General features: G+C 39.4%; 5 protein-coding genes and 1 pseudogene across 5 annotated transcripts; 1 reads left to right on the forward strand and 5 right to left on the reverse strand.

Moving 5' to 3' along the window:
* Window positions 1-1,652: 1,652 nt before the first annotated feature.
* On the reverse strand, window positions 1,653-4,146 carry LOC141613548 (putative F-box protein At4g05475). The gene is made up of 2 exons (XM_074432285.1): window positions 3,644-4,146; window positions 1,653-2,298 (listed from the first exon to the last, which is right to left on the reverse strand). The coding sequence occupies exons 1-2, from the start codon at window positions 4,060-4,062 to the stop codon at window positions 1,761-1,763; spliced, it is 957 nt and encodes a 318-aa protein (XP_074288386.1). The 5' UTR covers window positions 4,063-4,146; the 3' UTR covers window positions 1,653-1,760.
* Window positions 4,147-5,429: 1,283 nt separating this feature from the next.
* On the forward strand, window positions 5,430-19,253 carry LOC141613112 (NAC domain-containing protein 67-like; annotated as a pseudogene).
* A 2,228-nt stretch (window positions 19,254-21,481) lies between these two features.
* On the reverse strand, window positions 21,482-21,985 carry LOC141613113 (uncharacterized). Its single transcript, XM_074431850.1, has one exon. It carries the CDS (start codon window positions 21,983-21,985, stop codon window positions 21,482-21,484), a length of 504 nt encoding a protein of 167 aa, XP_074287951.1.
* Window positions 21,986-22,108: 123 nt separating this feature from the next.
* On the reverse strand, window positions 22,109-22,990 carry LOC141613114 (uncharacterized). The gene is made up of 2 exons (XM_074431851.1): window positions 22,469-22,990; window positions 22,109-22,369 (listed from the first exon to the last, which is right to left on the reverse strand). Exons 1-2 carry the CDS (start codon window positions 22,988-22,990, stop codon window positions 22,109-22,111), a joined length of 783 nt encoding a protein of 260 aa, XP_074287952.1.
* A 9,265-nt stretch (window positions 22,991-32,255) lies between these two features.
* On the reverse strand, window positions 32,256-35,942 carry LOC141613116 (uncharacterized). Its single transcript, XM_074431852.1, has 5 exons — window positions 35,366-35,942; window positions 34,898-35,145; window positions 33,852-34,727; window positions 32,880-33,070; window positions 32,256-32,538 (listed from the first exon to the last, which is right to left on the reverse strand). Exons 1-5 carry the CDS (start codon window positions 35,940-35,942, stop codon window positions 32,256-32,258), a joined length of 2,175 nt encoding a protein of 724 aa, XP_074287953.1.
* Window positions 35,943-36,035: 93 nt separating this feature from the next.
* LOC141613117 (uncharacterized) lies at window positions 36,036-37,004 on the reverse strand. The gene is made up of 2 exons (XM_074431853.1): window positions 36,554-37,004; window positions 36,036-36,460 (listed from the first exon to the last, which is right to left on the reverse strand). The coding sequence occupies exons 1-2, from the start codon at window positions 37,002-37,004 to the stop codon at window positions 36,036-36,038; spliced, it is 876 nt and encodes a 291-aa protein (XP_074287954.1).
* Between the last annotated feature and the right edge of the window lie 35,085 nt (window positions 37,005-72,089).

The raw sequence follows: 72,089 nt of genomic DNA on the forward strand, positions 1-72,089 counted from the left end.
GCCATTATCTGTTTTCAGCTTGTGACGGATAGTCTATCGAATAGTGTCCATCTTCAATGAGAATTTGTGTTAAAAGGTATAATAGTACATAATTTTACCTTTATTCCTTAAATCTTGCCAAAACAGAAAGTAGGAAAATAAAAATCCAGTCAAAGGATGACAATTATGGCGTAAACCGAACCGACCCAAGGAAAAAATTCGATCCAAAACCAACTTTTAATAATCCATACCCGGTCCACTATTTTTTTAAAATCCATATCCAAATCCACTATTAGAAAACCCGAATTAAATCCAATCCATTCGTACCAGATCCGATCCAATCAAATAATTTTGAAAATGTAGGCTTTATTGTACTTGAAATTTCAGTTTTGTCATATAAAATAAATTTTTTATATAACAAATTAAATTTTGGATCGGGTTATGAATTATATAGTGGGTCGGGTATAGATTTGGAAAAATTATAATGGATTGGGTACGGATTTTAAAATTTTGCATATGGATCAATGATTTTAGTGGATCAGTAATTCACTAGAATCTTGTCAAACCCGATCCATTGCCATCCCATGAGTGGACGTTTGCATGAATTGAATTGAAGTAGGAAGATTATTTGGTTTGACTAATGGTGAATTGGTGATGATCTTATTTTGAATTGCGTGTGATGACGACATGTGATCTGGTAGAATTGAGGCTTGGTTTCATTTAGTCCCTTCTTGTTGATATTGTGAATTAGTTGCTCGTGATAAGGTAATCTATTCTACCGTTATAAATTCTCATTTGTGACGGATCAAATAAAACCTACATAAATAGATAAAGACAAGTCATTTGTAATTCACTAAACACTCTAGTCTTATCTACTCATGTAGGTGAGTGATACATGACATGTCACAAACTTGTGATAGATCATAAAGTCGATAACAGGTTCCATACTCGCAAGTCGCACCCATCTTAATTCCCAACTGAATTGCCAAACTTTTAGATCATAAAGTCGATAACTAAAGAATGTTCCAAAACGTTACATTTGCATAACATTAATCGACCGACCAGCTGTAGAACTAGCAAAAGTTACAGGAGTTGTTCACTCCTCAACCATGAGTCTACTAGACAAGATATTGCAAGAAGACTGAAAATGAAACAGTAATATCCATTTACTATGGAGCATTAGATACTACTCGGCATACGAGAATATAACCTTAAATTAAGAGATACGGCAAAGCACAATGTAAATACATCAAGTTCAAACAAAAGCGCCAGTGTCGCTATCAGTACGACTAAGATGATCACATATTCATCATGATCTTGTAACCGGGTCATTTGGATTAGGTCGGGCTAATTCGGTCAAAAATCCAGTCATTTTGGGTTTTACGTCTGTTTAAAAGATCCCTCACAAAGAACAAAGGTCGGGTTCTGATCGTGTTTGTTTGACTCTAGACCTTGTAACTAGGTCATTCGGATTAGGTCGGGCTAATTCGGCTTAGGACATTTCCGGTTTTTCATTTTTTTTCGGGTTAATTAGGGTCGGGTCAAGTCATTTTGGGTTTTACGTCTGTTTTGATATGTTGGTCGGGTTAGTACATAGAGAAAGCAATATAGTCAGGGGTGTCTAAGGCCACGGGCAACCACGGGCGTGGGAACCGGGCCTCCGCTTTTGGTCACCGTATTAAAAGCTTTTATTAATGAAATTCAATACAAACTTCGAAGTATAATATACTTGTACATTTATAATTGGGGCCTCATTTTTACGTGTGGCACTGGGCTTCCATTTATTTTAAGACGCCTCTGAATATAGGATCATGAATATAATAGGACTCGTGGCCATAGTCAGCAGTGGAATCGTTAGGGTATAGAAGGTGCGTGTTCGCTAATCTTCTATCGAAATCTCCTGATAAATCAACGTGGAAGCAAGAACGTAAATCCAGGGATATAAGATGAGGGCATCTATCCAGAATTGCTTTCAAACCTTCATTGTTCATGCTGTTCCCAATTAGTTGAACATGGCGTAGTTTAGGCATGCTTTTAGCAATGGCTAGAGCTCTCTCATTGCATATATAATATTTGTCACTACTCATGTAATATTCGTTATTACACATGTTATCTGGTACCTTACAACATAGACCGTTTAAGCCAAATGATGTCAATGAGGGGCAAGCATGGCCGATAGCTTCAACTGTCTTATATGAGAACGGACAACGTATCATCTGGATTTCCTCCAGCATTGGGAGCCTTTTTACTGCTTCAATCAGTCTTTCATCAGTCAAAGTATACAGATAGCCGAGACGCAGATGTTTAAGATTCTTGCATCTGTTAGGATGTTTTCAGAAATACAAAGAATACAAATAAATAAAAAATGTACAAAATATTTAGGTGGTAGATCGGTAATTAGTACAGTAATGAAAGTAAAATTGACAAAGGATGAAGTTGTTACTTGTTAAGGCTAAATGTTTAATCCATAAATCCAAAAAAATCACAAAATCTTGTTGCTAAAACCTCAAGACCAGCACCTGAAGAGCGAATGCTTATTATCAATCAGATCAAATTGGATATTCTTTATTTTTGAAACTCATAAATTGTTCTACATATATCCTAAATGCTAAAATTTGACAATTTTAAATATTTTATTTGGGCGGTTTTAGTTGATTACTCATCTAGAATACGTAAAGCTATAAAATAATTCTTTTTTTTTTCTTATATACTCATCAATGAATTTTTGTGATAATATGTAACCAATAAAAAACTCAAATATGGACATTTGGGGTATTATAGGAACTAATGTGAGAGTCTAGATATATATCAGATGTTTCTTGAAAAATTGAGGTATATGATAGAATTTGAGAAAAAAAAACAGGTACACCATAGAAATCCCAATTTATATTTTCCCAAATAATATTTTAGGCAGCAGTACTTTTTAGGGCTTGCTTGGATTGAGGGTAATAGGAGGGGAATAAATAGGGGAGTAATATGTAAGGTGTATTTCCTATGTTTGGTATGCGGGTAATTATTCACCTCCTGGAATTATTACCCTTGTGAAGGGGTAATACATTACCCACCCTCCCCCCTGGGTAATGATTAAGGGAGTAAAAGATCTACTCATTAATCATTACTCTTATGCCAAACATATCACCAAGGAACTCATTACCCCACTAATTAATTTCCCCAGTAATTATCGCCCAATAAAACTTACCCCCTTAATAATTCCATGGATTCCAGGCAAGCCCTTAGGAGTTCTCATGTTATCTAACATGTAACGGAGTAAAAGTTATGAATAATGAGGAATTGAAATGGCATATTTAAATATCTCTAGATTCGTCTAAAAAAGCACCTAAAATGTACCGGGCTGTTTTGGCTGGCGCCTCATTCAGGGCGCTTTTTTAAACTAAGGATTGGATATCAAAAACTTCAATCGAATTGAATGCAGGTAGGATATTACATCAAATGGAATTTTCTAAATATTTTGTTCAGCCCTACCGGATATGTGTCAATTCTCAAACAACGAATACCATAAAACATACGGAGTAAATCATAACGAATAACATACTCCCTCCGTCCCATCCATTTGTTAGAAATTTAAAAATAAAAATTAAAAGAATAAACAAATTATTGGGACAGCAACACGATTACACAAAGCAGAAAGAGAATATAGGCGTACCTTTCAGAGATGTACGTCAAGGTTCTAAGCGGTATATCAGAATAACTATAAGCAGGACGATATTCCAAATAGATATCAATCAAACCACCCGCACTCGAATCGATTGCGTAACGAGTCATATTATCGAGACTCCGCGGCAAATTAACATAACTACGACCGCTGGGAACAGTCATATTTATGGTTCTAAACGTGACGGGTTGTTTGCATATCCTGCGAAACAACATGCACACTTTCTGAACATTCTCAATTATTTCAATTGTCAGCACCTTTGAAAAAATTAGGACCCATATATCTTCAAGTAGTTCTAACCAATTTGGGAATTGGGTTTTGTTTGTTTGAGGAATTAAATCGGTTTTTTGTTTCTTGTTTTTGGTTTGATTGGTTGACGATGAAGAATTAGGGTTTGAAATTGAGGACATTGTTGGAGGGGAATTATTCGAAGTTCGGAATTTAAGAAGTTAGCGAGGGATAAATAGAGGCATTAGGGGGCGTTTGGTTCACATGAAGGTATCGGTATGGAATCAGGAATCAAACCAGGGTGGTATGGGTTTGAAACTCCATTCCTGATATCTTGTGTTTGGTTTAACTCTGGAATGAGAAATGAACTTTTTTTTTTTGTATGTCTATATTATTGATTGTACCATTTACTTATGTATTTTTCTCCTTTAAATTTTCATATATTAATTAGTTAAAAACTTGAATATAGTTTTTTTTTTTACATATTTTAATCTTTTTTTAATATCTTATTATTTCTATTCTTAAATATTATTAAAAATGTTCAAGAAAAATCATCGTTTGTATTTTTCACGGAAAAGAAAGAATTTGGGAAAAAAATAATTATGTATATATTTAGTTTTTTGAGGAAAAAATAAATTTTTTTAATGCTAATTTTTTTCCAATACTCATCTTTGATATGATACCCAAGTATCATTCTCATACCCACCTCCCCCTTGGATATGAGAAACCCATACCTCATGGGTTTGAGGTATGGGTATTAAATTACAAAAATAGTGAACCAAACACAACTAAACCCATACCTTATACCTACAATGTTTGAAACAAACACTCCCCTAGAGGGTTGCCGTCAGTTTAGGAGGTCGTGGGTTTATGCGTGATACTGTGATAGGATCCATATTCCATAGTAGTGCTTGAGCAAGTAGGTTTTATCTAAAACGTTTGTAACCCGAATTTTTTTGGTAACTACTTTTAAACTCGTACAAAAAAATGCACGGGCGAAACGGGCGTGTGTTTTTAAAAGTTATGATATTTTAAATGGTTTTATTGGATATACTATTGAGTTTATTTATGGTATAAATACATACTAAATTTAGATGGAGGATAATAATTTTGTGATGGGTGCGTATTAAAAATAAGGGTTTTTTGTGAAAAACTACCTTATATTTAAGTGTATTTATAAAAATATTACCTTATATTATTTTTCTTGCTTTAGAGTACCATTATTTTCTCTTTTTTTTGTCAAAAACTACATATGCTGAAACTATGGCGAGATTTGATCGATTTAGCAACATTAACCTATCCCACATGATTTTGATAACATCAAACAACAATGACCAACCGCGTCCAACCCATAATTTAACTTTACCTAAGCAAAATTTATGTTTTCACATTTCAGTAATAATTACGAACATCTACTGAAGTTAACCGTAAGTCCGTAAGTACATTACGACTTACCAAAATCGTGCCTAAGCAAGATTAAAACATAAAAGAGTCAAGGGAGATAGGTTTAAGCCGGAAAACTGACCAAATTTGTCTAGATTCTTAGTGTATGTAGTTATTGACCAAGAATAAAGAAAACAAAGGTAGTAGAAAACAAAAAAATAATGTAAGGTAGTCTTTTTACAAATACCTCTAAATATAAGGTAGTTTTTGACAAAAAAAATCCTAAAAATAAAGGGAACAATAAAATTAGAATAAATATTAGTTTTAAGCTAACTATTAATTCATTTAACTGGGCCGAATATACAACTTAATCCATAGTCCATTATTATACCCTATATCAACTCATTTATAAAGATCCGCATATATCATAATTTAAAACCCTAAAGCTCCTTCACCTACGGCACCATTTTTTCCATATGCTTGCTACATGCCTCTCTCATACCCCCCTCTTCCTTCATCAGTTCATCACTCCATCATCTTTATTGAAATCTTAAACCAATCAGGCAATGTCATTTACATCTTTAATGCAATCTCCAACTTTTTTTTTATTTAGTTTTACAATTTCTTAAGCACAAATGATATCTACATAGTATAAAAGCCAAGTTTTTTCTTTGCTTCCCATTGACTGATGGAATTGAAAACACTTTTTTTTTAGTAGGGACTCCCATGTTCATTGTAGCTATTTAATTACTCTCTCTCTCTCTCTCTCTCTCTCTCTCTCTCTCTCTCTCTTATATTCAGTTTGTGTTTGTTTTGCATTTCTTTCTCTCTTTTTCATGGGTGACAACTGAGTTCATCGTATTTTGAGGAAAAAAATTCGAAAAAAAAAAAATATATATATATATAAAAGTCACTTAAATACAAATATATGAAAGAATTAGTAAAAAAATTAAAAAAAAACATATAATTCAAACTTGATCTTAGTAAAATAAACTCATTAATTAACTAGATTAATAAATACAACTCAGAAACAACCTAATTTTTTTTTTATAATCAAATTAGTAAGACATCATAAGAAAACATTAAATACCATATTTATTCAAACCTTAGTGAAATAATGTGAATGAAAAGAGATAGAAATGAGGAAATTAGAGTTTTCATCATTTAATAGAAAAATAAAGTTTAAAAAAAATCAAATGTATTCATTAAAATTACTGAAATTGAAAAAAAAAATCTAAAAACCTGAAAATAAAGTAAATTTCCATAAATTTTTGAGACTTCAAATTAATGGTTAGAAAGAAAAAAAAAATTAATTGTTAAAATTCGTTAAATAGAAAAAAAAAACAGAATTGTTTTCATAAAAAAAATAAAAAATTATTGAACCAGAAAAATATGGCCAAAAAAATTCACCCAAGTTTTTTAAAATTGAAATAGAATCATACAAGAAAAATTTAGGAAGGATGAGGAGAGAGAGTTCAACTGGCGCACCAATAATCTTGAAGAGGCGATAGTTTTGAGGTGAGACGGAAGTGTAATGAGAAGTAGGTGAAATATAAGAGGGCAGGATTTTGGCAGTGGTAGGGTTATATGTTTGACACTTTGAGGCAACAAAATTTATGAAGAATGAGGATACATGGAGGGTTATGAGGTTACTTGCCTTATGAATATTGGAGGTCATGAGTCAAATAATTGGGTTTATAATTCTTTCGGTTAAATAAAATGCGGGTTTGCCCATATTAGGAATATTGACTAAGCCATATTAATTAACATAACTTTTAATCTCATTTTAAGTAATATAAAATGACTATTTGGAACATATTCATACAATTTGTTTTTGTTACGTATGGTGTTAGATTTGTCTTCAGTTAGTCTCCCTTAAAATGAAAGTATCTCGCCTTAACATTAAAACGGATAAGTACCATTTCATTTGAGTATATAAGACAAATCTAAATCTTTTACTTTTAACCAATTCTTATTACTTGTCCCAGTAACCTTAAAATGGCAATACTCGGGCTAGATCGAGCAATTTGGATTCCACGTGTATTATTATGTGGTTATTTTTGGCATTTTTTTTTATAATTATTCACATCAAGTCGCCTATAAACGAGCTTAATCAATTCATTATAGTTGCATTCGGATTATGCAAGTCGGGTTAATTTAGATTACGTTAAACAGATTGGCCATGTCGAGATAAAATATGGGTAAAAATAAATAGGGGTCGAATCATAGTTAGAATACGGGTTAAAAATAGTCTGCCACACATTTCGTTTACCAATTTTTACATTCTCTTAAATTAAAAATATGACTTATAGTCAAAAATTTTAAATGCCATAATATAATACTTGATTGTGGATTTTCTGACAATAAAATATATGTTCAACAAAATTTAACAATGTAGACCGTGTAATTTTTGCACGAGAGTTTTGTTAGGTTGATAATAAACAAACCCTAAAGAATAATTACACGTGTTATATATGTAATAAGTCTAATAACTAACTACGGAGTACATTATTATTAACATAATTAATAAATTATTTTCTTAATGGCCTTTTTTAATAACAAATCCTATTGCTAGTGAGACATGTAATTGAACCCTACTTGGATTCGAAAAATGAAAAAGGTATATATATACACAATAATAAAACAAAATCATCATAACAACATACTACTAATACGTATACCATCAACTAAAAAACATACTATTATTACAACAAGTTCCACTACCATGAATTCAACCAGTTCCAGTTCCGTCTCATACAAGACTCACGACTTACCAGTTGGTTACGTCTTCAATCCAGACGAAGATGAAATATATTCCTACTTCATCCCTAATAGAATTCTTAAAGCTCGACCAATGCACGGAGTTGAAGAACTTGATCTTTACGAGAAATCACCCGATGCCCTATTCGGGACACGTGACCCAGCTAAACATATTTACTTATTTACAAGACAAAAGAAAGAGAAGGAGACTCATACCCGGGTTAGACGTACGGCTGGAGGCGGTACGTGGCTAGGTCAGAAGCCTATACCTTGTCGTAGAGTGTTTAATGGCAAGGAGATTACGGTTGGTACGATGAGGCAGTTTACGTATAAAGGTGGAAAAGAAGAGTGGATCATGCATGAATATTGTGTTGAAGATAAGTTTCTTAATTACATGATTGATGGAGCTAATCCCAATGTAAGTATACCTTGTTTTTTTAGTGTTTTTATGCCCCAGTCAATTATTTACATTTAATTTAATTAAAGTAAAGTAAATAAATTGATCTTGAGACGGAAAGATCTAGTACATATGTTTACGTTTGGAGTTTTCCTTCTTATTACATTCTTTGATTTGTTCATGCACATATGTAATCGATGGTGGGAAGCTAGGGTTTTGCTCCACTAATCTTGGTGTTTGAATATTTTTCGAATCTATATTAATATTTTTATTTGGTTCTCTTGATTTATTATTATAAATAATAATAATATTATTATTATTACCTTTTTGATGTAAACGCAATTATTATTATTATTATTATTATTATTATTATTATTATTATTATTATTATTATTATTATTGATGGGGCATATTCTGCACCCGCTGACCAAGTCAACATATTGAGCAAGGTCAAAGATATCCACAAGCAAGTCAACGACTTAGATGCCTAACCGACGTGTCTGTCGGCTGTCTCTTGTGCCTCTACCTGGGACAACTAGCCGGTAGGGGCACATATCCGCGAACTCATATCCAAGACCCCTCGGCGGCGAGCCAACAGGGCCCGCCGGTCTGCCATGGGTCCCTCGGCCGAGGGTAGATCAGTCTTTCCACCTGCTAGCCACTTGGCCACTTGGCCACTACGTGACAAAAGGTGAAAGTTTATAAATACTCCTCAACCCTCATTGAGGAGAGGATCCACAATTTAACCTAAGAATCACTATTCATCTGGTAATATCTTCCTTATCTCTCTACAAAATATACTTCGCCAAGTAACAACAACTTATCTCTTAAGTTTACTGACTTGAGCGTCGGAGTGAGTTCGCTCGGTGCAAAGTCGAGCCCTCAGTTTGTTCATTGTTTCAGGAGACCGAAAAGAGGATTCAATCAAAGACGTCATTCTACAAGCACGGGTGGTGACAAATAACTGCTCTGGAATTACACCCGGAACAATTGGCGCCGTCTGTGGGGAAAGATACTAGAAGCTAGTCACATTCATTCCCAAACAAAAAAAAAAACACAAAAAAAAAACCCACCCAAAAAGCTAAGAAGATGTCGAAACAACAAGAGGTATTCGTGACTGACGAAACCGAATTCTACCAAGATGACACCGTCCACAATTCTGGGGTTGCGCAGCCCTCCACCGGCCGAGTAATTCAATCGGAGTACGGGATGCCAATAATACCGATCGCCACGCCACGCCGACCAGTCACCATCATGGGACATGTGGTTGATGCAGCAAAACTGAAGCTACTCCTGGACCTAATTGGTAGTACGCCGGCTCACACTGTCACACCGACAAGAGCGGCGGAACCCGTCCAGGAGACCAGGGCCCAGAATGTGACTCCAAAATACTTGAACGGAGCACTGGAGGAAGCTGGCCCTGTCAAGACGCCGGGGGATCCCAGAGTGCTAGTGGTAGACCTGAGTCCTTCCCGCACTCGCGGGAGGACGGCGCGCCGCCGCAGCACCGACGAGGCATGCCCCAGAGGAGTGAAAGAAGTCCGACTCACCAGAGTCGGAGAAGAAGTCCGACTCACCAGAGTCGGAGAAGAAGCCCGACTCACCAGAGTCGGAGAAGAAGCCTTTCCCGCCACGGGGAGAGGAGCCGGACCAAGGATATGAGGAGCCGATCGCCGCGTGTCATTCGACACGTGGTCAGACAGCCCCTCGATGCCTACGTCCTAGAGGTCCCGGTGCCGACTAAGCTAAAGTTGCCACCCATATCATACAAAGTAGAAGGCGACCCAACCGATCACGCCGCGGCTTTCGAGTCTCACATGTCGGTGTGGGAGCAACCTGATGAGGTTTGGTGTCGAGTCTTCCCTACGACTCTGCAGGGGATGGCACAAAGTTGGTACAAGGGGCTACCCGATGGGTCGATATACTGTTACGCCGACCTAAGGGACACATTCCTAGCCCAGTATTCTTGCAATAAGAGGAGGGTCGTCGAGACATCGGACCTCCTGACCATCAGACAGGAGGGAGGCGAGTCTCTCCGGAGTTATGTGAAGAGGTTCGACGCCAAGGTTCAGCAGATTCGTGAGCTGAACAGCGAACTGGCGGCCTTCGCACTGATGAAAGGCCTCCCAAGAGGGGACTTAAAAAACGAGCTCATCAAGTGCGGCGGCCTAAACTTAGACTCCGCCAGGAAGATGGCCGACCAAGCCATAAAGGTGGAGGACTATCACAAAACCTGGGTAGGCCCCAGTGAGGCCGGGCACTCAGAGAGAAAGAGCCGCCGGGAGGACAACCCGGACGAAGGACGCCGTGACAATAATAGGTCACGGTCTGACAGATCTGCCAGGAAGCAGAACTCGGCGGGCGCCGGGGGGAGTTCAGGACCGTACTACCAGAAACGGTTCAGTGGCCATACCCCCCTGGTCGTATCTGCCGCCGAGGTCTTCGCCCTGAGCAAGAACGAGGGCCAGAAGTGGGAAAGGCCCCCCAGGCCGAAGGGGGACGGTGACACGAGCCAAGATCGTGAGTACCACGGCCACACCGGTCACCTTATCGACAACTCGCCGCATCCAAGAATGCCATTGAAGAGCTGATCCGGAAGGGGAGCCTCGGCAAGTATGTTGCCAAAGGCCAAAAGACTGAGGCCGGCGGTTCAAATAAGAAATCCTTCTTTGAACGGATAGGAGTGATCCATGTTGTCATCGGGGGCAACGAGAACGGTGGGTCCGCTCATGGGCACAAACGGCACCTGAACGAGCTGTATCAGGCCATCAACTTTGTGCCCAAAACAGCGATCCCCGCTTCCAACGTCCCCGATATGACTATTGGGAAGAAGGACTACGAGGGAGTCATCGCCCCTCACAAATGACCCCACTTGTAGTCCACTTAGACATATCCAACCACCTGGTCAAGAGGTGCCCGATTGACACAGCGCCTACACGAACATCATGTTCGGGGAGTGCTTTCTCACCTCGGTCCCGAAGGTTGAAGACTTGAGCCCCTGCACCAATCCGTTGTACAGTTTTTCCGGGGCCGGCCTGGTACCCCTGGGGTTGATCAGATTGCCAGTGATGTTCGGCGAGGGAGATGCGGCTAAGAATGTCCTAGCTGAGTTCGTGGTCATCGACGGCTCGTCCGCCTACAACGTTCTCATAGGCCGAGTCACTCTGAGCGAGGCCGACGCAGTGATGTCCATCCGGGCCCTGACACTGATGTATGTCTCGGACCGGGGGGAAGCGCATAAGCTCGTCTCCAAGGACGAGAAGGACGAGGTGGTCAACATCCAGATATCTGCCAGAGGGTGCAACATGCAATCCCTCAAAGTGGCAAAGAAGTCCGAGAAGGGGAAAAGCCCATCCTTACAACAGGAGAGCGACCTCATGGATGCAACTGACGGCTAACTGGGAAGGTCCCTACAAAGTGGTTGAAGAAATGAGGCCGGGTACATACCGGCTGACAGACATGGAGGGCGTGCCTTTGATGAGCCATTGGAACACTGACAATCTCGGGAAATACTTTGTATAGCGGCGGAGGTGCCCAAGACAACTGTGGGCACCCCGACGCATGTTTATATCTAATGAAGAATCGTCCAAGTTTTCCATTAAAGTGTTCATTTCCCCCCATAGTCACTATCAAGAAGCAGACGCCACGGCAGTCACCCCAAGAGGTAGACGCCACGGCAGTCACCCCAAGAGGTAGACGCCACGGCAGTCACTCCAAGAGGTAGACGCCACGGCAGTCACTATCAAGAAATAGACGCCATGGCAGTCACCCCAAGAAGTAGACGCCACGGCAGTCACCCCAAGAGGTAGACGCCACGGCAGTCACTCCAAGAGGTAGACGCCACGGCAGTCACCCCAAGAAGTAGACGCCACGGCAGTCACCCCAAGAGGTAGACGCCACGGCAGTCACTCCAAGAGGTAGACGCCACGGTAGTCACTATCAGGAAGCAGACGTCACGGCAGTCACTACCAGTGCAGTTGATACTCGCGAAAGCGATCAACATGCCTTAGAAACGTTAAACACAGTTGAGATACGCACTCTAAACTACCTCGGCCAGGCCGAGGCAGAAACAAAAGAAGCGCTCAATTAATAACGTAAGAAGACAACTTAGACGAAGACAAGAAAAGACCTCGGCCAAGCCAGAGGCAAAATAAGCAAACTCTTATTAAAAATGATAACAGGTTACAAGTGAGGAGAATACAGACGACGGCCGTCCCCATAGGGATAAGCCAAAACGCAACCTACCAAAGTTTTACAAAAGCAAGGAAAAGGAAAGCAAAAGGTTACAGACATATCGTTTAAAGCGCCGAAAAATGGCAGGGAGGAAAGGCTTAATAATTGGCTCCCGAACAGCTGAAGCTATCCGAGACGCCGGGTGAGCCTGGTGACGACCGCCCGCCTCCCTATGCATGTTGCTGATTGCCATCAGCAGCGTTAGCAGCATCATCTTTGATGGGCGACCCAGAAGCTGTCTTGGCAGTCTCAGCTCCAGCAGCCTCAGCCTCAGCTTTCTTGGCAGCCTCAGCCTCAGCTGCCTTCATCCTCTCGGCTTCCTCCTTGGCCGCCTTAGTCTTCTCAGCAAGGGCTGCCTTCTCCGCGGCCGCCTCTTCCTCCTTCTTCACCCTTACCTCCTCCTTGGCCTTCTCCTCCGCGGCTTTCTCCTTAGCTTCGAGCTTATCATCAAACAGCTCGTCAAATTTGTCCCACGGAAAGGAGCCATCAAGAGGGAAGAGCTCCCCAATCACTTCCCCGGCAGCTTCTTCGGCCAGGTCCCGGTATTGGGCGCACATGTTAGGGAGGATAACGGTTTGGAACGTCTCAATGTCCTCCTCCCTTTGGGCGATGATAGCATCCTTGTTCCGAACCACCTTCCCCTGGGCCTGAAACATGCCCCTCCATTCGTCCCTCTGCTTAATATAAAGGTCGGCGTGCTTCTGAACGAGGTCACGCCCCTCCAAAGCCTTAGCGGCTTCAGGCCGCCGCAGCCTCGGCCTTGGCTCTCTCAAAGAAGGACTTCCTTTTCAGCGTCCTCCCGAGTTTTCTCTCGGACGGACGCCTCTCGCCTCGCCTTGGCCCTCTCAGCTTCCTTGTTCGCAGCGTCGAGTTCGAGCCTGAGCCGCTCGAGCTGTGGGGCAGCTTCAGCAATGGCCTTCTCTTGCTCCACAATTAGAGCACCGACCGTATCAACCCACTTCGACAGCAACCTGGCCAAACTTAGGCCCTCCGACTTAATCTGTAAGGGGGTAGGCTGAGGGTAGGAGGTGACAACGGTGGCATCTTGACCACTTGCTGCGCGCAGCTTTCTTCTCGGCACGCCGTTCAATAGCGTGACCGGTAGACGGCAGCGGTTGATCTGCAAAAAATTCAATTAAAGCATCCGTGTCAACATACATGGACATACCAGAGAGCCTGTCATCAGGAACGCCTAATGAACCGGCTAAGCCTGAGCCACAGGATAGATCTGTACCATGCTTGGCTTTCTTGCTCGGAGGACGCATTTCCTTGCCGGCAGCAGTTGCAGCAGTAGCAGCGGAAGCATTAGCAGCAGGGGTAGGCTCTTTCCTCTTACGGACAAGGGGAGATCCCTCCGCATCGGAGTCCCCCCCATTGGTGATGTCAACTATCACTACCGTCTCCTTCTGGATTGAAGGGATGGGAGGTGGAACTGATGTCGACGCCGTCGCCGCCGAAGACTTTGTTTTCCGCGTTCGGCGCGGCATGTTACTAGCAACCTTCGCCTGGGCCGCCTCCACATTCAAGCCTTTCAGCTGCTGATCCATGAGATCATTCGGCGACGTCCTGCGATCACGGGCCAGAGCCTTAGGATGCAAATCAGCAACGGTCTTATCCTTGTGCAGCCCCATTCTCCGGAGGATATCCTCAGACAGGTCCGGTCCAAAGTGGTCTGCAAAGGAAACAAAGCAAGAGTTAAGTAGAAGAAGTAAATCAAAATTCAAGAAACAAAACATTGAGAGCGAGAGATGGGCCTCACAAATGACCCCACTCACCCCGTGCTAGGGCCGGTATGAGGTCGACATGGCGAGCAGCTCATCCTGAAGAATGATCTCGTTGGGGAATCCATCTTTTCGGCACCCCACTCTTGTCCGCCTCAAAAAGCCTCATCGACAGCTTCTCATCCGCACTAAGAGGGACCTTTCTGGCGTCCATCTTAAGCTTACTCCGGGTGACCCATTTGTCATGCTCCGCCTTAGTCTCGCACCGCAAATTAACTTGTGCTTTGGAAGGACCGGGCAGCGGATAGTCATCCGGCACCTCAACATACACCCACCGATCTTTCCAGTCCTTGCGGAGGAAAGCTTATCAACGGAGACGTAACCCGCTCCATTTGCACGCTTGTACCATCCGACGGCCAGAAATGACGGCGAAGGTGGTGAAGCCGACGGAATAAATTAACCGTTGGGACCTCCCCCTTGAAGAGACAGAGCCGCACAAAGCCGACTATGGTTCTAATAGCCAACGGGTGCGGTGGGCCACGGCGACGTTCATGGCTCTAATGATGGCCATAACGTAATCATTCAAATGAAACCGGAGCCCGTACTCCAGGTGTCGGATGTATACGCCGGTGCAACCCGGGGGAGGGCAACAGACGGCCCGACCCTCCTCAGGGATAACAATTTTGTATCCCCCGCCGAAGTAGAAATGGCCCTCGAAAAGTGTTTCGCGGAAGTGGCGAACTTATGGGTCCAAGCACGGTCGGGCGAGGACCTTACAAGGGTCGTCGTGATCCATGATGTACTTGCCTCCCCCTCATTAGGACGAGCCCTTTCAAAGATCATCATCGTCATCATCAACATCATCATCATCCTCCCAACCCTCCAAAGCTTTTGGATCAACTTCGGGAGAAGGAGACCTAGGGCCCCCAGACCTTATCGGGATGGCGTCTAGTATCTCCTCCTCATCAAGACGCAATGGGGAACCCCCCCGACGCACGGTTACTAGGTCCGGCATCAGCAGAAGACATGGTAGCAACAATTACTTAACAAAATAAGAGATTGAGAAAAATTTTGTTTGTTTACCTTGAAGAAAAGCACTAGCCGAAGTAACGACTTTGAAGATTAGAAGAGAAAGAAGCCCTTGAAAGTTTAGAGAGAAGAAAATTTTAGAGAAAATGAAATTGGTGGCCAATTTCAGGGACTAACGCCCTATTTATAGGGGAAAGCCCATGAAGAAGGACCAATCAGGGGCACACCCATGAAACGTCGACCAATCGGCGAACATACACGTGTCGGACATGCAACCACGGAATGTCAATCGTTGCAACAGTTGAACGTCAATCAATGCAACAGGGACCAAGCGTCTTCAACACGCCCCTTCATATCTCTCTGCCTATTCATCTTCCTCAACAAATTCCTAAGTATCTGTCTCTCCGCCGGCCACATGATCAACCAAGCTAGGTAGCACGGCCGGGGCAATCAAAAACAACCGGCACTCTCAACCCTGGTCTCGGCTAGCGTCACTTTCTTTTCCACATCGGATGCCCTTTACACATCCATGTGGAGGGGGGATATGGTACGGCCTAAGCAGAACCAAGCCGAGGTAGACAAAGCCGGGGCAGAAAAATTTTTACTTGCGCAGAATACGCTCAACACTCATCGAAGGTCCATACCACGGCATAGACTACGCTGGGGGAAAATTGATGGGGCATATTCTGCACCCGCTGACCAAGTCAACATATTGAGCAAGGTCAAATATATCCACAAGCAAGTCAACGACTTAGACAGTCTAACCGACGTAGCCCGTCGGCCTGTCTCTTGTGCCTCAGGACTCTACCGACAACTAGCCGGTAGGGGCACATATCCGCGAACTCATATCCAAGACCCCTCGGCGGCGAGCCAACAGGGCCCCGCCGGTCGCCTTGGGTCCCTCAGCCGAGGGTAGATCAGTCTTTCCACCTGCTAGCCACTTGGCCACTACGTGACAAAAGGTGAAAGTCTATAAATACTCCTCAACCCTCATTGAGGAGAGGATCCACAATTTAACCTAAGAATCACTATTCATCTGGTAATATCTTCCTTATCTCTCTACAAAATATACTTCGCCAAGTAACAACAACTTATCTCTTAAGTTTACTGACTTGAGCGTCGGAGTGAGTTCGCTCGGTGCAAAGCCGAGCCCTCAGTTTGTTCATTGTTTCAGGAGACCGAAAGGAGGATTCAATCAAAGACGTCATTCTACAAGCACGGGTGGTGACAAATAACTGCTCTGGAATTACACCCGGAACAATTATTATTATTATTATTATTATTATTATTATTATTATTATTATTATTATTATTATTATTATTATTATTATTATTACCTTTTTCATGTAAACGCAATTATTATTATTATTATTATTATTATTATTATTATTATTATTATTATTATTATTATTATTATTATTATTATTTACCGAGTATCATATTAATTTTTTAGTCTAAGTTCAAATTTAGCTCATCACAAATACTTTTGATTTGGTTTTCTTGATTTCTTTGTTTATTTACATAATTTAATTATTATATGGAACATGTTATTCCTATGCTATTGTTATATGATGTACAACGACATTATTATTGAGAACTTGATTAATTTTGGTATCGAAAACTAAACGGTTTTTTTTTGTGTGTGTTTGATAACAGCCGGAGAACATCGTCTTGTGTCATATATATAATAAGAAAGCGTAGAAGGGCAATGAAATTAGAAGAAATAATGAAGAAATCAACCAACAAAAGAAAAGGAAGAGGAATTCTAACAATTATGAAGACAACCAGGAAAAAGTTGATGATGGATTTAATAACAATGGTGTTTCAAGTGTGCAAAAGCAAGAGGAGAATACAATGTGGATGACTAATTACAACAATGTTCCTCAGCCTCTTTTACCCGAACCACTATCCGAACCACAAACATATGATCAGTCCAATGTCAACCAAGCTCACGATCTCGTGCCCCAAGGTGAAGACGATTTCATGCAACAATTTCTGATGGAAAATTTCGATAAGATGTCATTACCAGAAAATGACATAGTTATACAAGATTTCATGAATGATTGCGGCAATGGCGATAATAATGGGTTTATTGTACAAGAGCCGGTGTATTGTCCGTCCGTCGACAGCGGATACATATTACGAAGTCGGGAATGACGGGTTTTCACTTGTAGATTTGATGATGAATTATTGAATTGGCAAAAGTTGACATATATACAAGACCTGAAAATAATTATGATCGATTATGGCTGTAAAATACTTCGATAATTTGCATTCAAATGAAGAATGAGGTATTTGGAATGATTGTAGTTAAGTTTATTGCATTATTAGTTTACATTAGTATGAGTACAACGATTTTGTTATGTATACATTGCCAAATTATATATACATTGATTTCTCATTTATTTGATCAATATTTTGAAATGGACTATCCGTTTATAATGAGACTAATTGTTTTGTAATAATCATTATAAATTTGAATCCCATTTAAGAAAAACTTCCGCATTAACACAGTTTATACCATACCACACTTACTTCACTACTTGTATTCTCAACTCTTAGTCTCATCGACACTTCCACCACATTTTCAAATTTTGAGAAAATATGGACCGTATCACTGTAAGAGTCGCTACTCAAAGATTCTAAGTCTCTAAGAGCAGATTAGATTCTTTATCATATTCTCGTTTCTCTTCTTATGTTTCATTACTTTTATGTTATGACAATTTGCATAGTAAGTGTGATTACGCAATTTTGGCGTGTCTGAGCGTCGTGGGCCACATTCTTTATATTATTCTCGTGTTTCAATTTATATTTTATTACCTTATATTATTACTCATTTGCCCCAAACCGGTTCGTAACTAAATGAGTCATTTATTTTGTCAAATAAAAATTCTTGGATGGATCCAATTTGGGACGTTTGTGCTTTGTTTTAATATTCTAATAATCAAAAATTAAAAAAAAAAGTCTTACAATATGAAACTTTAAATATTAAAAACGTCAAATAAAAATTATTGGATATATCTACACTAGCTTATACCCTAAGCCCTAATGAATAACATACACATATTATATATAAAAATATAAAAATATAAAAATATAATAATATACTCCATAACTAACTACTCCGTATATAATTAACATAATAAATTAATAATTTCTTGTCTTAAATAGATTTTGTTTAATAACTAACACCTCCGTAACTAACTAGAAACCTACTTCATCCCTAATTACCAGTTCGACGAACTCTAGTAAAAAAAAGTTCCACCACCACCATGGATTCGGCGAATTCTAATTCCGTCTCATACAAGACTCATAAAATACCACCTAGTTACGTATTCAAGCCGAACGAAGACATAATATATTCATACTTCATCCCTACAAGAATTTTGTCTAGGAAACCCGTGCTCGGAGTTGAAGAAATCGACATTTACGGTGACAAATCACCCGATGCCCTGTTCGGGAAACGTGACGACCCAAGTAAACACATTTACTTATTTACAAGACTAAAGAAAGAGAAGGAGACCCTGAAGAGTTTATGGATTCAAGTACCTAAGAGGGGGAGGGGGTAAATTAGGTACTATTTTAAAAATTTCAACTTGAACTTTATTGGATTAAAGTAAGTTGCTTGATGATGTGGAATATAAGTGAATACATCGATTAATATTGAAGGATTAAACGAGTATTAAAAGGTGTGTACTTGCTAAAGCCTGAAGATAACAATGGTCCTGACTGTTGCTATTTGTCTTAGCGTATGGAGTACAAGCTACAGAAGGAATGTGACAGTATGGAGAACTGTTACTCAAGAGTGAAGCAAATAACAAAACTAAACAATATAAAAGCAGCGGAATAAAAGCAAGTGAAGATCAAACAAGAGATTTTTGAATTGGTTCAGCAAAAACTCAAGTGCCTACGTCCAATCTACTTTTTATTAATTAATTTTAGTGATCTACTCTGACTACTAAAAAACCCGTACAATAAAAAGAACTCGCAACCTACTCCGGTTGCCACACAAGTTCAAGGACTACTCCGTCCTAGAACAAAACAACTCGCAACCTACTCCGGTTGCCAAAGAGTCAAAGGACTACTCCGTCCTAAAACTCTACACTCTAACTTAGAACGTTTATGGATCAAGTTTCCACGGACTGATTCTTAACAAGAATTGATATGGACAACTTACAAGATCAAACGGTTCATAAGTGAGAGAGTTTAATACTTAAAGCAATAGTGGTTATGATTGTAACACTTGAAGACTTTTGAAAGCTTTGCAAAATAATACAATGGTTTTAAACTTTGAAAATAATTTTGCAAACTTAAATAAATTCTCAGAAAAAAGTTTTAAGGAAAAATGAGAAAAGACACTCCTTATATAGAGAGGGTAAGCAAGATAGATGAGCTAGGGTTTTGAAGGTCAAAGGTCTTCACATGTGATGAAGACTAACTCTTTCCCAAACTTGCACAAAAGAGAGCACTCTTTCAAGAAGCAAAAGAAGAAAAGAAGGTTTGTAATTATCCAAAATAAGCATTTGAAACAAAGAGTGGAAAACAAGTCATAACATGACAAGCTTGTACAAAAATGGCATAAAGCAAACTTTGTTTTATAAAAGACCAAGGAAACAAATTGGCACAAAGAAGGAAACAATTTGAATTGATAATTAACTAAACCTTTTTTTCTACAAACCCAACTCTTTAAAAGGAGATCTGAAATTCATCATTTAAATCCGAGCCATTTAAAAAGATAAAAAAAAATTCGAATTGAGTTTCAAATGTTACGGACCATGGTAACAATCCAGGCTATTGTTACTTGTAAGAGTAACAATAGCCTTGACTGTTGTTATTGCTTTTAAATACTCTACTCCCTAACTTGTACATTAGATGACACAAATGACTCTAAACTTTGGGTGATCAACAATTCAACACATCTTAATCCAAGCTTGATTTGTTCATAAAACCTGAAAAGGTAAACTAAGAGAACACGTGTTAAATGGGCATGTTATCATCAATCAAAGGAACCCAGCATACCCATAACCGAGTTAAATGTAGCGCCGGAGACGGTTCTTGGAAATGGAGGAAGCCTACAGTTGTTGTTCGAGAGATTAATTGCAAGGAGATTAAAATTGGTACGAAGAGGCCGTTTACGTACAATGGTGGAAAACAAGAGTGGATCATGTACGAATATTGTATTGAAGATGATTTTCTTAATTATTTGATTAATCGACGTACTTCTCATCCCAATGTAAGTTTCTTTGGTGTTTTTAATTTGGTTCTTGATTACTCTCTACGTCCCAATTATTTGTTTACGTTTAAAGGTAAGGAAATGATTGAGACAAAGGATGTTGGATTATGCTCCAAAATTTGTTAAGTTAGTTCATTTACTAGTAAAACGTCTCCATATGACTTCACTCTCCTCTCATTTTTAGTCTATCAAGGGAATACACATGTTTACGTTTGATTTTGGAGTTTTCTTTCTTACGTTCTTTGATTTGTTCATGTATGTTGGCAATGGTGGAAATGGTTTAGTTCCTCTAATCTTGGTGTTTGAAGAATTTTCGAAGTTATTATTATATTGATTTATTATTTATTATTATTAATTACTAGTTCTTTATCAAATTTAGCTCACTAATACTTTTTATTTAATTTTCTTGATTCTTGAATTGGTTTGTTGAATATAACCTACGAGTATATATTGTTGTTATCATGGATTTTTTAAATTTTTTCTTGTAGCATAAATCACAATTTCTTGTAGTAGGTTGTATAATAATTACATTAAATTGACAAATTGCATCATTTTTCGTATGATAATTAACAATATTGTACGTAATACATTAATCATATATTGTTGCATAATGGTCTAAGAATGTATAATATTAGTTTAGTCTTGGACCGTATTATTTTATAAATTACTTTTTCCGTCTCATCATTTGTTTATTACCTTTTATAATCACTAGTGTTAAACCCGTGCAAAAAATGCACGGGACATATATGTTATTACGATTGTTACTACGCTAATCACTACCATACGATACAAATTATCCAACAAATGTATAAGTAATATGAACTTTACAAATACTCAAAAATTTCTTAGTAAACTACGTTGGTTGCAATATTCGATGTACGCTTGTTACTGTCGCAGATTAATAGTTTAAGGCCTTGTTTGTTTGTAACCCTCGAGATCACGACATAAAGTTGTCCATGACTGAAGACCGGTCTTGGAAGATAAATGCTCAGTTGAGATAAGGGTTGGCCCTGGCTTTTGTTTATTGTCATGGCAAAACAAACAACAATGGGAAATTGTCTTCTATTGAACCAGACTGGAAATTTACGGGAATCTGAAAGAGTGAGTGTAATGCGGGCAATGTGCACTCTATCGCCTTTATGACTACCAGTCAAAATTGTACAGCTAATTACGCGTCTCCCTAAATCTGTCACTATTAATCTGGTACCATTGCACAACCCACGCGATTGATCAATATTTCTAAGGAGCATAACCATAGCACCGACTTTCAATCCTAATTCAAGGTTAGGGAGGTCAGAACATTTAATATTGTTCAAGAATTCTGTAGAGTAAAGGTCAGGCTCGGCCATAGTTCTATCATGTCTACTAACCTCATCAGAGTTTAAGTAAATTCTCTCTTGCTCATGGATAAGAGATAACACATAATCATTTACATCTTCAACTATTTCGTGAGTTGGTGCAAGAATTGCCCTTTATTGAAGATAATTTGGATCCCATAACCGGTTTTGAAGATCAGGATAAGCGATATCTACTAAGGAGGCAATGGGATCAATCACGTGTTGAATAAGTAAATCGTCGAGGAACTCTATGTCAACCTCGACATCACCATTATTTGGATCCCCGACCATTCCATCTCCAATTTTCAGAATCCAGTCCGAGAATTTCCTTATCTCATCTACATTAGTTTCTTCACTTCCGGCTTGTAAGCGCATATTTTTAGTCAATGTAAGCACCTGAAATTTAAGACATACACATCTTAAAACAGTGAAAGAAAATATAAATTAATTGAATAGCGTTTTAGTACCCTTTTGAAAACTAAGTTTTGAACATACCTTACATGAACTCCACAAATACGACGAACAAAGAGAAGCATGCACAACATCAGCTCTACTCTCTTTGAAAACAACCGGTAATGTTTGGCGAAAATCACCACCAAAAACTACCACTTTCCCGCCAAATGGTAGTGTTGCATTACGCGTATCTTCAACACGCATGACGTCTTTCAAACTTCTATCAACAGCCTCGAAACCATGTTTATGAGTCATCGGCGCTTCGTCCCATATAATGAGCTTCGCTCTGATCAGCAATTCAGCTAAATCACTACCAGGTTTAATTCTGGGGTAAGTGGAGTTCTCAGTGAGATTGATTGGAATGCCAAGTCTCGCGTGCGCTGTTCTACCACCAGGTATCAACGTTGCTGCAATTCCGCTAGATGCAACAGGCGAAACAATTTCACCCTTGCTTCTGAGGGCAGCACATAAAGTTTGCCAGATGAATGTTTTACCAGTCCCCCCATAGCCATACACAAAAAAACACCCCTCCTTGATCAGATGCAATAGCTTCCATAATTTCATTATAGATCGTCGTCTGCTCATCAGTCATTGAAGATAGTTGAGACGCGTGTTCTGCCTACAGCGATTCTTTGTCATAAGACAACTCATCTATAACCATCGTGTTCGCGTGATGTGTTGTTGACGATGTATCGAGTAGGAGAATCCCTTCAAATCTTTCTAAACTACTCCCATTTAATTGGAGTGATGCTTCTATGTCGATCAAAGCATAATTTTTCAATTCCTCATCAGTTAGTTCTAAACCTATAATGATGTTTGCAGTGTCATCATAACGTATTGATAACTATTATATGTGCAAAGAATATATATTAGATGAACTAAATACAAAGCAATATATTAAAGTAGTACCTCGGTTTTGAAGAATATTACGTTGCCTGTTAAGGATATTGTAACACCCCCATACTCCAAGTGCCTTACCAGGACCACTCAGGTATAAAGATGCTACCATCTCGGTTGTCCGAGGCAATGATAATCATAAGACAATAACGAAACAACATTTAAATAGTATAACTTTAGTGAAAGGTTACAATCCAAAACCAAATACCAAAATACGGTTACATGTTCTCAAAACCAACTGTCTACTCAACTAAATGAAATGTTTAATGAACTACTCGAGCTACGATGAAGACTCTATCATATGAAAGTGGCACATCCCAGCTATCCCATGTAACTCGACTCATACCTGCTCAACAACTCGCTCACCATCCCGAATGGATCACCACATTTTAAAATAATAAACGGGTCGATACTAATCACACAATTTATATAATCCAACAACACAAGAAAAACAAACGACTCAATCATCACAGATATCCTCCGAACTCCATTCCCAACTCCACAATACTGACTACACACTAAAGTGTGTAGTCGTGCCAGAGTGCCCATCGCAACAGGTCACTCCACGCCGCCAGTGGGAGACCGCATCCTTTTCTACCTAATCCCCGCTCATCTCCATCGAGCGATAAACCCAAAATCCTTAATGTGCACATCCCTTCTATGGCGGGTTCTACAGAAGGCGAATAATGAGCGTGAAGCCACTCCCGCAAGTGACTCCACTCAGCCAGGGACGCGCCCCGAAGAACACAGACAGATACAATCAATCACAACTACTATCAACAACCAAATCCAACAATCGTCACAATACGAGTATGATAATATTCAACAATCACAAAACACCAACAACACATTATAGGACTAATACTGAGTAGGGAAACCCTACCTGGAAAGCAACACAGTCAGACGATCTCAACAGCTGATATAAAAAAGCCTCTTCTACGAATCCTCCTCCTAACATACAATCATATAATTACTACCAATCAAGAAATACAACAAAGCCCCCAAATCCCCAAATTAGGGTTTAACTAACTTTAACGAAATACTATAAAAACAGTACGTAGATCTTACCCTCGACGCAAGGATTACAAAGGTATAAAGAAACACGAATTCCGACCTTCCAAGCTCCGGGATTTGCCAACAATGCGATTGATGCGAAGAACGTAGATTGTTTTCTCTTTTGAAAGTATTTAGGTTTGTAAAGTGTATTAAGAAAGTGACGGAAGTGATTATATACTAAATCGCATTATTAACAAAACCCGACAAATCATCCCCCCGTAAACCGGCTACTCGATCGAGTAGCTGACATACTCGATCGAGTGCCTCCTACTCGATCGAGTATCCAGGTTACTCGATCGATTACCCAACAGGTCAGAAACTATTTTAAAACGCAACACACCCTTACTCAACAGAGTAAGGCCCACTCGATACAGTACCCAGAGACTCATAAAACCGTAGTATTACAGTCTTCCCTCCTTAAAAAGAACTTCGTCACCAAAGTTCAAACCACAACAAAACAAAGACACACACTACTACACTCCCGACTCAACAACCGAAACAAAACTCAACATAAAACATGTTACTAACCCAAACTCAACCCGACTCAACCACAACAAACATACCGACGCAACATAAAAAGGTATACAAAGCTCTTAAAAACTCTTCGCGATCATCTCCTACCTCCCTAAAAGAAACAAGGTTACGTCCCCGTAACCATACATACCTGATCAAAAAGGAAAGGGTAACGCTCTCTCATGGCCTCCTCTGCCTCCCATGTAGCTTCCTCAGACTCGTGGTTAGACCAAAGGATCTTAAGCAAAACTGTCTCACCACTCCTAGTCTTCCTAACCTTCCGGTCAAGAATCTGCTTAGGCACCTCAAGATATGACAAGGACTCATCTAGCTCTAAGCTCTCTGCCTCTAACACATGTGACGGATCACTCACATACTTCCGCAGCTGAGATACATGAAACACATTATGCACTCTCTCTAACGCAGCTGGTAAAGCCAGACGATATGCAACCTCTCCAACCCGCTCTAAGATCTCATAAGGCCCTATGAACTTCTGACTCAGCTTGCCTTTCTTCCCAAATCTCATAACCCCACGCATAGGAGACACTTTCAGAAGAACCTTGTCCCCAACCTGAAACTCTATATCCCGGTGATGTAGATCTGCATAACTCTTTTGCCTATCCTGAGCTGCTCTCATCCGTTCCCTGATCATCTTAATCTGCCCAACCATCTCATGCACCATCTCTGGTCCTAGAACCACTGCTTCAACACTGTCGTCCCAACAAATCGGACTCCTACATCTCCTCCCATATAAGGCCTCGAACGGTGCCATACCAATACTAGTGTGATAGCTGTTATTGTAAGAAAACTCTATCAAATCCAACCTCTGTTCCCAGCTACCACCAAAGTCCATCACACAAGCTCGCAACATATCCTCAAGAGTCTTGATCATTCTCTCAGTCTGACCGTCTGTCGCAGGATGATATGTTGTACTCATCTTCAAAGTTGTTCCCAAAGATTCCTGCAACTCTTTCCAAAACCTTGAGATAAATCTCGCATCTCTGTCAGATACTATGTCCTTAGGGACTCCATGTAACTTTAGCACATTCTTCCGATAAGCCATAGCTAATTGTGCCTTAGTCCATGCATCTTTCATTGGCACAAAGTGAGCTGACTTGGTCAGTCGATCCACTATTACCCATATCATATTGTTACTATGTTGACTCTTTGGCAAACCCACGATAAAATCCATATAAATGGATTCCCACCTCCACTCATGTACCTCTAAAGACTGAATCTTACCTTGTGGTCGTCGCTGTTCCCCTTTAACTCTCTGGCATGTCAAACAACGGGCCACAAACTCAGTTGTTTCTTTCTTCATCCCAGGCCACCAGAACGTGTTCTTTAAATCCTTGTACAGCTTGTCACCACCTGGATGTACTGAATACGGTGTACAATGTGGCTCTGTCATGATTATATTTTTCAGCTCCTCATCATTAGGGACACACCACCTACCATCAAACCTCAAACTACCATCTGTATGAATAGAGAACCGAGACACTGTCCCTTTCTCTACTCCAGCTCTCCACTCAACCATATTAGGATCCAACGCCTGTTTACCTCGAATATCATCATAAAGATCAGGCTGCACTGTCAAATCTCCCATGGCATCCCCTCTCTGCATCATATGTATCCCAAACCTCCCCACCTCATCTCTCAACCTCATCAAAGATAGAGCTGTACACAAAGAATGTACACTCTTCCTACTCAAAGCATCTGCAACAACATTGGCTTTCCCTTCATTGTAGATAATATCCATGTCATAATCGCCAACCAACTCCATCCACCTCCTCTGTCTCATGTTCAACTCCTTTTGAGTGAAGATGTACTTGAGACTCTTGTGATCCGAAAATACTTTAAAGGTCGCCCCATAAAGGTAATGTCTCCATATCTTGAGAGCAAACACCACTGCACCCAACTCTAGATCATGTGTAGGATAGTTCTCCTCATAAGGCTTCAATTGCCTAGAAGCATAGGCAATTACTTTACCGTTCTGCATCAACACACATCCCAACCCGTTCTTTGAGGCATCTGTATACACCTCAAAGTTCTCGATCCCTTCAGGCAATGCTAAGATAGGAGCTGTGGTCAAACGCTCCTTTAATGTTTGGAACGACGTCTCACAACTCTCATCCCAACGAAACCTGTTCTCTTTCCTCATCAATGCTGTCATAGGTCTAGCAATCTTGGAGAAATCTTTCACGAACCGTCTGTAGTATCCAGCTAAACCCAAGAAACTCCTGATCTCGGCAACATTCTTTGGTGCTTCCCACTTTGTCACTGCCTCAATCTTTGTCGGATCCACAGCTACCCCATCCTTAGAGATCACATGCCCCAGAAAAGCAACTTTCTCTAACCAGAACTCGCACTTGGACAGCTTAGCATATAACTCATGCTCCCTCAAAGTCTGCAACACAATCCTCAGATGCTCTTCATGCTCCTCCTTAGTCTTGGAGTAGACTAAGATGTCATCGATAAACACCACCACAAACTTGTCCAAAAACTGTCTGAAAATTCTGTTCATCAAGTCCATAACACAGCCGGTGCATTAGATAACCCAAACGGCATCACCACATACTCATAATGGCCATACCTCGATGTGAAAACTGTCGTTGGTATATCCACCTCTCTAATCTTCACCTGATGGTACCCCGACCTCAAATCAATCTTGGAAAAGACTGATGCACCACTCAACTGATCAAACAGGTCATCTATCCTTGGCAAAGGATACTTGTTCTTCACCGTCACTCGGTTCAGCTCCTTATAGTCTATGCACAACCTCAAACTCCCATCTTTCTTCTTCACAAAAAGAACTGATACTCCCCACGGTGATACACTGGGTCTAATGTATCCCTTCTCTATCAGATCATCTAACTGTTGCCTGAGCTCCTCCATCTCTTTAGGACCCATCCGGTACGGTGCCTTAGAGATTGGCCCCGTCCCCGGTTTCAACTCAACCGTGAAATCTATCTCCCTCTTCGGTGGCAACCCCGGAATCTCATCTGGAAAAACATCTGCAAACTCACCCACCACTGGTATCTGATCAACTGTCGGACTCTCTATCCGGTCATCTCTCACATGGCACAAGATCAAAGGGCATCCCTTCCTCAGATAAGACTTCAAGGTCACAGCTGCAATCAACTTAACTTTGGGTTTGACCACAAACCCACGATTAGACACACTAACGCCCTTAGGACCTCTCAAAGACACTTTCTTTTGATGACAGTCTATCTTAGCTTTATACTTTCCCAACCAATCCATCCCGACTATCATCTCAAAGCCATCAAAAGGAAACTCTAACAAGTCTACAGGTAGCTCTACTTGCCCAACTAACATAGATACATCCCTATACAACCTCCCACATGATACAGACTCACCCGAAGGTATAAAAACTTTCTCACTTACAGACTCATATACCCTCAAACCCAACTGTTTAACATGACTCGAAGATACAAACGACTGAGACGCCCCCGAATCAAACAAAACAAAGGTATGAATACCGTTAACAAGAAAAGTACCAGTGATAACATGTGCATCATCCTCACCGCTTTCTTGTCCATCATGAACACTTTCCATCGGTCTTCTCGTCCACCTCCATGGACAAGATCTTGGTGATGTGGTCGGTTTAGCACCCGACCCCTGATTGTTGTTGTTGTTCGTAGCTGGTTTCTGATAGGAATTACTGCCATTGTGGTTACCTCCACCCTGGTAGCTCTGACCTCTCCGGTTAGACCATGACCCAGACGGTCTATTGCTCGCATAACTCTGTGCCGGCCCCTGAGAATAGCTCCCCTGAGCCGATCTCTGAAAAGTTCCAGGTAAACTCGTACACTCATGTCTCTTGTGGCCTACACCGCCACAGCCATATCAGGTCATCCCCCAACTACCACTACCACTCATACGGCCACGCCCAAAGGAAGCCCCAGCACTGAACCCTGACCCAGAAGAAAACGCTCTAGCCTGATTGTGGTTGCCTTTCTTGTGACTAGATTGGCCACCACCTTCACTCTCAGCCTTTCTCTTCTCAACTACTCTCTCCTGAGCCATCTCCACCAACCTCTCAGCTCTCCCAGCCCTCTCATAAGCTTCCTTAACATCGATAAGGACTCCCACGGGTAACTTATCCATGATCTTAGGGGTCAACCCCCTCTCAAATATCAGCGCTAGGTTCTCCTCACTCAAACCCATGTCATCAGCATACCTAGACTTCTCATTAAACTGCTTGTAGTACTCAGCCACTGACATATCAGATGTCATCCTAAACCCATCAAACTCCTCCCTCAGCTTACTCCTCACATGCTCAGGTACAAACTCTTTCCTCATAGCCCTCCGAAACTCTTCCCAAGGTATAGCAGGTAAGCCCTGCTTCGTATACATCTCCCTAGCACTCACCTTCACCTTATCCCACCATTCACCAGCTGCTTCCCTCAAGTAGAACGCAGCTTGTTCCACTCTCATCTCATCAGGACAGTGTACCAGGTCTAGTATGTTCTCCATCTCACGATGCCAGTTGTCAAGAAGATTAGGCTCCCCGGTCCCTTTGTACTATTTTGGGTTAAACCTTGCTATATAAAGGCTGATCTTAGAGTGATCAACCTCCTTATCCTTTCCCACTCTCTTTAGGGCCTCAGTAAGAGCATCCTGATGCTCCAACATCTTAACGACATCATCGATGTTCATGCTCTCAGCTCTCGCATACAAAGCGTTTCTCTTGGGCGGCATCTTGAAACTATATAAGAAAGGGTAGATATAAACATACGCACTATAACCCCAAAACACGAAAACAGACTGCCCAGAACACACTCGATCGAGTGCCTAAACCTACTCGATCGAGTATAGGATACTCGATCGAGTGCCCACCATACTCGATCGAGTGCCCCGATATCAGACCCCATACAGACCTTCTGATCTCAAACATACTCGACCGAGTAGCACAGCCACTCGATCGAGTGACCCCCTACTCGATCGAGTGCCCTATGTACTCGATCGAGTGCCCAAAAACACGATTCTGGTTATAAAAACGTCAAATACCCACTCGATCGAGTCAGACCCACTCGACCGAGTACCTCACCTACTCAATCAAGTGCCCCTACTCGATCGAGTCATGCTGACTCGTATATACTACCCGCATGCCAACTCTCATATCCCAACATACTATACAACTTTATAAACTCAACATTATAATATAGCTAAATATGCAATTCTACACAACTCCTCATATGATCAAAAATTGTACTACTTCATGTTATCAAATGCCACATAATAAACAACCATCATGCTTCTTATACGAACAACATACATATATGTACTTCACTAACTTTTCAATTACCACATCAATCTTCTACTCCCAACATCCATCAATTCACAACATATATCGTCACATTCTCATACAAGCTAACAAACACCACATACGACCTTGACATATACCCCCTCATGTGACCGGTTCAAAATTGTAGGGCGAGTTCGCGACTTTAGGACGTCTCCCAAGTTTTTGCATTAGCTCCTACAACCTTTACCCCGGGTTCATTTTAATTGACTCCCTATATTCATTAGATTCAATGTTTACAGGTTTCAGGATCTTCGCTCTGATACCATTTTGTAACACCCCCATACTCCAAGTGCCTTACCAGGACCACTCAGGTATAAAGATGCTACCATCTCTGTTGCCCGAGGCAATGATAATCATAAGACATTAACGAAACAACATTTAAATAGTATAAATTTAGTGAAAGGTTACAATCCAAAACCAAATACCAAAATACGGTTACATGTTCTCAAAACCAACTGTCTACTCAACTAAATGAAATGTTTAATGAACTACTCAGGCTACAAAATGGAAGACTCTATCATCATCAAAGTGGCACATCCCAGCTATCCCATGTAACTCGACTCATACCTGCTCAACAACCGCTTACCATCCCCGAATGGATCACCACGATTTTAAAACAATAAACGGGTCGATGACTAATCACACAATTTATATAATACAACAACACAGTAAACAAACAGCTCAATCATCACAGCTATCCTCCGAACTCCATTCCCAACTCCACAATACTGACTACACACTAAAGTGTGTAGTCGTGCCAGAGTGCCCATCGCAACAGGTCACTCCACGCCGCCAGTGGGGGACCGCAGCCTTTCCTACCTAATCCCCGCTCATCTCCATCGAGCGATAAACCCAAAATCCTTAATGTGCACATCCCTTCTATGGCGGGTTCTACAGAAGGCGAATAATGAGCGTGAAGCCACTCCCGCAAGTGACTCCACTCAGCCAGGGACGCGCCCCGAAGAACACAGACAGATACAATCAATCACAACTACTATCAACAACCAAATTCAACAATCGTCACAATACGAGTATGATAATATTCAACAATCACAAAACACCAACAACACATTATGGGACTAATACTGAGTAGGAAAACCCTACCTGGAAAGCAACACAGTCAGACGATCTCAACAGCTGATATCAAAAATCCTCTTCTACGAATCCTCCTCCAAACATACAATCATATAATTATTACCAATCAAGAAATACAACAAAACCCCCAAATCCCCAAATTAGGGTTTAACTAACTTTAACGAAATACTATAAAAACAGTACATAGATCTTACCCTCGACGCAAGGATTACAAAGGTATAAAGAAACACGAATTCCGACCTTCCAAGCTCCGGGATTTTCCAACAATGCGATTGATGCGAAGAACGTAGATTGTTTTCTCTTTTGAAAGTATTTAGGTTTGTAAAGTGTATTAAGAAAGTGACGGAAGTGATTATATACTAAATCGCATTATTAACAAATCCCGAAAAATCATCCCCCCGTAAACCGGCTACTCGATCGAGTAGCTGACATACTCGATCGAGTGCCTCCTACTCGATCGAGTATGCAGGTTACTCGATCGAGTACCCAACAGGTCAGAAACTATTTTAAAACGCAACACACCCTTACTCGACAGAGTAAGGCCCACTCGATAGAGTACCCAGAGACTCATAAAACCGTAGTATTACAGATATCATCCGCTAGAAGACTCCATGTTGCCTCCCACACTCTATTTGGCATGGACAACGTCCCAGATAACAATAAAGTCGCAAAAAGGTTTCTAAGATAAAATCCAGAGGCCCATTCGCTTGTTTGCTCTATCGCATCAATGTACTCTTTGTCGTCACCGATCAAGCCATATGCATAACACGCTTCCCTATATGTGTCATATAGAGTGCCGTTAACCCTTCTTATGTCCTCGTAACTTTTGGGTCCCTTTACATTGTTCAACATGGTTCTCATGAAATATAATTCACCGCAAGTCGGCGGCACATGTTGCAACCTGCCTATCTTAAAATTCTGTTTTCTAAGGGTCCACTCTCACTGATCTTTATTCCACACAAATTTAGTCGGGAATTGACAGTACAATAAGTCCTTCGCTATCTGCAACTCTTCCTCTTCACTACTGTTAATTTTCATCCAAGATAGAAACTTTGACACTCCCGTCGATGATTTCTTTAAGACCTCGTCAATAGGATTTTCATCATCAAACACAACGCTCTGTTCGCCAGGAAGGTGAAACTGCAGCCTTTCGACTGCGGGAGTCCTGTAGTGAATGTCAAACGCGAATATCCTCCAAACAGCCTCACATGCTGAAAGGTACCTACAATCGTAGTATCGTTTAATCTCATCCAACTGTTCAATAAATTGGTCATTACGGCGTCGATAAAAGGACTGCATTGTCACTCGATCAGATCCCTTATTTATACTTGAAAAGATACTTGATCGCTTTTGACTGGTTACACCACTCCACATTGATATGTGCACGATATTTCAGCAATAAGTACGGGTTATATGGCACGACAGATCCATTGTCAAGTGCCACTTTGTCCTTATATATTTTTGGTCCTGTTTTACTTCTCTTATAAACAGGATAACCGTCTTCGCCGATAGTTGTTCTTTGGTAAAATTTTTGGGAAAATGTTTTGAGCATGTAGACCCAACCATACACGTGATCGTGGTTTGGCAGTTCCACACGGTCCGTAAATCATGTGTGTGCAAACGACAGCATGTAACACAGGATTCTCAACCGGATTGGGGATCTCCGCTGAAATGATTTCATCGATATTCGCAGCTTTAGGGAACTTGTCTTCTCGATGTAAGAACAAAAGGATATGAGCATGTGGAAGATCACGCTTTTGAAATTCAATAGTATATGAAATTGTGATAGAATTACGCAAACATATTAGATTATATATTACGACTTGAGAAAATATGTCCAAATATTAAACCTGACAAATGAAAGACTGCGCAGCTGCTCTAACCTTACCAAAGATATGGCGCTCTTTTAAATCAATCATCAACTCTTCGAGCTTAATCTTGATTACGCGAGACAAAATATCAGGACGATCCTTGGGTTTAAGTCCTCTATTACTAACAAACCAGGTGATTTCCGGTCACTTAGGATTGCACGTAAACGTGATAAATAGATCAGGGTAACCGAACCACCTACAAATGGTCATAGTATCAAGGTAGTTTACTCTCATATATGGGCCACCTCCCATCAAAGAAAGAGGAACAATAAGATGACTACCGGCGGAAGACGGCTCAACGTCCCATCAACAGCTCTTCTAAAATTATTGTAATTGTCCACGCGAAGAAGATCTTGGTTGTAGCATATAAACTTTGGTCTATGAGATTCAACCGATGCAAATCCGTCAACTAAAAACTAGTGATAGACTTTTTTTTTTGGTTAAATGTAAGAATATATTAAAAAAATCGAGAAAAATCCATGTACATGCGATTCGGGTACCCGGGTATACCCCGGATCACCCTCATATAACCTCCTATCCTTATCTCTATCTGAAATCTAACACATCTCAACAAAATCAGATCCCCTTTTGCATTTCAGATCTCGTCTTCATCCTTATGTCTTCATCAACAATCATCACTGCCCCTCCTTTCTTTCAATCATACCTCACCAAATCTCGCTTCATACCAACGTCTATCCTTTGCTGCTAACGGCTTCTTGATCAATTTCCCAGATCGACTTTTGATTTCATGGATGATTCTTTTGGCAATGTTCTCAGATATCTCAACCAGGCCTTCAAGTCGCGCTTTATTCCGCTGATTCCATATGTGGTACACCCCCGCCATCAACACCATCATCTGTATTCCCCTTTGGAGCTTCGTCCATCTTCTGTGCACACTCCAATCCAGGCTCCTGTTGCAAGGTATGCTCAACTTGCCTTTTGAATTTAATTCATTGATTACTCTACTGCTGTAAGCACATCTCGAAAACAAGTGTTCTTGTGTTTCTTCTGATTGAGCACATAGACAACAGATTGCCTCATCACAAACCCCTATACGATGTAGTTTTGATTTGGTATTTAGGGATTCATTCAAGATTAACCAAGTGAATATGCTGTGTTTAGGTAGAGACCACCTATTCCACACCATACTCGCCCACCTGACCTTAGGACCCTTTTCTCGCAGCCACTCATAGCAGCCATATGCTGTGTATCCTTTGGATTCAACACTCCATATTCTATTATCAAATCCCGCAGCCAGGTCCTCTTTAGTCTTACAAATCTTTCGCCATGCCCAACTTGACTCATTGGAAGGGGTATACTCCATCCAGGGTTTATCCTTTAGGTATACCCGATCCACCCATTTAACCCACAAGCTGTCCTTCTTCTTAGCTATCCAGTTCACCGGTTTACCAACTATGGCTTTATTCCAGAGGGCTTGGTCACATATGTCCAATCCTCCTTCCTCTTTAGGTCTGCAAACTTTTTCCAAGCCACTAAAGGAACTCTCCTGTACTCCATTTTCCCATCCCATAGGAAGTTTCTGCAAATGGCCTCAATATTATGAATAACTCCTTTTGGGATAATAAATATAGATGCCCAGTAGGAATGCAAAGTTGTTAGGACAGCTTTAATGAGCACCAGTCTCCCAGCATAAGACAATTTTTTTGCCCCTAATCTATGAATTCTCATACATATCTTTTCTATCAGCACCTCACAGTCCTTCCTCCTAAGTCTAGTTGTTTGAATAGGCATCCCAAGATACTTGAAAGGAGTGGACCCTTCCTTAAACCCAGACACATTGAGGATGTCTTGTTTAAGTGTTTCAGGGACCCCATTGAGATAAGCATTAGACTTAGAGGGACTTATTTTGAGACCTGATATTCCTGAGAAGGTGTTAAAGGCCTTTAGAATAAGCATCATAGAGGTGGCACCCCTCTTGCAAAACATCATAACATCATCTGCAAACATAAGATTTGTAAGTTTTAGCTCCTTGCATAGAGGGTGAAATCTGAAACCTTCTCTCCTAGCAGCATAGCTCATAGTTCTTGTTAAGTAGTCCATGTATAGAGTGAAAAGTAAAGGGGATAGTGGATCCCCCCTGTCTTAACCCCCTCTTCCCTTGGAAAAAACCAAAGTTCTCTCCATTAAGTGAGAGAGTAAAGGAAGCTGTGGACACACATTGTATTATCATCTCTATAAACTGTGTAGGAAAGTTCAAGGCATCCAGTAGTTGATTGATAAAATCCCACTCAACTGTATCATAGGCTTTCTGAAGGTCAACCTTAAACATACACCTAGGATAGCTTGTGGGCCTGTTATATAGCCTTATCAAATCTTGGCAGATGAGTACATTTTCCAGGATGCTTCTCCCCTTTATGAATGCTCCTTGATTTTGGTCAACAATGTCAGGTAGGATACTCCCCAGTCTTGAGCATAAAAGCTTTGAAATGGCCTTGTAAATCACATTGCAGCAAGCAATTGGCCTGAATTGAGTGATATTTTTAGGTCTCTCACACTTAGGAATGAGGGTCAATGTAGTTGAATTGATTTGTTTCAGAAGTTTCCTGTGTGTAAAAAAGTCTTGCACAACTCTAGTAACATCATTGCCCACCACATTCCAAGCATCTTTGTAGAACCTACTAGTATACCCATCTGGGCCAGAGGCCTTGATGTCAGGTATACTAAAGATAGCTCTATTAACCTCTTCATCAGTGACAGGAAGGAGGAGGGATATAGCATGTTCATCAGTACACATTCTGCCACAATTGATAATAGGAGTTCTCACTCTTTTAATAGGTGTGCTAGTGCCAAGAAGACATGTGTAGTACTCCAGGAAAGTCTGTTGAATTTATTGAGTATCACTGCAGCTCTTCCCCTGAAGATCCTCAATCACAACCACTCTATTTTGCACTCTCTTGCTTTTAATTGATCCATGGAAATAAGCAGTATTTGCATCTCCCTCATTTATCCATAGACACTTTGCTTTTTGAGCTAAGAATGAATCTCTGGCAGCAATCATTGTTTTTAATTTCTGAGTAGCCTGAAACTCCTCTGCCATCTTGTCTAGATCTGTTGGATCAACTCCTAACTCCTCCTGCAACTTAGAGACCTGAAGCTGCAACAAATTAGTGGCATTTTCTATGTCAGAAAACCTCTCCTTGTTGAGCTGTTTGAGACCTGACTTTAGAGCTTTTAACTTTTTTGCAACCTGGTACATGATGGTCCCATCCACTGCCACTGCCCATGTATCCTGCATAATTTGAGTAAAATTCTCTGTATGTCCTCACATGTTGAAATATTTAAAGCTCCTAGGGGATTGATCATGTTTACTACTTCCTAGAATACATGGCGTATGGTCAAACAAACCTTCTGGCAAGAAATGAGCATAATACTCAGGGTAACAATCAGTCCAATCCTTGTTCACCATAAATCTATCCAATCTACTGTACGTTTTACCTTCAGGTCTCTGCTTGTTATTCCATGTATACCAGGACCCAATAGCCTGTATATCTAACATGCCACAATCAGTAACACAGCTCCTGGAGTCATCAATCTCAGCTTGAGTTGTATTTCTCCCACATCTTTCACTGTGTGCTAACACACAGTTGAAATCCCCTCCCATAGCCCAAGGCCCTCTTATGTTGTTAGCAATTCTCCTGAGCTTGTTCCATAGAGGTATTCTCTCTTGGATCCCATCGAAGGTATAGATATAAGTAAGGTAGAAGCTCTCCTTGCTCAGTAAAGACTCCACCTTCATGTGTATAAATTGAGCATCATACTCAATGAATTGAATCTGAAACTTAGCAGGCTGCCGCATAACTCATATCCTACCTCTCTTGTGATATCTAGTGTTAGTTGAAATGCTCCAACTTGTACCAAAAGTATTAACTACTTTATTCAAATTACATGGCTTAATTTTAGTTTCTAGAAGTCCAAAAAGACCTACCCTTTTATTCTGTAAAAACCAATTTATTTCTCTTTGTTTATTTACACTTTTCATCCCTCTAATATTCCAAAAGCCAATATTATCCATTAAGATTGGGAATTGTATTTATGTCACCTGCACTACCTCTTCCTTCTTGTTGCTGTTGAGTTATTCCAGACTTGTACACCACATCTTTGTAGGAATGAGCACCAAAATTGGACTCACTGTACCCCTCTTCCCTGGCACCTTGTCTGTTCATCCTGAGCAGTCTCTTTACAGGGCTTGATCCCCTTTAAGAGAGCATGACGCCCAAGTCACTGGATTCACTCCACCGTCCCCTTGTGTACTCTTCAGCATCTCTACCACAACTCCAGAGGTAGCTACTTCTTGTACATTTTCTGTCCCCTCTGCATTTTTAGCAACTGGTCTCCACTCCTTCCTAATCACCTTAACTTCTTTTCTCTTTACTCCCTGGATCCTCCATCTGCAATTCATAGTCTCATGCCCAACACCCTTGCAATGTGCACAGGTAACAGGCTTTCATTCATACTCGACATCTATCTTAATCATTTGCCCTAATTCGTCCTTGAACTTAACCATTTCAGGCAACTTATGATTAACCTTAAGCTAAATCATAACTCTAGAAAAATTCAACCTAGTCTTCTCTTCAGTGGCCATATCTCCTTTAATTAAATTCCCTATGAGGTTGGAAATTTTAGGTAGTCCCTTGCCCCATAATTTTAACGGAAGCTTATGCAATTTGATCCAAACTGGGACAGTAGTTACTGTATCGTTTGTCATATCAGCCTCACAGGTCCACCCCTTGACAATTAATGGTTTGTTATCAAATAGGTAATATCCAGATTTCAGCACTTTTTCTTTCATTTCCAGGGACTTGAACCTAACCAGAAATAGGCCATCATGCATAAAAGATATCTTATCAATGTTGTACTTGGACCATATTCTTCTAATGAATCCCTCTACTATGTCACTTGGAGGATTTGCTCCCATGATAAAACATACCACAGCCTGTCTCCAACACTCAATTTCAGCACTAACATCATCCTCTGTCAATTGTAGGATCACCTCCTCATCAGTAGGGCTTCCTTGGTCAATACGCTCTTCAGATTGTGCTTCCTCCTCAACACTTTTGGAATTTAACGTGTCATCAGATTCTTGGTCCCCATCAGATTTCTTGCCTTCATCAACATAGTTATGACTCAAGGTTTCCTCAGGTTGCTTATCATCCCCAACAATTGAGGGACTCAATATCCCATCATCAGGAGGCAAGTCTGAACCTGTATCTTCATCCTCATCACTGTCTTCTACTTCCAGTTCAGGCCCACCCACCAATTCATGCAGGCACTTCGTTTTCCTAGCATCCTCTCCATCAGGACCCCTTCCAGGGCCCTTTTCAGCAATTGGTTTGGCAATAGGCCTAGTACTGTTTGATGCCCTCTGCGTGGATTGAGCTTTCCTAGCCATGTGCAAGGAAATTCAATGGCGGCAGAGCATCAACTTTCTCTCTCTATCGTTTTCTCTCTCTATGGTTTTTTTTCTGTGATAGACTTTACCGGATTATAACAGAGTTGGAAATTCAAATGACAGTGGTCTATCCTGAATACGGAATGCATACCACTCTCTAAGTGTTAATTTATCACGCGGATTTTCAGAATTGCTATTTCGAAGAGAATTTTCAGAGTGAGAAATTCCCAATCGGTAACCGTCTTCCCCGCACGGAAATAATAAAGGATACTGGAGGGCCATGAACAATGGGTGTAACTCAGATATACGTTGTAAACTTCCGCATGACTTTTGTACAATAATATCTCGTTTATCCATCTTTGGACCTAAATCACCCTCGATCAATGCTACTACCTCTGAAACCGTTGGACGATTATACGTTCTCCTATCTCTGTCTCTTCTACAGATGAGTTGATACCGTCGTTTCAGTACCAAAAATAAATAACTAAGTACTACTAACAGAAGTCAGTGGTAAGTAGGTTCGATCTCCACAGGGAGGCGGTCACTATCTACTTGTTAACTCAGTCCGTCTACGGTCACAAGATGGAGGTTTTGAGTAATTTAACTAAACTAATAAGGTCAAAGGAGAGAAATAGAGTAAATGGGTAGAAAGTAAGCAAGTAGAGAGAAAGCAGCTAAGACAATCGGTTCATCATGATTCTCAAGTAACGTAATCTAAGGTCTCAGGTCAATGCAAGTTTAATCTACGGAGCAATGAATATCACTTTCCGGACTCAATTCGCCCTAAAACACTAATAGCTTAGCTTCCGCCCTCACTAAAGTGCCCTAATGTTCGCTACAGGTCTTACCATTTCCAATCTTCCGATCTAGGTCAAGGTGTACCATAATTTATTAACTAATTGCGTCGACTCAATTAGATAAGAACAGTTATATGTAGCGATTAACAACATAGATAAAATTTGCATTAAAACTAATTACTCAATTTACAAATTCCTTAAGATCATGGCTCCCCTATGTCTTAGCAAGGGAGATTAGCTATGCATAATTATTGGGTAAACAATAGAAATTAAGCATAAATAATTATCTAAGATGAGAATAGAAAAAATAGAGATTAAGATAATAAAAGCAATAAGGCAATAATAATTAATTAATTAAGAATAGAGAGTACCGATTGCAAGGAAAAGTAAAGGAGAAATAAGATCCAAGTTTTTAAACCTAAGGGAGAGCAAGGGCAGAGAAGTTGAAGAAGAGAGGAAGAGGAGAAGAGAGAAGGGAGAGAGGAAGCCCTAATGACTTAATTATCTCTTTATATAGTAGAGATATTATTATAAGATAAGCTAAATATAAGATAGTCTCGACATAAAATAAGCTGCGTCCGACTCGATTAGCTCGATCGAACAACATAAAGTTCGATCGAGAGGTTTCCTCAGCGAAAGTTCTCGATCGAATGATTAGGACCTCGATCGAACACATTAAGGGCTCAAGGTGGTCGATCAAAAAGAGTCGCTGGTCATTCGAAATGTAAAGAGGTCGATCGAAATGTGTATATTACAGAGCTCTCGATCGAGAGCTTCAACGCGTAATTTCCTGCTTTGCGCACTGAATTTCAAACGGCCGCCATTTCTTCGTTACTTGTCTGAATCAAGCGATTTTCATGGCGTTGGAAAGCTAAGAGGATGAGATTTCATCTTCAATTGTAATCACCTGATTATCATTTTTATAACTTAAGATATGGTTCTTAAAAATAGACACTAATATTTTGAAGCTCTTCCTTTGCTCGCCTAGCTTCTTTACTTAAATGCGCACCTCAAATTAGTAGTTTCCAAGCTCCAACTCAACTCATCTCCTAAATGCATGCATAGGGACATGTTTTAGGCTTGATTATGCTCCTCTCCGGTTCATTCCTGCAAATAAGACAAGAGAAACCAAAGTAGACAATTCGGGGGACATTTGTAGCTAAACACTACTAAATATGCATAAAGATGCGTGCAAATGAAGTATAAAATACCTATATAAAATGCACGCATCAAATCTCCCCAAACCAAATATTTGCTTGTCCCCAAGCAAACTATATGCAAAACTAATGGAACGGAAAAAGAAAGCTCAGAGCTAGCTATAAATTGTTCACTTAAACCAATTTAATGCAGCAAACTAACACTTATAGCAAAACGTCTAATGCAAACGAGTTGTAAGATGTTTATAATAAAGCTGAACCGTCGACCTTGCAAGACCCTTAAAATTGGACTCTCACAGGTCACTCTTCTCTCATGAAGCAAAGGGTAAGCATATGAGTGTAAGAGAGAAACAAATATAGTTGCTCACCTAGACTACAACCCACATAAACATGCATGCAGCTAATATGATAGACAAATCTAGCTACCGTACACACATTCCAACCAAACAAAGTCCTATCACAGCCGAGGGCTTACAAAAGTATGGTAAAATGAGGCAATGGGTAAGAAAAGGCAAAACATTTATGGGAATGTGGAGGTATAGGCGGCCAAGCTAGTACCTAAACAAAACCAAAAACCAACATCCGATTCTTACTCAATTATAGAAGTAAGCACATGTGCCTTTCATTTGGCACCAAAACTCACCAAACCAAAATGAACATACTCCTTAATAGATATAAATAAAGCAGAGGAGCAGAAACCGTAAACAATCGAATCTTTTTTTTTTTCTTCTCAGCTTTCTTTTCTTCACGTTTTTTTTCTTCTTTTTTTTTCATTTTTTCCAATTCTTTTTTTTTTTTTTAATTTTCTTTTCTCATCCTCCTTTTCTTCATAAATTACCAACTCCAAATAATGCAATACAAACCAAACTTGGCACAATAAATTATACTCCCTCCTATTCTTCATTTTCTTCTCTCTTTCCTAAAACGGATTATTCAGGTTTTCTTCCCCTTTCCTTTTTTGGAAACTTTTAATCTTATTTTATTCATTCCTCTCTCCTATCACCAAACCCCACCCAACTCACAATTCCTTATTTAATTCCTAATTATTCATTTCTCTCTCCTATCACCAAACCCCACCCAACTCACAATTCCTTATTTTATTCATTCTTCTCTCCTATCACCAAACCCACCCAACTCACAATTCATACTTTATTCCCCTCCTTAATTCTTGTGCCCCCAACAAAGGGAAAGAATATGAAGAATAGGAGGGAGTATACCGCAATACATACACTAACTAGCTTGACAAGGCAGGCTAAATCTGGATGTAGTTAAGAGTCAACAGGCAAATTTGGCTAAATGTGGAGTTAAATGGGTAAAAATGAAAGAAAGTGGAATGTAAGCACCCCCTGCATGTGACACCAACCACTAACCCGAATGTATGTAGGCAAAAAGCAATTGAATTTCATAACCGTGCAAATTAATGATACATGATATGCAAGGAGTACTACTCTCAGTCCTACATGAAACTGGTCACAAATGACACCAGTTTATTAGGCTCTAGTTCCTTAGAAATTATAAGTAGCTTGCCAAAATTTTCAGGTCAAGTCTATTCGTTCAGCTAAATTTTAACATAAACTCGTGGACATGCAAAAAGACAATGCTAAAAAGAATAATAGTCTATGCAAGGCTTAAGCAAAAAGACAATTGCAGTGCAATTTCATCATTGAAATCCACCGTTCCGACTCGACCTATATGCTAAAATAAACGTGAATTTTTTGAATTTTTTCTATTTTTATGAGATTTTTGAATTTTTATTAAAAATAAACAACAATGCATGCAGAAATTAAACGTGATAACAGAAATGCAATAAAAACAACATGCAGACACAGATATGGATGCATAACCTCCCAAACCAAATCGTACAATGCCCTCATTGCACCGAAAATAAGGAAAGGAAATGCAACTTAAAAAAAGGAGAGAGTGAAGTTGTAGAAAACTTACAAGATAACGTGAAGTAGGGACCTCCCCAAACCAGCTAGCAACATGGGAGGCCGCAAACAACTGCAGGACAGCGTCATAGGAAGTGAATCCAACTCAAAAGCACTCGATCGAACTGGAACAATGGTCGATCGAGTGGACTGGGCACCTAAGCAGTTCGATCGAGGAAGTAGGGCTCTCGGTCGAAAGATCCTCTTTGGCAGGCACTCGATCGAGAAGAAGATGTATTCTATCGAGTGAAATCAGCAGCAAAAGGATTCAATCGAGTATATAAAGTACTCGATCGAGCCATCCACAAGAGATTCCTGCAAAGACGAAATAAACAGCCGGCAAAACTAACAAAACAAGCTTAACTGTTCCAGTCGATGGTTTAAAAACCAATTATTACACAAACAGCTGAAATGTTTGAAAAGCAACTAAAATTAAAAAATCCGGGTTGCCTCCCGGACAGCGCTAGTTTCAGATAGGTCCCAGCTTGACCTTCTTTTCTTCATCCATCTGCTCCAGTTAGTCAGAATCAAAGCAATTCAAACCCCTTAGCAGTAGATCATATAACTGCGCATGTGCTACACAAGAGCATAAGTAGCACCAAAATAAATAAAGAGCATATAAAAACAATCTAAAGTACCGTCTCAGCCTGACAAACTTTCGATAACAAATACGGTGAAACATTATTAGCTTATCTGACCAACTGGGAGGGGGTAGAGCATTGAAACATAAAGCATAAGTCAAATGAGGTAGTGTACTGTTTATACAAATAATAATATAATTATTGTTAATTACCTCAGCTTCGTCGCTCCTAACGTTGGAATCATTGATAAGAGAATACATTACCTCGTCCGTGCTAGGAACGTTTACTGACTCAGCTGCCTTCTCGTTACCCTCCTTTGTTGGTTCTGTCCCGTAATTCGCAGCCTCCAAGGTAGGGATATCAATGGATCGGGTTCGGGTCGGGTGAAGCCTCATCCGTCATCCATCCGTCACATTAAAATCTCATCCAACCGATCCATCATCCATGAAAATTATCATCTGTCATCCACCCATCTATCATCCAAGGATGAAACGGGTGGATCGGGTGATAAACGGGTGATTGTGTATATGTATGCTTAAGACTAAAAAAATGATAGACTTTTTATTCTTTACAAAAATTAAGTTATATAATTATTTTAGTGTAACTTTTTAGTGTGAATTTTCACAAAATATATATTTTGAGAGTAGAAAAATTAGAGAAGTTGAATATTTTATATCTTAAAAATGTAATACATATATTTTTTTCAAAAAAATAAATAATAAAATCGGGTGGTGGATGGATGACGGGTGAAATTTCTTCATCCAACCCATCCGTCATCCGTCATCCGTTTCATCCATCGTCAATCCGTCATCCATTTAGGTCGGGTTTTCATCCGTCTTTTAGGATCGGGTGGATCGGATTTTAATGGGGTGCGGGTGAAATTGACATCCCTACTCCAAGGCATCCATCTCGGCTTTGAAAAGGGGAGATTCACCATATCCATTGTCTTCGTTAAAATTGTCATCCAAAACGAACCAAAATGACGGTTCATTGTGCTCCATGGCCAAAGTGGTCGATCAAAGGTACTCAAGCCTTCCCTTTGATGATCTTTTACCTGGAACTGCCTAGGTAGGACCTGCAGGACCTATCAAAACAGCACTAAAGAAAAAGATGAGAACTGCCTCAAGGGATAAATCCCTAGAGGCTAAAAACAGACAAAATTGAACAAGTAAATAAAGTAATTGCCTCCCCGAAAACGGCGCCAAATTTGATACCGTCGTTTCAGTACCAAAAATAAATACCTAAGTACTACTAACAGAAATCAGTGGTAAGTAGGGTCGATCTTCACAGGGAGGCGGTCACTATCTACTTGTTAACTCAGTCCGTCTACGGTCACAAGATGGGGGTTTTGAGTAATTTAACTAAACTAATAAGGTCAAAGGAGAGAAATAGAGTAAATGGGTAGAAAGTAAGCAAGTAGAGAGAAAGCAGCTAAGACAATCGGTTCACCATGATTCTCAAGTAACGTAATCTAAGGTCTTGGGTCAATGCAAGTTTAATCTACGGAGCAATGAATATCTCCTTTCGGTCTCAATTCGCCCTAAAACACTAATAGCTTAGCTTCCGCCCTCACAAAAGTGCCCTAATGTTTGCTACAGGTCTTACCATTTCCAATCTTCCGATCTAGGTCAAGGTGTACCATAGTTTATTAACTAATTGCGTTGACTTAATTAGACAAGAACAGTTATAAGTAGCGATTAACAACGTAGATCAAATTTGCATTAAACCTAATTACTCAATTTACAAATTCCTTAAGATCATGGCTCCCCTATGTCTTAGCAAGGGAGATTAGCTATGCATAATTATTGGGTAAACAATAGAAATTAAGCATAAATAATGATCTAAGAGGAGAATAGAAATAATAGTGATTAAGAGAATAAAAGCAATAAGGCAAGAACAATTAATTAATTAAGAATAGAGAGTACCGATTCTAAGGAAAAGTAAAGGAGAAATAAGTTCCAAGTTTTTAAACCTAAGGGAGAGCAAGGGTAGAGAAGTCGAAAAAGAGAGGAAGAAGAGAAGAGAGAAGGGAGAGAGGAAGCCCTAATGACTTAATTATCTCTTTATATAGTATAGATATTATTATAAGATAAGTTAAATATAACATAGTCTCGACATAAAATAAGCTGCGTCCGACTCGATTAGCTCGATCGAACAACATAAAGTTGTTCGATCGAGAGGTTTCCTCAGCGAAAGTTCTCGATCGAATGATTAGGATCTCGATCGAACACATTAAGGGCTCAAGGTGGTCGATCCAAAAGAGTAGCTGGTCATTCGAAATGTAAAGAGGTCGATCGAAATGTATATATTACAGAGCTCTCGATCGAGAGCTTCAGCGCGTAATTTCCTGCTTTGCGCACTGAATTTCAAACGGCCGCCATTTGTTCGTTACTTGTCCGAATCAAGCGATATTCATGGAGTTGGAAAGCTAAGAGGATAAGATTTCACCTTCAATTGGAATAACCTGATTATAATTTGTAGAACTTGAGATATGCCTATTCAAAATAGACACTAGTAGTTCGAAGCTCTTCCTTTGCTCGCCTAGCTTCTTTACTTAAATGCTTACCTCAAATTAGTAGTTTCCAAGCTCCAACTCAACTCATCTCCTAAATTCATGCATAGGGACATGTTTTAGGCTTGATTATGCTCATCTCCGGTTCATTCCTGTAAATAAGACAAGAGAAACCAAAGTAGACAATTTGGGGGACATTTGTAGCTAAACACTACTAAATATGCATAAAGATGTATGCAAATGAAGTATAATACCTATATAAAATGCACGAATCATGAGTCTGGTACTCACATCGGAAGACAATCTGTCCCTAGCCATCCTAACTGTCTTCGCAACAGGATTATGTGAGTCGACCATCTTTTGCAGCAATTCAATCAGCTCATCGTTAAATTGCTCCGGAGTATCGTGGTTGCATTCATAGGTAATTAATAATAAGTTGTGTTTATTTATATTGGGTAACTAAATACCAAAAGATCGATCTTTACAAATAATGCGTTAAAATAATATTCTAACGTATTTGTCTTGTATATGACATACCTGTTTGATTTTTTTCCGATTTTCAACTTCTTCTTCTGTGTCATATATGTAGAACTGACAAAATTTAGGCGTTGCTCCGGTTGACGGCAACAAACTTCCTATTCGATGAAGATTTTGGCCTCCCATCCTGAATGTGTAGGGACCTCAACCTTGAATGACGGAATGATCAATCTTCCCACCCATGGATGTAAAAGAAAACATCCCGTTATAAGCCCGGACATTCTCAATAAAATGCTTACTAAATGGATGTTGTCTACTTAGTAGAGACTTTAGGATTTGAGGCGGCTCTTTTAACCATGGAAGCTTAACTTTGCCATCAGAGCAACACAATGAGAACTTAGGGCATCAAGTACCCTTTTTTTCTTTTTTCTTTCTTGAAACCACATTTGCGCTCTACATTTTGTGTACTCGTATTCTGGGTCACCAATATCCCAATATCCCAATATCCTTCGAGTACTGAAACATTAAATGTCACAATAATATGGAAAAGTTAAATAGTTTGATTTATATAGCTATTTAAATCAAGTTATAATACATCGATCATTAGCAAAAAATAAAATGACCTCCGTTGTTCCCCTGGGAAGATTTATTTTGTTGACTTCGGGAACATTCTCCGTGTGAGTGAAATGAGCCCGTTTCACGTCCAGTGAATACTTCTTGGTTTTCAGAAACTAAACCATTAAAGTCATCATAATATTCGCCAAAGGCAGAACATAAATCTCTTACTAATCACTCCACCGCATCTGGTGGACTATCGATACCTAAGTAGTCATGTTATGAACAACGGAGTTAGGATAAAAGCACGTAATAACTATAACGATTGTTGTATACAAATTGTTAAGATAGTATTCAACAATAATTTAAAACAAAATAACCATCGTTAATGAATTGGGAGGATTAATTTTCTTGGCCGAAGGAATATTCTCCGTGTAAGGCAAAAGACCACCTACCATGTCCAGTGACAGCTACTTGACTTTCTGGTATTGAAGGTCTACATTCGTCGTATTATTCGCCAAAGGTTGAACATAAGTCTCTTACTAATCGTTCGACTACATCTGGTAGACTATCGGGACATGCGAAGTAATGCAATAAACACCAGTTTAGAGAGTAATAAAACTTATACTCGATTTGTTAAATATTTTATTTATAATAGACAGCATTTTATATACTTGTGGTAGTGGAAGTAAGTGGCATGGTTGGAGTACAATATTGAGGATCTATTTGCACAGATGCAGCTGATGTCACTCGTCTTGCTTGTCGTCTAGTCGAAGCTAATATATATAAAATGGCTATTAGAGTAGTTTTTTTTTTTTGTTATAGCCATTAATAAAAATTTTTCATGTTAATGACTAATACACAAAATTAAATTTATTTAATATTTTAATTACGAATAATAACTAAAAAAATAAATAAGACAAAAATAGTTGTATTTATGTAAATCATATATGTACGGGTCCAATTTCAGATAATTTGTTGGCCCATTGTTTTTTTTAAGTACAAACAAAGCCCAATAAACAACAATATTGGTAAGAAGAGCCGGCCCAATAATACCCTAAACTGTGTAAATATTGACCAGCCCATCTACACGATCCCATAAAACCCTAATTAAAATCCCCTTATATATATACTCAGTTGAACCCCTCATTACACCTTACCCTATTTTTCGGCCGTCACTCTCTATAATCACCCCTTACCCTATTTTTCACCTCACATCTCACACTTCTCTCTGATTTCTCATAAATCTCCTCAAATGAAGCCACTCTCTGATTTCTCATCAACGATTAAAATCATGTGATCATCGTTTCTTTGACGTCGTCTACTGCCTTTCTTAGTTGCTTTCCCGTCGTCTCTGCCTTTATTCGGTATGTCAATTTCATTTTCGTTTAACTATTCCTTTTTTCATGTTGATTTTGTTATAATTATCATGTTTCTTGATAGTTTTTTTCAAATTTTCGATTGAATTTTGTTAAAGGTTTCATAGATCTGTCCATATTTCATTTTAATTTCAATATTATGATTGAATATTGTATAAGGGTTTGTTTATGATGTTTATATTTGTGACAAATTTGTTGATCTTAATTTTTGTGACATGTTTGATAATGATTTTTGATTTTTTTCGTATCAAGGAAGTTAATTTATCCGATTTGTTCAAATTTGTGTATACATTGAATTTCTGTGATTTTTTTCGTCTCAAGGATGTTAAGTCATCAATGATTTTTGATTATCATTTTCGAATTAACAAATAAAATTTTGTGCATGTTCAGTTTATGTGATTTATTTGTTATTTCATGTTCATTGTATAATTTTTTTGTTAATGTTCTTGTCTTCACCTCAATTTGATACACTAATTTCTGGGTTTGAAACCCAGATATTCAACCCCAAATGTTGAAATCACCAACCTGACTAAGAAGCCCGAGTCTAAACCCGAGTCTGAACCCGAGTCTGAGCCCGAGTCAACCGAGTCTATGCCCGAGTCAACCGAGTCTATGCCCGAGTCCATGCCCGAGTCAAGCGACTTAATACCCAGATATGCGAAGTCAAACTTAAACTGACCCAAACCATAATCCTAAAGAATCTGAAAACAGACCCAATTATGTCCAATTATTTTTAAATCTTCTGTTCTAACGATTATGTTTTGATTTCTCTTAGGTTGTTTCAAATGGTATGCCTACACTTATTGAGATAAGTACAATTACTATCATTTACATTGAACAATTGTTGAATTTCATTTTTTTAAAATTTGATGTAATATTCTGATTCACCCATACTAAGTATTTTTATTTTTATGCCTCATCTACAGCATAAAGAGGAAAGGGAGTAATGATGATTTATTTGGGATATTTTCACAAAAGTTAAGTCACACTAATTTTCATATCTTTTTTTTTAATTTGTTCCCTCTAATTTAATTGAAGGAATTTGCCAATCTAATTACTATTTTTATTGATTTTTCAGGTTGTCCTATAAATATATATAATGATAATGATATTATGGGATATTGACTCAAGTATTGAAACATAGAAAGATAAGTATCTAAAACTTGATCTTATGAGATGCTTACTTGTGTCTTTTCCTTTGTAGTTTTTCCGCTTCTGTTTTGAGTTTGAGTTGTTGCCCTATTTCATTGCTGAAAATTTAGCACATCTAAGGTTGTTACTTGCTGATTCCCTGTCTCTTTTCGTAATTGTTCTTGTTTGTTTCCTGGTTTATTACGCTTTGTAAGCCGAAAAATAACTTACTTTAAAAAAGCTTTTCTCTGAAGTAATTTTTTTGAAGGACCTTAGTAAATGAATGAATGTTTGTGAACTTGTATTTTTGGAATATATAATGGGTTAAAGCTGTTGTTAGTGGGGAACATGTTAATTTTTGCAGTTAGTTTCTTTGTTTACCACCTGCAAACAAACTTCTTTTGGCGCATTTTTTTGAAATTTTAATGAAAAATTCTTTCAACGCATTATTTAGAAATTTTCCTGGGTTTAAATTACGGAATCGGTTCTACTCTTGTAATTAATTTGAGATCATTAATTTGAGACCATTATTTTAATAAATTCTATTTTGGAACCAATATGAATGTTCTTACTAAGTATTCTGAGACGATTATGTTAATAAATTTAGTTTTGGCTGATATTGACTATAATTTTAATTAGTTTTTATTTTGGCATGTTTTTTGAAGGGCTTATTTTGAGACCCGCTATTTCGTTAGTAGCAGGATTTTTCCGAAGAATCTAATGTTTTTATTAATATAATATGGATTTTTGATTAAAATTAGCGTATGAATGTTAGGCTATTTTTGGTTGTCTTCTTTTTATTGTATTGCCCAATTAAGCAATTATTAGGCCAGGAATTCTGAAATAAACTTGCGTCGTCTAACATTGAAAAGAGAAATTACAACTATTGTTCGAGTTAAATAAACAGCCATGCTAAACTACTTGTAAATAAAAATATAATATTCGAACTACTGTTGAATAACGTGAAACTAAAATAAAATATAATGCTTGTTTTGCTTCTTATGCCATCTAATTCTTCGCTGATTTCCCTTTTTTTGTTGATGCTTCGTATTGCACATCTTCGTCCTTGTCTGTCGCACATAATGTCCTCTTCTTTGACGGTGTCGATGACTCCGTGTTAAGTCCAGTTTCATTTTCTCCATCCTGCATTTTTTCCTCTTTGCATAAGTTTAAGTTCTAATAGATCATAGCCTATGATAATTTGTATTAATTTTGCGTGTAATTGCAATATTTGGACTGAATTTCATACCAGTTAGAGTCTGATTGTGTTTCACTTGTGACGACACTTTCCCGTGTGCAATTATTACATATACTTTAAATAATGATAGTCATAAATCAAAGAATTATTAAAGAAAATCTGTCAAACACATAATAGAATTGATGTTTTACATGTATCATATTTATTGTTGAAAGTTTTTCCACAGATTCATCTTTATGTATTCCCTTGACAACACTATCATCCTGTAATGGTTCACAGATTTTGCACAATTGCTTAAAAGTGCGAACATAATTCATTTTTTGCGCTTAATCTTTTAGGGGATTGTTATGTTTTACCTCTGCAATGCTGGCTGCTAACACTTCATTCTCATACTGAATTTTCTTCTCACATATCATGCTAATATTTTAAGCTCTTTTAAGTAGAGTATATTTCCAGAATGCAAAAAATTATAAATTTACTACCAAAAGACAACCCATTGAGTCTGGTATTTCACTTGAGGCAGCACTCATTTCCTGTTTTTAAAATGTTAAAATTGTTAGCTAAACGATTTCTGATATTTGGTAAAATTTAATAAACAATTTTAACTGCTTTATTCCTCTATCATTTTGTATTGTCTAAGTCCATGCTTCAATATGTCTCAAATAATCACTGTAGTCCACAACAGTGTAGCACCTTGAACTTAATTCCAAGTTGTACCTTTTGTCAACTATTAACTTGAGTACATACTTCTTTCGTAACATTGAAGTTAGTTCTTGTGGCACTCCTTGCACATCTCCTACCTGTGTATAGTTTAATGTTCTGAGAACTTTTTATGCTATGATTAAGATTATATGTAACAAAAAAGTATTAGTGTGTAAAGTAATTTAGTGGTCATACCTGTTTTAGTTTGTCTAAACATTCCAAATGAGTCTTTGCAACCTCCTTTTTTATTTGTTTATCATACATGATTAAGTTTGCCTTTGCTCCACTATCATCGCTGATTAAAAATCTCACCTTAAATCTGCATGTATCAAATACGATTATGTCGTAAGTTATTTATGTATACATAATGATATCGTAGAATAAATATACATGGGATTTTACCTTGTTGCTCTATCTTCGCTGCCCTCTTCATGTGCAATAAACCTTTCGTCTGAGCGGTACCATTTGCCATGTCTCTTCCCAACTAAACTTGTACACTTTTGGCATATATTACGGTACCATCCATGTAACACTACGGTTTTCTATGTCTATGGGTACTCTATCGAGTGGGGGTTTCTCTGTCGAGTAAGTATGTTTTTATACGAAACAGTAGTCTATCTGATGGGTACTCGATCGAGTAAGGGGCACTCGATCGAGTAAGTTACTTACTCGATAGAGTAAGTGAGTCTTACGGGTTATTTTTCCGGGTTTTGATAGTAATGCGAGAAGGATATAAAAGCATCTTTCATCAGTTCCTTTTCATTTTACCCTATTCTAAGTTTCATAAAAGACAAAACAAGTTACGTTACTTCTCCTTCTTCGAATTATTATCAAATCCCAAGGCTTGAGTCATCGGAATTCAGTGTTCTTTGCGCCGTTGAGTCCGTAGCATTGTGGGTAGTTAGTGATTGTTGGTTGATTCAGACGGTTGTGATTTCATATTGTTGATTGATTCAGACGGTTGTTGATTTTGGTATTATGGTTATTGTTTATCTGTCTGTATTCTTCGGGGTGCGTCCCTGGCTGAGTTGAGTCACTTGCGGGAGTGGCTTCACGCCCTTGATTCGCCTTCTGTGGAACCCGCCACAGAAGGGATGTGCACATTAATGAACATGGGTTTATCGCTCGATGGAGATGAGCGGGGCTTAGGTGGGAACGACTGCGGTCCCCCACTGGCGGCGAGGAGTACTTGTTGCGATGAGTACTCTGGCAGGGCTACACACTTTAGTGTGTAGTCATATGTGTGGAGTTGGAGATGGAGTTGTGGAGATTGTGTTGTGTTGATAAGTTGTTTGTGATACTGTTTATTTGCAGCTGTCTGTTTTATGTAATCAGTATTGACCCCGTTTAAATGTTTTAAAAACTGTGGTGATCCATTCGAGGGTGGTGAGCAGTTATTGAGCATGTATGATTGTGTGGACATGGGCCACGGGGGCGCTTGGGAAACAAGCGTTTGCATTTGTGGAGTCGTCACCAATTTTTATGGGAAATTGGAACCGTTCGAATACCTCGTGTCATGTCAAGACACAAAGTAGTGACATGAACACCAAGAACTACGTTACCCTTAACATTCTATGTCTAGAATGACTCTCGTGGATGCCAATGAACACGGATATTCACAGAGATCTGGAGTAAGGGGTGAGGGTACGTATTAGGAAGCTCTTTTGATCGAACACCTAATCCCGCCCGCCTCGATAGCGGCCTCTACTAATGATTAGGGACATCATCTATACTCGATATATCGTCGATTATATGCATGCAATGCAACATCCAACGTTTTAATCCTAGCATGTGAGAATATTAAACTAAGTCGGTTAACACGTAATTTAACATACAATAAATGTCAAAGTAGGGATTTAGGGTCAATTACGTGTGAAGGCATACAAACAATGTGATAAAAGAAATACAATGATACAATAATGAAGATTACAATAATTACATTAGGTTAATGATTTATGTCGAAAATACATTTAAAACGGATAATTTGAGAAAAAGGAATAAAAGAAAGAATTAACGAACAGACCAGTAGGCGATAATACGATTAATAGTTAATTAAACGTAGACTAATAAACTAGGTCAAGGCAGAACGGAAGTTCAGAGACAGAAATCAACCTGGAACAGGCGCAGCAGGACTGCGCCCTTTGGAAGAGGCGCAGCAGTTGCTGCGTCTGTTCCAAGGGTGAGTTCTGGCTGTGAAGCCGGAACTGCAAATCGCTAATGTAAATTGGTGATTTTAAGGATTGATTACGATATATAACTCGGATGGAAGTGATTTAATAGGTTATTTACATGTGATTAATGGTCATAAAAGCAATAAACATGGATGAGACGAATGTGGATGAATTAATATTTACAAGATTAAAAGAGGATTATTAACAAATTAACAAATTAAACTAATTAGGCTAAATACGATGGATCAATGACGAATATATGATGGTGACGATAAATAACAGATGCAAATATGTCAATGATGAATTCCAGAGACTTAATATTGATGAATTGAATCTCTAAAACCCGAATTGATTTTAATGACGAAAACCCGCAAATATGAGTTACTTGGGATTTAAGTCGGATTTAATGATGAATTATACGTATTAATGATGATAAATAACATACACGTGAGATGATTATGTTAATATACCATAGAATTAAAGAAAACAAACGAAAACGAATAAAGAGGACGAATTACAGAGGACGAAGGAAGAAGAAAGGAAGCGAGAATCTGGCGGCCCTCACGAAGAGGCGCAAGGAGAGTGCTGCGCTCTTTCAAGAGGCGCAGCGCGATTCTTTGCGTCCTTTCTCGGCGGTTTGTCTTCTAGAAATCCGTAAAAAAGGGTTTTAAAGGAAGGGTTTATAAATCGGTTTTAAGAGGTGTTTTCGACATAAACCTTACATTAATGATACAAAAAAGGTAAATAACAATAATAAAAGAGAGATTTACACCCTCAGACTTACATGTTTGACGAAACGAGATGAACTAAGTTTACGATTAGTGATGCTCGACTCGAATGTAACGAAAGTGCCCTCGTAAGAGGAATTAAAACAGATCGATTAAAGTTGATTATGGTGGAGTTGGTCAAATTGATCGGTCATGCAAAACGAGGCTGGTACTCAGAAGGATCCGAGCTTACGTGGTCGAATGTTCAAGCACGTATACGCCAAAAAGTAAGAACGTGGTCTAGAATGCAAAGGGAGAAGAGAAGAGCGGACACTCGCGTGAGAAATATGAGGAGCGAAGGCTCCTATTTATACTAATCACGTGAAGGAATTATGGTAAGAGTAAGATACGGAAGGAAAGATCCGGAAATAACCGACTTAGGTTAAAACACGGAAACTTGGACAAAAAGAAAGCCCTGGGAAAAGGCGCAACAGGTGCTGCGTCCCTTGGAAGAGGCGCAGCACTTGCTGCGTCCTTTCCTCAGCGGGTTCCTCCTGCGCAAGAAAGCGCGTTTGACAGCCTGTCGTATTTTAGGCATAACTTTCTCTACAAGACTCAGAATAAGGTGATATCAGTGGCGTTGGAAAGCTAAGAAAGAGATCTAGAACTTTCTGTGAAATAGGCCTGACCCAACAAAGTGGTTATCACCTCGTAAAATGGGCCTAAATGTCGGGTTGTCATTTTAGCTAAATGAAATGCACATTTTGTAATGTAAACTTTTAGTTTAGCCTAATGAAGTGACATGAGACTCAAAATGAGATATAATCTCAACATTTTATGACATACTAACCTTAGGTAGACAAGCACATTGCTTTGACTCGGGATTTGACGGTTTTAGGAAATGAAGACGGTTTTTTGACCCGGACTCCAAATGTACTCTAATTACAGCCAAAACGACCGTAATGACACCTAGATGACAACCATGAGGTAGACACAAGTGTTTGAGCGATCACTTGACGATAAACTTACGAACTGTCACAAATCGTTCCGCGTACCAAACATGCGGCCCAATCATCACCGGGTGGTTTGCGGGAGGTGTAGAAACGAGGTGTCTACAGAGCCCCCACTTTGACTGAGGCTTGGACAAGGCGAAAGTCAAAGTATAGCCATCAGGTCAATCGAAGATTACAACCTGACGACTATGGCGACGCGAGGCGGTTCAAGGGGTCTGAACCAAGGACCTGTCGTCGGGAACATTTTAGAGTCTGTCGACTATCGGGGAGGGTCGTTTAAAGTCCATTAGACTACGTAAGGAAGCTCGCCAGCCATAAGAAGAGACCATACCTGAGACTTCTTCCTCGAGACGTTTCCGGAGGTGCATAGAAGCTAAGGTTAAGCGTAGGAGCTAAGGTTAAGACCTAAAAGATATATAAGGATTGTGCTAGGGTGTGGAAACCTAAAGGAAAACATCGACGGGAAGGAGGCCAAATATAAGTTCAACTTAAGGGGTAATCAAGGTTTGAGTGTAGGAACTCTAAGGAAGTTATGATCCTAAAGGAATATGATCCTAAAAGGAAAAGGTGATCCTAAAGGAATATGATCCTAAAAGGTATAAGGTGATCCTAAGGAATATGATCCTAAGGGTAGAAGTGTATGAACTCTAGGGAGTTTGGGAACTTAAAAGAAGCTAGGTGTGCGAACCTGGGTATATGAACCTAAAAGGAAAGGCTGGTATGGGAACTTAAAGGCTTATGAACCTAAAGGAATTGGGATCCTAAGGTTAAGTTTAGGAACTGCTGGGTTACTAATTCTTGTTTTAAACGCGTGCGCTTAAGCTTTCTGAGGTATGAGAACTCTAAAAGGATTTTATGGGTTTATGAACCTAAGGATGTTGGTGTGGGAGCTTAAAGGCTTATGAACCTATGGGAAGCCATTTTGGGATCTAAGAATCTAGGGGTCACAAGGATTCTGAAGAAACTTCTTAACACTTCCGAAGGCTAACTCTGAAGGCTATCTCTCACTAAAGGAAAGGTCAAGGACAACTCTCTCTAAAGGACCGAAAGGGGACTTAACTGAAAAGGAGTTATCTGAAGGTTACTGAAAGGATTATCCTGAAGTGTCTGAAGAAATAAAGGATTATCTGAAGGGAGGAAGGCTCAAGGAAGGATTATCCCAAAGGTTATCTAAAGGGTTGTCTGAAGGATATGAAGGTAAGTTTCTGAAAGATCTGAAGGGTTTATCCTAAAAAGGGTTACCTGAAAGATATGAGGGTTTATCTTGAAAAGGGTTACCTAAAGGGATGAAGGATCACCTGGGGGTATCTGCCTGTCTTTGTCCTCAAGCAAATTCTCACTGGGGAATAAAACGATGATTTTGAGGAATCTGCATGTTTCTGTCCTCAAGCAAACTCTCGTTGGGTGATTACTCTAGGGAATCTGCATGTTTCTGTCCTCAAGCAAACTCTCGTTGGGTGATTACTTTAGGGAATCTGCATGTTTCTGTCCTCAAGCAAACTCTCGTTGGGTGATTACTCTAAGGAATCTGCATGTTTCTGTCCTCAAGCAAACTCTCGTTAGGGAATAAATCTTGGGAACTGATCTCCATGTCTCGAAAGGGAATGTCTATCCGTGTACTCTCGTTGGGGGAACAGAGTAGAGGTGTGTCGAAACACCTGTCAAAGAGTATTCGCTCGTTCTGGCAAGCGAGGTCTTGATAAAGTACTGCTTCTGATACTTACCTACATGGTTAGTAGCCACACAAGAATGCAATCTAATATATGCACGTAAACAATTATCACATGGACCTCGAATGAGGGAACACATAGGCTTTGCAAAAGTCGTTTCTTTCTAAAAGTCGTTTAAAACTTGTTCAAAGAAGTTTGTCGTTTGTAATGCGTTATGCATATTCAATGGGCTTTAGACACGTGACTGACGCGACGTAGACCTTATGCGGACGTGAAAATATAGACTTAGCTTGGAGTGACGCGACACAGGGATGACTCTGACAGACTTTGTTTAAGTATGCGCAACCCCTAGCCAAATGTGGGTGATAACGCGTATCAATTCCAAAGGTAGAAGAATTGCAAGAATGATGAAGGCATATAAAGGCAAGGCATGAGCCATGGATCATCTGTCTACTAGGACTTCTTTCACCACCGTTTGCTGTAAAAGAGACCCCTCTTGAGGCACGATGACTTGGAGAATTGATCTAAGATCTTTGTCATTGTCCAGACCGAGTACTAGCTAGACTTAAATGAGATAGGAATAAAGGAAGGGTGGAATCTCGGAAGAGAAGCCCCCAGGGTGAGAAGATGGCTCTGGAATTTGGTAAAAAGGAGGCTGGGCGACAATAAGGAGCCCCCGGTATAGAGGTGTTGGTTGTGGAAGGGATGTTAATTGAGGTTGGAAGGTTGAAATAGAGATTGAAAGTTGATGGTTGAGGTTGAAAGATAGGATGGTTGTGTCCTTGGGGACTGCCTACGTATTCACGTGAAGTGAAATCAAACCAGATCGTAGTTCTGAGGTTTGGTTAATTTTATTTGGGTGTTGTGGTTGTATCCTTCTTTGGTAAGAAAGGACTGCCTACGTATCCACCTGAGTAGGTGAAATCAAACCAGATCGTAGTTCAGGTGTGTGCCTAAGCTATGTTGTTAGGACCTTAAAGTGCAGGGTCACAAGGGTGTATTCCTTTGGTGACTCGAGGAATTGACTTGAGATAACTCCCTCCGATCATAGACCAAAGAGGTATAATTAGGTTTGTAAAAATTTCTTTGTCATGTGAGCACACTCAAAAGTGGACCCTAAGGATGGATATGGGTATGTCCCGTTCTAGGTAGCAAAGTATTTGAAGATTCCGTGTATGGGTCAAGGTGAAACTGGATTGGATGTTTGGAATGTGGAGCTCGGTAATAAGAGGCTTTGATGAACAAATCTCTGGAGCTTGATTTTGTGGTGTTAAGGCTTTATGGGGTTATGGCTTGTAATGTGGCTTGGAAATGGAGTCTCTTGGCTTGATGTAGCATGAGCACATAAAGGTAGGTTAAAATGACGTGGGTTCAAGTTTCCATTTCTTGGCCCTAAAGGATAGGTATACTTGACGAGCTCGAGAGGATTCTCAAAATTCCTAACTATCTCCCTGTAAACGGTCTCGAGAAGGACTTAGGGTGTGTAATGTGTAAAAGGCTTAGTGAGGTGCTAGCCGACCATCTTGATTGATGTCTTGATTCTACCTAGACTTCAGCAGTATTCTGTATAGCATTTGATTCCAAGCTTGTTCTTGATTCAGATTTGGATTCTTGGTCTAGGGTATATCTTGGATTTCTGCTCAGATTTTTTGATCAAGTTTTGAAGGGTAACGTTGTCTTTGGATATTGACTTGACTTGCTTGATTGAGCCTTCTTCTTTTGTCTCTTTTGTCTTGGGCTATAGGCATAACTACGGCTTCGGATATTGATCTTGGGTATTTCTCTTGATTGAGCCTTTGTCTTTGATCGTGGCTCGTATCATCTTGGATTTGATTGCTACCATGGATTTGGGTTAGGCTAGAGCCTTTGGTGTAAAATAGGGTTGGTCTTTTAGTAACACGGGTTGTTTATTGTGGGGAATGGGCTTGCCTTCCGTCATGGATTGTCAACAAGGGAGATGGTCTGGATTCGTCCTAGAATCTCTTGAGATAGGCTCGTCCTAAACTGGGGTATATTGTGGTTTCTATTGCCAGACATGGAATAGGTAAGAAAAGAACACGGAGTTTCAGGTCCACTACAACTTTGAACGGAACATCATATAAGTGCACTCACATCGACTGTCATGTGTTGTTGTTGTCATTTTAAAAAAAAATGTCTCAAACCAATTCTTGTTGTCACAGGAAAAGGGTAGAAGAAGAGATATGATAGAATATGTGGATTGAAAAGTGTGCTTTTATTGAAATGGATAATAAATGTATTTAACATAGATATGAGAAGACACGTGACTCATGGGACAGCCCCCAGGTTGTCACTAGGAATGAAAATGGAGAAAGATACTAGAACAAATATGAGATAGAAAGCCTAAGACTGGGAATCGGACCCGGACTTTGACCCGATCTTAGACCTAGACTCGTAATCATCGGCCCATGCTTGAACATTTTCCCTTCCAGCAACTGGCTTCGGCATCTGACTTTGAGCATTCACCCATTTGAGCACCTCATCTTCGTCATTGGGAACATTGAAAGGGTAATAGTCAAGAAAAGTTTCTTGATAAGTGGTATATCCATGAGGATTGCCTAACCTGCCATGTGAGTTAAGGGTCGAGAGGGACAATTCCCCGCTTTCGATCATATTCTGAATGTCGTTTTTTAATTTGTAACATTTCTCTGTATCATGCCCTTTGCCTCTATGGTATTTGCAGTAGGCATTCCCATCCCAAAACTTGGATTTCTTCTCCAGGTTAGGCGTAGGTCCTATAGGCTTCAACATTCGTCGCTCCATGAGTCTCTGAAGGGCATCGGTGTATGTAATACCAATGTTGGTAAATTTCCTAGGAGGTGTGCCCTTATTTTCGGAAGCCTTTGTAAATGACCCCGAAGGCTCCATGAGGTTACTTTTGTTGATTTTGATTCCTGGATGAGGAGAACTAGGAATAGATTGCTCGCTTTTTGCTTTCTCCTTAAGACTGTCAAGTTGAGGGTTTGTCTGGACACTTTTCATTTTGAGAGGTTGGGCATCAAGCTTCTTACTCATTTCAGCAAACTGTTTCTCCATGTTGGAAAGTCGGAAGTTTAGATTATCAATGGCTCCTTCTATTTTGGAGAATTTATTGTTGAAGGTAATGGAAAGCATGAGCATTCCATTTTGGATATCTTCGTCTTCGAGGACATTGATTTCTTTATCATCATGATGATTGAGGAGATGAGAACAATCTAGAGATGGTTCTTCATCATGCTTAATGATATTAGACCCAAGAGGGTCGATTTTCTTGGATTTTCCGACAGAAGGTGGCTTAGAAAGCTTGCCCACTTCGATCATATCTTGGATGGTGTGTTTCAAGAGAAAACACTCTTCAATATCATGGCCTCTACCTTGGTGATATAAGCAGTATTTGTTGCCCTTCCAGAGGTTCACCTGTTTCTCTAAAGGTGGATCCGGAGTTGGCCCTATTGGATGTAGCTTGCCTTGGGCAGAGAGTCTCTTCAAAGCATCGGCATAAGACATGCCTAAATTGGTAAGCACCCTTTGATGCCTCCCAGGTTTCCTTTCAGCTGTTTTCGGCTTTCTAGGACGATGGTTATTGCAAGAGGTAAGCTTTGGATGACCTAGACTAGAGGTTTCCCTAGTTGGCATGTTCTTTTCCACCATTCCATTCTCAAGGGTGAGGACGCGAATGCTCAAATTTTCTACTGTAGCTTGAACTCCTAGGACCATGGCATAAACGTCTTGGAGAGACACGGTGATTGTGGCTTGATCTGCCTCGTGACCTTGCTGACTGACGAAACTTGCTGGATTCCTACTCGACAGAAATGACGCGCATTACAACTCGATTCGACATGGGATCACGCATACTAAGGCAACAAACAAAGGAAGGGATAAGATGAAAAATCTAGACTTGACTTGTGAATTCGTGAAATGTCGTGAGCGACTTCTCGTGTTTGGACTCACGGTGCTTGACTTTTAATTTTAGACTTGAGTGTTGACTTTGACTAAGTGATCCTTATATGATTGACCTTATTGACGGGATTGATGACACATGTTGATTCTAAGACGTGTGTTGTTTAAGACAGACTTGACTCGAGGTTCGGGTATGTGTGTCCCGAACGTGTCATTAGGAGAATTCAAGAGACCGATATGGGAATGACTCGATGTGTGAGTCGAGGTGTGAGAATGTTTAGATCCTAACTGAATTGGGATAGGGGGTCCAAAATGACGGCGTGACGCCTTAGGACTTGACTTGAATTTTGAAAAGACCCAAAATGTAAAGGAAGACGGGTTTATGACTCGACAGAGTTCCGACTAGGACATAGTCGGTTCGAACTTTGACTCTAACTTAGCCCAATTGAATTTACATATTTACATTTACATGTTGGAAAATATTTTGGTTTTTTTTGTTTTTAAAAAACGTTTTTTTTTTGTTTTTTTTTTTGGATTTTTTTTTTGTTGTTTTGAAATGGGTTTTAGGCCCGAAGTTTGACTCGACATATGGACAGAGTTTAGGCTTATTTTGCGCTATTTTGGACCATGTTTCGAAATTTTTACATTTTAAAAGGGATTTTGATTTTACAAAAATCGTCATGATTGCGTTTAGAAATGGTGATCACATATGGTACGAACATTTATACAGGCATTATAACGGGATGCTGAGTGCATTTAAAAGGGTTTTGGTTTAAAGGGTGGGTTGCCATACCGAACAATCAAACCCGGGGTTTGTGGAGAGGCTCGTACCAAACAAGAGTAAGGCCGATTCCTAGTCCATTTCCTCAAGTAGTGAAAGCCCTTGATACAAACAGGAGTAAGCATCATGGTATGGTTGACGTCAATCGTTATCCATCCTTAGGCCCAAATAAGAATTAGGACCGTTTAGACGGGACGATTGGTCGAATGGGTTAGGTTGGGCCTAGGAAGGCCGAATGAAACGATCTAGGAAGACCGAGTTATGAAAACCGACAATTGTCTTATACAAACTATTTCCTAACCTTGTTCAAGTTTCACCCTTTTGGCTACACGTAAGTGTATTATCCCCAGCGGAGTCGCCAAACTGTGGACAATGGGCCACGGGGGCGCTTGGGAAACAAGCGTTTGCATTTGTGGAGTCGCCACCAATTTTTATGGGAAATTGGAACCGTTCGAATACCTCGTGTCATGTCAAGACATAAAGTAGTGACATGAACACCAAGAACTCGTTACCCTTAGCATTCTATGTCTAGAATGACTCTCGTGGATGCCAATGAACACGGATGTTCACAGAGATCTGGAGTAAGGGGTGAGGGTACGTATTAGGAAGCTCTTTTGATCGAACACTTAATCCCGCCCGCCTCGATAGCGGCCTCTAGTAATGATTAGGGACATCATCTATACTCGATATATCGTCGATTATATGCATGCAATGCAACATCCAACGTTTTAATCCTAGCATGTGAGAATATTAAACTAAGTCGGTTAACACGTAATTTAACATACAATAAATGTCAAAGTAGGGATTTAGGGTCAATTAAGTGTGAAGGCATACAAACAATGTGATAAAAGAAATACAATGATACAATAATGAAGATTACAATAATTACATTGGGTTAATGATTTATGTCGAAAATACATTTAAAACGGATAATTTGAGAAAAAGGAATAAAAGAAAGAATTAACGAACAGACCAGTAGGCAATAATACGATTAATAGTTAATTAAATGTAGACTAATAAACTAGGTCAAGGCAGAACGGAATTTCAGAGACAGAAATCAACCTGGAACAGGCGCAGCAGGACTGCGCCCTTTGGAAGAGGCGCAGCAGTTGCTGCGTCTGTTCCAAGGGTGAGTTCTGGCTGTGAAGCCGGAACTGCAAATCGTTAATGTAAATTGGTGATTTTAAGGATTGATTACGATATATAACTCGGATGGAAGTGATTTAATAGGTTATTTACATGTGATTAATGGTCATAAAAGCAATAAACATGGATGAAACGAATGTGGATGAATTAATATTTACAAGATTAAAAGAGGATTATTAACAAATTAACAAATTAAACTAATTAGGCTAAATATGATGGATCAATGACGAATATATGATGGTGACGATAAATAACAGATGCAAATATGTCAATGATGAATTCCAGAGACTCAATATTGATGAATTGAATCTCTAAAACCCGAATTGATTTTAATGACGAAAACCCGCAAATATGAGTTACTTGGGATTTAAGTCGGATTTAATGATGAATTATACGTATTAATGATGATAAATAACATACATGTGAGATGATTATGTTAATATACCAAAGAATTAAAGAAAACAAACGAAAACGAATAAAGAGGACGAATTACAGAGGATTTAAGGAAGAAGAAAGGAAGCAGGAACTGCGGCAGCCTCACGAAGAGGCGCATCAGGTACTGCGCTCCTTCGAAGAGGCGCAGCAGTTGCTGCGTCCTTTCTCGACGGTTTGTCTTCTGGAAATCCGTAAAAAAGGGTTTTAAAGGAAGGGTTTATAAATCGGTTTTAAGAGGTGTTTTCGACATAAACCTTACATTAATGATACAAAAAAGGTAAATAACAATAATAAAAGAGAGATTTACACCCTCAGACTTACATGTTTTACGAAACGAGATGAACTAAGTTTACGATTAGTGGTGCTCGACTCGAATGTAACGAAAGTGCCCTCGTAAGAGGAACTAAAACAGATTGATTAAAGTTGATTATGGTGGAGTTGGTCAAATTGGTCGGTCATGCAAAACGACGCTGGTACTCAGAAGGATCCGAGCTTACGTGGTCGAATGTTCAAGCACGTAGACGCCAAAAAGTAAGAACGTGGTCTAGAATGCAAAGGGAGAAGAGAAGGGCGGACACTCGCGTGAGAAATATGAGGAGCGAAGGCTCCTATTTATACTAATCACTTGAAGGAATTATGGTAAGAGTAGGATACGGAAGGAAAGATCCGGAAATAACCGACTTAGGTTAAAACACGGAAACTTGGACAAAAAGAAAGCCCTGGAAAAAGGCGCAGCAGGTGCTGCGTCCCTTAGAAGAGGCGCAGCACTTGCTGCGTCCTTTCCTCAGCGGGTTCCTCCTGCGCAAGAAAGCGCGTTTGACAGTCTGTCGTATTTTAGGCATAACTTTCTCTACAAGACTCGGAATAAGGTGATTTCGGTGGCGTTGGAAAGCTAAGAAAGAGATCTAGAACTTTCTGTGAAATAGGCCTGACCCAACAAAGTGGTTATCACCTCGTAAAATGGGCCTAAAGGTCGGGTTGTCATTTTAGCTAAATGAAATGCACATTTTGTAATGTAAACTTTTAGTTTAGCCTAATGAAGTGACATGAGACTCAAAATGAGATATAATCTCAACATTTTATGACATCCTAACCTTAGGTAGACAAGCACATTGCTTTGACTCGGGATTTGACGGTTTTAGGAAATGAAGACGGTTTTTTGACCCGGACTCCAAATGTACTCTAATTACTACCAAAACGACCGTAATGACACCTAGATGACACCCATGAGGTAGACACAAGTGTTTGAGCGATCACTTGACGATAAACTTACGAACTGTCATAAATCGTTCCGCGTACCAAACATGCGGCCCAATCATCACCGGGTGGTTTGCGGGAGGTGTAGAAACGAGGTGTCTACAGATTGATGCGCATGGGATAGCTGGGTTGAGTCATCACGAGCTGTTTTAGAAGCCTTCCTCCGTGTCGAACGTTGTTCTTTTATCAGTTTCGGTTTTGGTTGTATCGCTTTAAACTTTATTATTACTAAAGTATGTTTCATCATTGTCTATTTGATTATCATTGCCTCGGGTAACCGACATGGTGACGTTCTCATACATTAAGTGGTCCTGGTAAGGCACTTGGAATATGGGGGTGTCACAAAGTGGTATCAGAGCGACGATCTTGAAACCTGTAACCAATAAACCTAATGAACGTAGGGAGTCAAACTAAAATGAACCCGGGTAGGAGTTGTAGGAGCTAATGCAAAGACTTGGGAGACGTCCTAAAGTCGTGAACTCGCCCTACAATTTTGAACCGGTCACTATGGGGTGTCATGGGATCGTTATGTGTGTTTACTAATGTTCTATTGCGTATGTTTGATGATGTATTGTATAGAAATGTTGGAAAATGATTGTGGTGAATGTGATAAATGATAAAGTGTTGTGAATAAGTATGTTGCATGATAGTTGGTTTACAATGTTGTTTGGAATTGATGGGAAAGTATATGAGAATGATGAATGATTTGGTGCAAAAAGAGGAGTAGTTCATATATGAGAATATGTGATGGATAATGATGTCGAAGGATGGATGGTTTATAATGTGGCATAATAGTAGTATGTAAATAGGAATTTTGTGTCGTATACGTATATTTTGTTTGCGTAAAGATGTATAACAAATTTATGTACTTGTCCACTATTGTTTATACATATATGTTGTATGAAGTGTGTAGTTGTAATGGATGAATTGGCTGGAAAAGATTAAGTAAGTAATTGCATAAGAATATGAAATTCAGGTGTGGAACATGTTTATGTGGGTAGTGGATTTTAATGTTGCTATGTTAGTAATATGTGAATGGGGAATTTGATGTTGTATGTTATGCTATTATTTTTGCGTAAAGTTATAGAATAAGAGTATATGAGTCATACATGATTGACAAGTTAAATAATATATGTACATGATGGATGTTGTTTCTTGGCTTTTGAAAATAGTAACATGTGATTAGGAATACTGGTTTTATGAGTATTGAGTTGTTTTTGTTTACCTTGTTGTTTAGGTTGTTTGGAAGTAAAAATCAAGTAGTTGTGTTTTTCGATTATAGAGAGGTTATCTTTAAACTGTTATAACTTGAGATGTATATATGATTTTGATGTCATTCCAATTGGAGGTGATATCTTGTTCTGTTACGATTCTAACGATAGGTCACACGCTCAAAAAGACCAGGAAACGAGTGAGTTATGACCGTTTTATGAAAATTGGACAGTGCTGAGAAATGCGTGGGGTACTCGATCGAGTGGCCCTCACTCGATCGAGTGCACCTCTTGTTACTCGATCGAGTAGCCTTGGTAATTTGTTTTACGTGCCTCTGACCTTCACCTACTCGATCGAGTAAGTCACTCACTCGATCGAGTGGCCTGTACTCGATCTAATGACCCCTGTTTTGGGTCATATGCTTATCTTTTGACTTCGTTGCATATTATGTTTAATTTAAAGGTGTTCTTTTGCTTCCTCGTGTATTGTTTTATGTATGTGTTGATCCTGATGCGTAAGTTACCTAATCTTGTGATGTAAGGAGTGCCATCTATGATGAGTATGAGTTCGGTGAGGAGGACATGAGTTATATTTGGTTGTGATAGATAGTGGAAAAAGAAAAGGAAGTTTGGTAAGGAAGTTTGGGGGCTTATTGAGGCATGGGGCATGTTTGGTGGGACGAGAAGAGTGATATGATTGTGTGTGGAGTAATGTAAAGGTAAGTGTATATGGGCAAGGGATGATGTGAGTCTAAGGAATATAAAAAGGAAAGGGTTGAAGGGAAGGATGTGGATAATGGCAACTCGAGATGTGTAAAGAATTATGGAGGGAGATGGTTAGATTGTGTTGGGTTAAGAGTGTATGTAATGAAAGGTCGTTTTAGAGGGATTAAGAAAAGTAGTATATAGTGAAGTTAATGGAGACATGTCGCGACGTGGATTTGCAGATAGTGAGTGAGTTTGGGAATTTGTAGTGTCAAGAGGTGAAACTAATGTGCGAGTAACGGTATGAAATGAGTTTTGGGATTACATGGTCTGGACTGATTTGCGATAAGTGCGAGTAATAGCAGGATAAGAAAAGATCGATGGTAAGAAAGATTGAGATGGTACTAATATGAAATAATGGAATTTGAGTTTTTGAGGAACGAAAGGGTAACTGGATTACTAAAGAGTTAGGTAGAAGGAATAAGGAGTTGAACTATTAAATTGGTATTGTTAAGTGTAAAGAGAAAAGAAAGATGAAAATAAGCTGAGAAAAATATTGACCGGAGTTATGTGATATAAAAATAAGGAATCGTCGAGATGTATGATACTATCATGAGAGTGTTAGTTATTGGTTATATAGGAGTTTCGGGACAACATGATTAGTCATGAGTATCGGGAATTAAGGAAAGTAAGAAGTCGGGTAAAGAATTTGCACGATATGAGATCTTAGTGGTGAGTTGGGTGACGATAAAATTAAGGATAGTATTGGGAAAAATGTTGAGGTAAATTTTGTTGGTGAATTTGATTTTAGTTATTGGAATGTTAACCGAAGATACGAAATGAACTGTTATATTTAAAGGTGAGTGTAAGAGGTTTGAGGTCTGAACGGTGGTAGTGTTGAGGTGTTGTCACTAGGGGTTAAGAGTGATGATAAATAGAAAAGATGGTCAATCTAAAGAGGTTGATTTGGTAGAGACCGGATTGCTATGTATGGTTGTAAGGAAGTATAGATGTAGTCTTAGGAGGCGGTTTCTAGTAGTGAGTGTTAGTTGTATGTTTATTTATGGCAGAAAGTGTTGGTTATGTGAATGGAAGAATGTGTATGAGGTGCATATGAGTTAAGCTCGGGCGAGAAGTAACCTTTATTTGATGGTAACTTACGTGATCAGGATTGACTAGTTGGATGTGATTATGGGCCTATGAGGTGTATAAACGTTTGTGTGAGGTTTTGACCTCACGATAAGTTGTATGGTATGATAGTTATAAAGTTGTTATCTGAATGTTCGGTAATGTATGTTGGATACGGTAAACTAATGGAATGATGTTCAAAAGTGATAGTTTGGGTGATCTGGCATGGCTAGTTATACTTGTATGCGTATTGATGATACATGTTTATGGCGTGAAATGGTAAGGATGATGTTCATGAGATTATTGTTTGTTTATTCCGCATAATATGTTGTGTTGTGATCTAGTAAAGCAGTTTTGAGTAAGTTTTCTTGTCCGGAAAGTTATACTGAATCAGTGTTTGTGGGAATTGTATGTGGTTGTGATGTTTATCGATGTGGTTGTTGTGCCTCGGGCGGTGATCCGGGCACGGTACTTCGTGTTGTGATGCGGGTATTTTCGCGCTGCGGTGCGGCAATTGGTGGCGGTGTTGCGATACCATCACCGGTTGTGGTGGAGTATGCGGGATGATTACGATTTGAGTTTCGAAAGTACATACCAGTTATACGTAGATTGTTGTTTGTTTGATTTTGCTTCCTGTGAGTTTCGGGTTGTACATATAGACGGTTGTTTGTTTATTGATGTTTCTTACCGGTCTTAGTTTGGGAGTAAAGGTAGAGTATGGTATGGAAGAGAGTTGTGTATGTTTTCGTTGTTGTCATGGTATGGTGATATCCTGTTGATGGGACACAGTTACAAGAGGTTGTTGGAGTACTTGTGATCTTCTTTTAGAGGAGGCATTGGTTTACATAGTAATGTTGCGTGCTTTGTGGAACATGTGTTGTACTGATATGGAAGCTGCAAGTGGTTCACAATCTCGTATTGGGACAGTGAGTATAGGGTGTTGGAAATTAGTATCATGTTAAGTGATGAATGAGTTTTGTGGTAATAAAAGAAAAGAAATTGAGGATCTAGTGTGAGTGTGCGTAGCAAGTGTGGACCGTGAGTTATGTTTTTGGCGATAGGTGTTTTATCTAGAGAGATATGTCGTGTTGTGGTAATGTGGAAGAGTTGGAGTGTTGGTTATGAGAAGGATTTTGTGGTATTGGTTAGATGGAGTGCAAAATGAGTTGAGGTATGAGAAATGTTTAAGTAAGAGGGCCTTGGATATAGGAATAGTAAGTGTTTAGATTATAGGCGGTTATCTTTGACATGTCAGGGTGATGAGGATAATTAGAAGATATAGCTAAGGATTTAGTATTAGTGAGTTATGAGGACGTAACATTTATCTTAAGAGGAGTAGGATGCGATAAAAGAGAGTTTCATGGTTGTTCATGTTGTGGTATAGTTGGAAGTAGAGTGTTGGTGTAGCATAAAGGATGGATCTTTGTTGTGATTGATTTTATTAAAGGTCATGGTCGTGCTTGTAGTAGTTCGATGATTAGGAATGGGAGAATACTTCGAGAGTGTTGACAGTGGGATGATGATGTTTATGAGTGTGACTAAACTTCGAGGACGAAGTTCCTTTTAAGGGTGGTAGAATGTAACATTCCGTTTGATGTTTAAGAGTGTCTTGATATTGGATCTTCTAGTGGATAATATGTAAGTGAAACGGAGCTAGCAGCGTTTGTGGATGGTAGTTGGTAATGTATGGAGTTAGTGTCGAGAGAGGCTATAATGTGGTGGATACGATATCATGAGTTATGTTGTGGAGGTAGACATAGTTGGTGGAGTTGGTGTTAAGAGTTCATGTTTTACGTGTTTTATAGGTTGGGGTTTCGTTTTGAGTTCTTAGTTGCGTTGTTATGTCTTGGTCGAGTTTGTATGTTTGGTTTAAGTCTGGGTTGAACTTCGGGGACGAAGTTCAGGAGGGAAGACTGTAATACTACGGTTTTCTATGTCTATGGGTACTCTATCGAGTGGGGCTTACTCTGTCGAGTAAGTATGTTTTTATACAAAACAGTAGTCTGTCTGATGGGTACTCGATCGAGTATATGTGGCACTCGATCGAGTAAGGGGCACTCGATCGAGTAAGTTACTTACTCGATCGAGTAAGTGAGTCTTACGGGTTATTTTGCCGGTTTTTGATAGTAATGCGAGAAGGATATAAAAGCATCTTTCGTCAGTTCCTTTTCATTTTACCATATTCTAAGTTTCATAAAAGACAAAACAAGTTACGTTACTTCTCCTTCTTCGAATTGTTATCAAATCCCAAGGCTTGAGTAGTCTGAATTCACTGTTCCGCCGTTGAGTCCGTAACATTGTGGGTAAGATCCTTGTACCGTTTTTATGTTGATCGGTTAAATTTGGTTTAAACCTTAATTGGGTAATTTGGGGATTTTGGGAGTATTGTTGATGTTAGATTGTGATTGTATGATTGTATGTTTGATAGGAAGTGATTTCACTGAAGAACAATTTTGATTAGCTGATTGTAACGATCTTGGCAATTGCTATTCCAGGTAGGGTTATCCCTACTCAGTATTAGTTACATTATATGTGTGGTGATTATGTTGTAGTTTGGTATTGTTGGTTGATTCAGACGGTTGTGATTTCATATTGTTGATTGATTCAGACGATTGTTGATTTTGGTATTATGGTTATTGTTTATCTGTCCGTGTTCTTCGGGGTGCGTCCCTAACTGAGTGGAGTCACTTGTGGGAGTGGCTTCACGCCCTTGATTCGCCTTCTGTGGAACCCGCCACAGAAGGGATGTGCACATTAATGAACATGGGTTTATCGCTCGATGGAGATGAGCGGGGCTTAGGTGGGAACGGATGCGGTCCCCCCACTGGCGGCGAGGAGTATTTGTTGCGATGAGTACTCTGGCAGGGCTACACACTTTAGTGTGTAGTCATATGTATGGAGTTGGAGATGGAGTTGTGGAGATTGTGTTGTGTTGATTGAGTTGTTTGTGATACTGTTTCTTTGCAGCTGTCTGTTTTATGTAATCAGTACTGACCCCGTTTAAAAGTTTTAAAAACTGTGGTGATCCATTCGAGGGTGGTGAGCAGTTATTGAGTAGGTATGATTGATGCGCATGGGATAGCTGGGTTGAGTCATCACGAGCTGTTTTAGAAGCCTTCCTCTGTGTCGAACGTTGTTCTTTAGCTAGTAGGTTTAATATTTGAGAACCTTTGTATTTTTTTTTATCAGTTTAGGTTTTGGTTATATCGCTTTAAACTTTATTATTACTAAAGTACGTTTCGTCATTGTCTATTTGATTATCATTGTCTCGGGTAACCGAGATGGTAACGTTCTCATACCTTAAGTGGTCCTGGTAAGGCACTTGGAGTATGGGGGTGTCACAATCCAAAAGTGTCGTCTATTTCAGTTAAGTATGCTACTGTCACATATTTGCCAGCCTGTTTTGTACATCTGATTTTAGTTAAGTATTTAAAAACTAAAGAAACTAAAGTAATGGTTAATAAAGTTACACAATGTAAAGGCTAACCAATTCAGTACACATGATTTCGTGTAGTGTAACAAAATGCCGCCATACCACTTTTTGTGAGGTGGCATTTTAGTTAACTGCCAATAATAATCATACCTACCTCAAGGCTAAAAAAACCGAGTTCATTCACCCCATTCATCATCGATATCGAACCTTTATAAAATCTCAGAATTTCCACAACCGTAACACAATAAGAATTGGAATATATTAATACTGTAGTTCATTGAAAATACATACACAATAATGATATTAATTATTAACATTAATTATTAATTATATTTAAGTAAACTAATTAATTAAATTAAAATTACAGATTATCAAATAACTTCCCACACATCATACCACATTACCACTACTACATCCACAATCCACAATCTGTCATTATCAATTAACTCCCCCACACTACCCAAAACCCATATTTAACTCCCTCCATATAATCATCAAACCTTTTCAGCCACTTATTTCCAAACAAACAACACATTAACAAAATACATTCAACAATGGAACAACCGGCCCAAAAAACGATTGCTGAAATTCAAGAAGGAGACTTCAATGTATACATAAAAGCAAGGGTGATAAGGAAATGAAAAAAAAAAGACGATTGGAACAATCAAGGAAAAGGGTATTTTCATAAAGTTGAATTCTTATTGGTTGATGAAGAGAAAAATGTTATTCAAGGATTAATCACAAAATCACTTATTGAGAAATACGATGGAAGAATTCAAGAAGGGAAGACATACAAAATTGATAGATTCCAAACAATTCGTAACCACGGATTCAACCTTGCAACAACACACAAGTGTCGGATCAGATTTGGTACGCGGACAACCATTGATGAAATAGAGTGTGGCTCAATCCCAAAGCATGGTTTTAAGTTTGTCGGTTCTGAAGATATCATTAGTAAAAAACTAGAAGGAAGACAACTAATAGGTATCATCATTAACACCTTAATTTTTTAAATGTTGTTTAATCTCATATTGAATACTTTCCACAGTATATTTAATATTTTATGTACAATTTACTAAATAAATTTTATATTATTATAGATGTCATAGGAGGAGTATATGACTACAAAGCTGTCTTTGTACATAACAACTCCAAAAGAATGGCACTAGACTTGGCAAACCCAACGTAAGACTAATATTATTTTCGATTCTCAACATAATTTCAAAGTTGATTTCAAAAAAATGTCACATTACTTATCAAAACAATCCTAATCAAATTGCAGCGATACTCAATTATCATTTTGGATGTGGGGGCCATACACTAAAGACGGTGAACATATAACAACAAATCTTCGCTACAAGTCGGAGAAACCAGTTATTGTTTTACAATGCGTGGAAAGGGTAGTCACAAAAGGTAACATCTACGATACATGCCCAGCTCATTAAAATAAACACTATTTTCCAGATTACTTCAATTTAAATTCACACTAAATATTTGCTTATTTCTTTCGAATTATAGGAG

This window comes from Silene latifolia, chromosome 11 (assembly GCF_048544455.1).
Source record: "Silene latifolia isolate original U9 population chromosome 11, ASM4854445v1, whole genome shotgun sequence".
NCBI lineage: Eukaryota > Viridiplantae > Streptophyta > Magnoliopsida > Caryophyllales > Caryophyllaceae > Silene > Silene latifolia.

Bases quoted from the DNA above. Each gene is read 5' to 3' on its own strand.
- LOC141613548 (XM_074432285.1), bottom strand. From the start codon at position 4,062: ATGTCCTCAATTTCAAACCCTAATTCTTCATCGTCAACCAATCAAACC. The intron at 2,299-3,643 runs GTACGCCTATAT...ACATCCTAACAG, and splicing joins TTGACGTACATCTCTGAAAG to ATGCAAGAATCTTAAACATC.
- LOC141613113 (XM_074431850.1), bottom strand. From the start codon at position 21,985: ATGGCCGAGCCTGACCTTTACTCTACAGAATTCTTGAACAATATTAAA.
- LOC141613114 (XM_074431851.1), bottom strand. From the start codon at position 22,990: ATGAAATTATGGAAGCTATTGCATCTGATCAAGGAGGGGTGTTTTTTT. The intron at 22,370-22,468 runs GTATGTTCAAAA...CTTAAATTTCAG, and splicing joins ATTTGTGGAGTTCATGTAAG to GTGCTTACATTGACTAAAAA.
- LOC141613116 (XM_074431852.1), bottom strand. From the start codon at position 35,942: ATGTGTACTGATGAACATGCTATATCCCTCCTCCTTCCTGTCACTGAT. The intron at 35,146-35,365 runs GTGTGTCCACAG...TTATGTTTGCAG, and splicing joins TATAGAGATGATAATACAAT to ATGATGTTATGATGTTTTGC. The intron at 34,728-34,897 runs GTGCTGATAGAA...GGCCATTTGCAG, and splicing joins TTAGGAGGAAGGACTGTGAG to AAACTTCCTATGGGATGGGA.
- LOC141613117 (XM_074431853.1), bottom strand. From the start codon at position 37,004: ATGCGGCAGCCTGCTAAGTTTCAGATTCAATTCATTGAGTATGATGCT. The intron at 36,461-36,553 runs GTTTGTTTGACC...GAGGACATACAG, and splicing joins TGCTCATTTCTTGCCAGAAG to AGAATTTTACTCAAATTATG.